The 72,089-nt window shown below is 43.9% G+C and overlaps 1 protein-coding gene across 2 annotated transcripts; it reads right to left on the bottom strand.

Moving 5' to 3' along the window:
* Positions 1-41,593: 41,593 nt before the first annotated feature.
* On the bottom strand, positions 41,594-63,574 carry ZFP64 (ZFP64 zinc finger protein). 2 transcript variants are annotated; one of them, XM_075011942.1, is made up of 6 exons: positions 63,422-63,574; positions 60,801-61,037; positions 59,131-59,289; positions 57,886-57,948; positions 56,973-57,224; positions 41,594-46,336 (listed from the first exon to the last, which is right to left on the bottom strand). In XM_075011942.1, exons 1-6 carry the CDS (start codon positions 63,468-63,470, stop codon positions 45,036-45,038), a joined length of 2,061 nt encoding a protein of 686 aa, XP_074868043.1. In that variant the 5' UTR covers positions 63,471-63,574; the 3' UTR covers positions 41,594-45,035. The 2 variants fall into 2 exon arrangements, with proteins under 2 accessions (XP_074868043.1, XP_074868044.1); XM_075011943.1 differs by having other exon boundaries at positions 59,131-59,277.
* Positions 63,575-72,089: the final 8,515 nt, after the last annotated feature.

Below are 72,089 nucleotides of genomic sequence, written 5' to 3'. Positions count from 1 at the left end.
TTCAACCAGCGCCTGAACCATGCATGCCAGGTGGTGGAGCGCACATTTGGGCACCTCAAAGGGCGCTGGAGGTGTCTCCTCACCCGCCTTGATGCGGGCCCCACCAACATCCCCCAGATTGTGGGTATGTGCAGCGCCCTACACAACCTCGTGGAGAGCAAGGGGGAGGCCTTCTTTCACGGCTGGGCTGTGGAGGCCGGCAGGGCTGATGTGCAGCCACCCACTGCCCCCAGTCGCCAGGTGGACCCCGAAGGGACCCGGGTCCGGGAGGCCCTGTGGGCCCAGTTCGATGAGGCTGCGGGGTGAACACTGGCAGGCCCCCCACTGCACCCCCCCCATCCTCCACCACACTCCCTGCCCCTACGCCCACACCACAGAGCACCCAAGAGCACACCCCCCTACTTTTCTTGTAAAAATAAAAACACAGTTGTTTGTCAAATCAAACCTCTTTACTACAACTCTTATTATTGTTATAAATATTCTGAACAAGACAAACTATGTACAGGGGAAATCAAATTGATAAATATATATACATTATAAAAATCGGGATAACATGAAAGGGGAAGACAAGGAAGGGGAGAACTATTTACATGGGGGGGTAAGGATCAGCATAGTAATGGGTCACAAATGCAAACTATTTACAAGAAAAGAACAATAAACTGTGGGGAATATACACAAAGTGGGGGGGCCACGTCCTGGGCCCCACGCCCCTACAGTCCAGCGCTGGGGGTGGGCGGCTGGGATCCCCGCCTCGGCCGCAGCCCTGGCCGGGGCTGGCTGGGGGCTGGGTGAACCAGGAGATACGGCCGGCAAGTGTCAGCTGGCCCCAGGTCCGCCTTGGCGGAATGGCCCTCGGTGGCAGGTGGCGGTGCGACGGCGGACGGTGCAGCGGCTGGAGCAGCGGGTGGAACAGGCAGGGCGGGTGCTGCAGTGGCCGGCGCGGCCTGGGGGGCCAGGGAGTCCGCGATGCAGTTGAGGGTCTGCATGTAGGCCCCCCATGCCTCATGGCACCAGGCCAGCGCCCGCTCCTGCAGGTGGAGGCGACGTTCCTCCACCCGCAGCCGCTGCTCGGCAACCTCCAGCTGCTGATGGTGGAGGGCCAGCAGCTGGGTGTCCGTCGCCGTCGCCTGGTGGTGCTGCATCCGCCGTCTTCCCCGCTGTGGGGCCGGTCAGTGCTCCGCCGAGGGGCTGGCCTAGAGTGATGGCCCCGGAGGGCTTTCCGGGACCACTGACGCCTCGCCGGCACTCTCCGGTCCTTCCGATGGTGCAGCCGCGGAACACAGGACGGGGGGGAAGAAGAGTGGAGACAGCCGTTAGTGTGGGCCCCAAGCTGTGGCCCTTGTCCCCCCACCCCTCTGCTGCAGGTTCCCCATCCCCGTCCCTGGGAAATGCTGCTGTGATGGGGTTCTGGGGTCCCCCTGCACTGCACCCCGTCCGCTGGCAGGACAGACTCTCACTCACTCAGCCGGTACGACAGGAGGTTCATTTGGCAACAGATGCCCAGTTTCTCACAGAAGCGACAGTACAGCAGTCAGAGACAGTCCTTCCAACCCATCCTGGGGAGAAGACCCCAAGGGGTGCTTTCCCCCTCCTCAGGCTGGCTGCCTTCTAGCCTCTCCCTTCCCCTAGCCTTTAACTGCCGCCCCCAATTCAGACCTAGCTCGGCTCCGCCCTCTTTGTTCAGGGCAGAGGTGTAACCTGCCAGTTGTAGCCCCAGGATCATCCTTAGCCACTGGGAGCTATTCAGCTTGTTTCTCATATCTAGCCTGAGTCTCGCATTTGCACTCCCCCCACTCCATCACATGCTGCTGCTGCTGCTGCTGCTGGGTGTCCGACCCCCTCCCCCCGGGGGACCCTAGAGGTTCCGCTCCCCCCAGCCCCAGGGATGGGGCATGGCACTGTCATGCTGGTTGGGGCAGGGGTTGATGCACTCCTGTGAGGGACATGCCACTGCTCTCCTTGGGGCCATGGTCATCTGGGCATGTGGAGGGCCCTGGCCATATCTATTACCCCCGCCCCTCAACCCCGGGGGTGTGCACCGGGGGGTACATACCTGACAGTCCACTCCCACAGTCAGGGGACACCCGGGGGGCGGACGCCCGGCTGGAGCTCCTGGATGGGAGTATGATGTGGAGGCCGGCGTCACTGGAGGAGGAGTCCCTCCCCCCTCCTCCTCCTCCGGTGCCCCGGGGGGGCCCCCGGGGTGCGGGGCTTGCCTCCGGGGCGGACTTCGCCTCCGGGGCCTGCTGGGGCTCCTCGGCCGAGGTATCAAGAGTGGCCGGAGGGGAGGAGGTGTGCCGGGGGCCCAGGATGGCCCTGAGCTCCCTGTAAAAGGGGCAAGTGATGGGGGCGGCTCCAGATCGGCCAGCTGCATCCCGGGCCTGGGCGTAACCCTGCCGCAGCTCCTTCACTTTACTCCGGACATGATCCGGAGTGCGGGTAGGGTGACCCCGGGCGGCCAGGCCCTCGGCCAGCCGAGCGAACGCATCCGCGTTCCGCCTCTTGCTCCCCATTACCTGGAGCACCTCCTCCTCGCTCCAGAGCCCCAGCAGGTCCCGAAGCTCGGCCTCCGTCCAGGAGGGGCCCCGCTGCCACTTCCCCGCCTGGCTGCTGGGCTGTGAGCCCTGGCTCCCCTTGGGGGGGGTCCCCTGGGGGCACTGGGGGGCAGCCATCACAGCGCTGGGGGGGTCTTGTGGCTGCAGAGGAGTGTGCAGGCTGGCCGCGTGTTACTGCTGCTGCCTGCACGCTCTCTCAGCTTCCTGCACAGGAAGGCAGGGGGCGGGGAGGTTTAAGGGGCCGCTCCACGCGGCCACCATTGAGCTCAGGGGCTGGAGAGAGCGTCTCTCAACCTCTCAGCTGATGGCCGCCATGGAGGACCCCGCAATTTCAATGTTGCGGGACGCGCAATGACTACACGGTCCCTACTTCGACATTGAACGTCGAAGTAGGGCGCTATTCCCATCCCCTCGTGGGGTTAGCGACTTCAATGTCTCGCCGCCTAACGTTGATGTTAACTTCAAAATAGCGCCCAACACGTGTAGCCGTGACGGGTGCTATTTCGAAGTTGGCGCCGCTACTTCGAAATAGCATGCACGTGTAGATGCGGCTCTAGTGACAGACTCCGTCATCATGCTTAGGGGCCGAACTGCAGGAAACCCATAGTGCCTTGCTCGTGCTGTTGAAGATGGTGTTCCAATGCAGGCACAATTTGTTGACTAAGAGAGCCAGTATGAACACACTTTGGTGACTTTGCTTTTGTCAATTTTTTAGTGTCAATATTAGTTTTGTCAACAAAACCTTCTAGTGTAGACAAGCCCTTAGCTTCCTTTATGATCCTGGTTATCTTTGTTCACTGAAAGTGCAACACTGGCAGAAAGTAAAACTTCAAACAGTTGTTGTAGGATAGCTATTATTAAATACCTGTAATGCTAAGAACTATGCACCAAAATTGTAAGAAAGAAAAAAACAGTACTGTCTCTATGGCTGTGTCTACATGTGCCGCTTCTTCCAAAAGTGGCAGGGTAATGAGCCATCCGGAAGATACTGACGAGGTACCAATATAAATTTCCCACGTCTCATTAGCATACGGGCAAAATTTTGAGGAAGAACAGGCTTCTGGAAGGAGGGTTTCCTTCTGGAAGATCCCCACAGGCCATGCATCTGCATGTGTATTTTGGAGTCTGGAAGAGCTTCTTTCAGACTCCGACTCACGTGCCCATATGCTCATGAGGCATGGGAAATTTATATTTACACCTCATTAGCATCTTCTGGACGGCTCATTACCATGCTGCTTCCAGACAAAGCGGCACATGAAGACACAGCCTCTGCGTATATCTTAGGTGCATTAATATTTGGACACACTAATCTGCCCATGCAAATTCTATCATTGCATATGTAAACAACACGTATGCCCTCAAACCATGTATGAATACCACTGGCATTTGAATTACTAAATAGGTCCCTGGATCAGTGACTAGAACTTGGGACTTGCACATCTCAGGTGAGCTCCCTAACCCCTTAGCTACAGAATCACTCATTGCCTTTGGCCCAATTACTAATAAATTATTGATACATAGTGGAACAGCTGCTAAAGGAACGATTGGGAGAGCCCCACCCCCACTACACAGGGGTAAGGAGGACACTGACACACCTGGGAATTCAAATCTGCCACAAAGCTAGCAGTAAAGGGGATTTGAAACTGGGTCTGCTTTAAATTTGAAAAAGGTGACTGCTTTAAACATTGGGCTAAAGACACTAAGGAGACCTCCACTACTTTATGTATATAAGCCCTTTCTTTACATCTTTTCCAGATAACTTGTCACAACTGCTCGATTCTGTGGCTGGTTCTGCACCTGAGGGCTGCTCTTCACTCTATTAGCTGGGCTACAAAGGGCTGTTTGCCAACCGTGGTAAATTTTATTTCTGCCATGCCCCTTTTCTATCCCTAGGGGCACTCCATCCTGGGGGTACGGCAGGATGGCAGCACCAAAGTGTAGCTATGCCAGCCCTTTGCCTGTTGCAGAATTCTAGTGCAGGGGTGTGCAAAGCGGGGGGGGCTGGGCCCCTCGGGGGGGGGGTGAAATTTTGTAAGGGGTGGAGCAGCGTGATTGGCTGCTGGGTCTCAGACTCATCCATCCCATTAAAAATGTTGAGATATGTTACTGATTTTATGTCTGTGTGTTCACATTTATATTCATAAAATTTTTACATTCCACATACGTTTTTTTTTTGTTTTTGTTTTTTTTTTTAACATATGCCAAAGGCTTTTTGTTTTTTATATGAACGTAACCAAAAGTTCCATCAGTCTGGATGATATTAGGCAGGTTGGGGGCCCCTGCTAATTGCAAAGATGAAAAGTAGGGCCCGACATAAAATGTTTGCTCAGCCCTGTTGTAGTGTGATAGAGGAATCCTCCATAGGAAATAGGCCAGTTTCTATCTCCTTTGTGCTAAAAAAAATCTCGATCTGTGCCCTTTTTCATGTCTGTTGAGCTGCCAGCACACTGTTGGCATTATAAAAATAATTACATTTTCAAAACACATGTAAGCTGGCACTGGCAAGTTCCTTAGAGCCAAAATTTGATCCATCTGAAACTTTGAAACGTGTCAGAACACTAGAAATTCATTTTCCCAAACACCGTTGTATCTGTGCACATCACCCTTTACCCCCTTTAAATAGTCTATTTATTGATTCGGAAGATGTCAGTTTTTAAAATTGCCTAAAGTATGACTTGGTTTTCCTAACAATCACTGAAAATTACATCTGCTCGATTTCTTTTATAATGTGGGATATGGTCCTTTCAGCAGTGATGTGTTGCTAATCTCAACCATTCAAAATCATGTTTTAGCCCAGGCCTGGGGAACCTTTTTCAGGTTGGGGGGCCATTGTCCTACGGACAGATCAGTCAGGGGCCACACAAGTGAAAAGCAAAAAGAAAAAAAACAAAACACAAAGCCCTCACTGATAACACTCCCCTCATGCCCCTCACACACTAGCTCCAGAGCCTGGGGGGGCCAGGCCTACTAAATTTTGTGGGTGCCTGTCGGCTCTAGGGCTAGTGTGCGAGGGGTATGAGGGGTTCAGTGGGGGAGGGGGCTGCCAGGAAGTGGTGTTGGGGTGAGAGTGAGATGCAGGAGTGGCTGGGGTGGATGGTATGGGTGGGAGAGGGTGCAGGAGCAAGCTACGAGTGGGGCATCTGGGTGGGATGGGGGTGCAAGAGCAGGCTGGTGTGTGGGGTCTGGGCAGGGTGAGAGGTCTGGGAGGGACAGGACAAGAGCACAGTGGGAATGGGGAGTCAGGGTAGGAGGAAGAGTGCAGGAAATGGATAAGATGTGGGTCCAAATACGAAGGGGTGCAGGAGGGGTAAAGGGTCTGGGAAACGGGGGTGCATCTTGCCTTTGCAGCACTCCCAGATGCATAGGGCTCTGCGTTTGCTCCCCTCCACTCTCAGGCACCATCCTCTGCTGTTGTGATTGGCCATAATTCCAGCCAATCAGGGCAGCAGGATGAAGTCTCCAGGCAGTTCTGTGGAGGCCGCTGCCACTCACACTCCCCTTCCCCTGGCTGGAGGAACAGGAGCAAGTAGCAGCTGCACTGCACTCAGCCGCTTCCTGCCCCCTGGCAGAGCTCACACTCTGAATCTGACCCCGGCTTGCCTGATCTGGCCCACAAGGGCTCCTTATTCCCCACCCCGCCTCTCACTCCTGGTTTAGTCCCTTCCCCTCCCAAAATCATGAGATTGACTTCAAAATAAAGACATTGCTTTTTAAAAGCCCCCAAGCCTTTATTGCTCTTTGAGCCTTTGAACAACCGTATTTTCAGGTTTTCTGTCACACTCCTAAGGACGTACTTTCTAAATAAATGAAAACAGAGATTCCCAATAATTCCTTTAATCCTGGAGCTAGAGTTTTGAAAAAGACGCCCAATAGTACCTTTACAGGTCTGAAAAAGTGTTTTGTGTGGCTCAGAAGCTTGTCACTCTCCCCTTTCCCAACAGGTGTTGGTCCAATAAAAGGTAATACCTCACACACTTTGTCTAATATCCTAGGACTGACATAACTACAACTGCACTGCATATAGTGTATATGTTAAATATAATAAAATTTATGATGTCAAAGGAATTGGTGACACTGATTTACGTATTGGTTATTTTAACTGCTAGTTGGCTGGAAATGTAAAAATAGAGTTTCTGATTCTGTATTCTACTCTGAAAGAGCAATTTCAAGTCATTATCTGAAATTCATATTTACATCATAAGCCATCTTCTAAAAGACCAATAAAATGAGACATATGTTCATCACAAGCTAAAAGATCAACACAATGAAAAACCACATACTTTGTTTTGAAAGTGCTAAAGAGTTAACTTGATTCCACATTAATAAAGTAGATGCTTTTATTAATCTCCAGAGAACAGCTGAAGTGAGATAATAATTGGCAGAAACTGACCTTAGGCTAATTTGAACAATCCAGATTCACATGAATTCTTTGCTTTTAAGAAATGCCTCTCCACACACCCCTCCACTCCTACCTACAGCTTGATTCTATAATACTGCATCGACCATCATGCTTACTTTTAATAATAGCAAAACTTTTTTTTAGATCGACAGAATACAGGCATTCCCCAAAGCTCACACATTGTTAAGTGACAGAGTTGTCTGGAAATGGCAAGGGTACCAAAGTTTACTGCTAATGAGTTGCAGATCTGCATCATAATTGAACATCCAGATTTCCATTTACAAAAGGAGGATGTGCTCAATGAGAAGAGCCACCACATAGGACCAAACAAAGAAGCGCCAAAAAAGTACAGTAACTGATAGAAATAGCAGCCTACTAGCTGAAGACGATGATGATGTTTGGTATGTGAATAATGTTAGGTAATTCAGACAGACAATCTATATTTTTAAACTTGCTTCTTGAAGGTGTGGTATGCTAATCAGAGCACTGACTTGGATTTTCCTCAACAAACATTTGTGATAAAGGCTTTCATGCTTTTCAGTTTTTAAAAGCAAAGCTACTTGGGAAGTTACTTTCATCCCTCAAGGAATAATGCACACACACAAAAAGGAAGAACACAGAAAAAAATAAAATTGCCACAAATAAAAGAAATTAAGCCTGCCATAAAGTCTGTGTTTCATGTTAACAGACTGCACTATCCTGCTGTGTTGACCATAATACTCTATCACAAGCACTGTCAGGGGCCCATGCTGGGCGGCTAATTAAAACAATTACAGAGACAAAGACGGTATCAATAGCATTCCAAGCAGCAAACAAAGAGATAAAGTAGTGAAGATTTAAATTATCAATGGTTGATCTCTTCAGTCTGGTTTTGAAGTAGGGACAATATGGTATCTCTTCGAATAACTAAGGTGTTGGTGGGTTCAACTGTAATTATTTTTTTTTCCTGGGTGACTGTGGGGAACCATTAAAAGCAGCTTCTAAAAATAAGCAATAAAACAAAATGCCAATACATGTATTGCTTGCAAATTTCTGTGGGTTACAGCTGATCTAATTTACAGGATATTCTGTTTCAAGATCACTAAAAAGATTCATTGTTTTTATTCACAGAAACCATTTTTTTCCCACCCTAATGCATATAGGCATAAAACAAACTTCAGTTTTAATTCTAGGTCTTCATAGACCCAGGAGATAAACATACAGAACTGAGTGCCACTGGGGGTGGGGGGGGTGGGACGGAAGGATAGTTGCATAAATTAGGCAAGATTCTCCCATTGGGTTAAAGATTTTCTAAAGTTTTGATAAAGGAAATGCCCTAGGCTAGCCAATACATGGAAAAATGGCAAACAATCCTGAAATGTTTGAAACTCAAGTTGCACTAATACTTTAGACAAACATGCTTACCTTGATTGAAGCATGTAAGCAGTAACTGATGTTCTTCTCTTATCCTAACAAAGTCAGCTTCTTGAAATTATTTTTCATGGCATGCAATCTATAGCCACCAATACAGATTGTTATTGTACAGAAGAAAAACTTTCAAGCCATAAGCAGGGTTTTAAAAGCATTGTCAAGCTCAGCTGGCTATCTGCAAACTATCAAGAACTGGGTGAGTCAGGTATGTAAATTCATTCTGAATTCCAGCCAGCTGTGCATTTAATCACCAGGGTAAAGAGCCAAATATTCCAGTTAACCAAGAAACAGTGCTTGAGGGGCAAAGACAGCATTTTGCCTGTCATGTGCCTCCCCCCACAGAAGAAAAGTTAGTGGGCCTGCAACTAGTTGAGGGGGAAAAAACAGAAAATATACGAGTAACAAAAGCACACATTAAAGACTAAGTTTCAAAATGTTGGCCCAGCCAGCATGTCTACAAAAATGCAAATGCACTTAATGCAACTGAAAAAAATCTGAAAGAAAGTGCCCAAATGGACCTTTTAGCATATAATTACCCATAGTACAGATACAACAATTGTGCAACACAGTCATTGTAAGGGCCGGATTAACTCTTCAGGGCCCCAGGATGGGGCAAAAATGCATTGTGTGGGTGGGGATTGCCTGGTGAAGCAGAAAGCTGCGGGGGGATGGGAGTGAGGGCGCTTGGAGGTGAAGGATCTGGGGAGAGCAGGAAAGGACTCAGGGTAGGAGGCTGAGATGGTGGTGCACGAGGGGGCTTAAGGCTGGGGCAGGGAGTTGGTGTGTGGATCCCTTAACTCCGTTTTGGTAGTGGTGGGGAGACGGGGCTCCATGCTCACCTGCAGGCGCTGCCTCCACACAACTCCTCTGGGTCATGATTCCTGGCCAATGAGAGTGGTGGGGGTGGAACCTCCAGACAAGGTGAGTGTGGGGACAGAGATTCCCGATGTTCCTGTTAATGTGTCTCTTGCCCCAGTGGGGCAAAGGGAAAGAGGAATGGCAGCATGTAGAGCTGCCTGCCTCCCATCTGCCAGAGCCAGGAAGGGCTAGCCCAGAACATGGGGGTTTTAGTGGCTACAATCCCTAAAGCCTCTTTCTTAATTCAGCCCTGGTCATTGCATTTACCTTTGAAAAACATTTGTGATTTGCATGTAATTATGAATAAGGAGTGTAAAAATGTAACATCAGTTTGTAGTAGTTCTGAACTCTGAATTCATAATTCAATTGTAAACAACTATGAAATTCATCTTAGGTTGTGTGAGAGAGACCCGGACTTTTCAGTGAAGCCCCAGTTTAGTACTGTTTATGCATATATACGTACATATGTACATATGGCTGAAGGTCCAACACCTAAACAAGTGGGAGTTAGAATGTGGAGCATGACAATGTAAATTGTAGTATCAACGTGATCCACAGTTAGACGCCAGCACCTGGTAATGCAAAATTGTGATAGAAGATGGAGCTGAAGATCAGGTCCTGAGTTTTGAACTGGACTTTTCAAATGAGCAGCCACATCTAATGTATCAGCTCATTCTGCTGAATTTTATAGGTGACAAAACAAAAAAGCCATCCTGTAGCACTTTAAAGACTAACAATATCATATATTGGCTACGTCTACATGTGAAGCCTACATCGAAGTAGCCTATTTTGATGTGGCGACATCGAAATAGGCTATTTCGATGAATAACGTCTACACGTCCTCCAGGGCTGGCAACGTCGATGTTCAACATCGACGTTGCGCAGCACCACATAGAAATAGGCGCTGCGAGGGAACGTCTACACGCCAAAGTAGCACACATCAAAATAAGGGTGCCAGGCACAGCTGCAGACAAGGTCACAGGGCAGACTCAACAGCAAGCCGCTCCCTTAAAGGGCCCCTCCCAGACACAGTTGCACTAAACACCACAAGATCCACAGAGCCGACAACTGGTTGCAGACCCTGTGCATGCAGCATGGATCCCCAGCTGCAGCAGCAGCAGCCAGAAGCCCTGGGCTAAGGGCTGCTGCACACGGTGACCATAGAGCCCCGCAGGGGCTGGAGAGAGAGCGTCTCTCAACCCCTCAGCTGATGGCCGCCATGGCGGACCCCGCTATTTTGAAGTTGCGGGATGCGCAACGACTACACGGTCCCTACTTCGACGTTCAACGTCGAAGTAGGGCGCTATTCCCATCCCCTCATGGGGTTAGCGGCTTCGACGTCTCGCCGCCTAACGTCGATGTTAACATCGAAATAGCGCTCAACACATGTAGCCGTGACGGGTGCTATTTCGAAGTTAGTGCCGCTACTTCGAAGTAGCATGCACGTGTAGACACGGCTATTAGGTGATAAGCTTTCAGGGGACAGACCCACTTCTTCAGAGCTGGAAAAATTATGTACGTGAGAATTTTATAGGTGAGTTAAAGAACAATAATCATCCAGTTGAGCTTCTTGCATGCATCCAGAGCTTAGGCAATCTGAGGTTATAAACAAAGAAGAATGTTGTTCTTATATCAAGTGCTACACGAAACGTTATAATTTTTCATTAATAGAGATCTTAATATTTTCTATAGCATCAAACTGTGTGGGATATGAACAGTCTCAGTGACATATATTGATGAAGCCAAAATCTTAAACAGAAATTCAGTAGACAGTGGACATTATACAGTTTCACGTGGTGTTGCATTGCAAAACAAAACAAAACAAAACAAAAACTACCATCCTGTTGTGCTGATGCAAAAATAGAAAGTAGGCCCATGTTCATTTGAAATGGGACCCAGGTTCAGCCAGAAGTTTAGTGAACTTTAGCAAACCTGTCAGAACTCAGTCTGAGTTTATAGTTTGGAACCCACTCTCAGAAAAGTTTAGCCATAGATTTGGGATTCATGAAAAACATTTTGTGCAGCTCTAACATTGCGTGCACACACATACTCAATCTCTCTCTCCTTCATATTGCAGGGACATATGATGGTAGGTGATAATTTTTGCAATCACTGTAACTCAAAACATCCAAAGAATAAGAACAAAAATGACTATGAGAATCCCTCCCTTTTTGTTTTAAGACTGTAGTTGCATTATAGTCAGCCTATGATTTGTTATAAAAAGCACAGCCCTCCTCAATGCGTGCAATATATCTGCCTTTGTTGACCTCCCATAAATCCCACCACTTTCAGCACTGCTTCTGTGTCATCACACCAACTCCCAATGGTAATCTATTTCTTCAGCAGTTGATATTATGAGCAGGAGACGCAGATTTGGCTTGGGAGTAAACGGGAGGTGACAGGATCAAAGACAGACCTTCTTCCATCAAACTAGCCGTGTCTATTTCAAGGGCTAAGCTGGCATGCACTGCAGCTGTGTTGCTCTAACTTTTAAATATAGCCCATGCCTAAGTAGGACAAAATAAAAGATTTGCCAGTTGCCTTTCTGATGGTTCTAAATAATAGCCCGTTGCTCTTTCCCTAGCAAAATCCTTTCTTCTATATTTCCTACCCATTTTTACCTCATTTTCCACAATTTATAGTTCTGTTTTTAGAGCCTATATTATCTATTCATGTTAACCTCTCTCTCTGTTTCAGGCAGGGTTAAACACCAAACATTCAAAAGAGGAACTGTCCTTTACACTTTGGCTATGTCTACACGAGAGTGAACTGCCGACAGCAGTTACTGACAAACAGCAGTAGCTCCAGAACTTCTGAATGCTGAAGGACACCTTCCTGGAGCACTGCACCTGGCTCACCCCTGCCCTCCACAGACAGGACACTCTGCTGCGTGCCCCCCCCCCCCCGAGAGAAATAGATCGCCATCACTCCCTTGAAGCTCGCCATCCTGGACAGCTACCAATTCATCAGGAACCAGTTCAGCATACAGTAGTCCACCCTTGGGGTTGTCCTCATGCAGGTAAGGCACTCTCGGTCTACAGGCCCTCCAGGGGAGGAGAAGTGGGGAGGGGTGTTCTGCCAGTGGGGACCCTTGAGAAAGGGGGATGTGGGGGTGGAGTTGGAGAGGGGTGAAGCCATCCCACCCTCGCACAGACCCACTGCTGGGGGGCATCCTCATGGGAGAGGGTGCCTGGAGAGCCCGGGGAGGGGAGAAAGGGTGATAGGAGGTGGCAGGGGAGTCCACTGGAGCTCAGGGACTCCCTCCCTCCATCCCTCATGTGTGTTTGGTCTTCTCCCCTTGCAGGTCGTGACAACCATCAACATGGTCCTGCTCCGGAGAGTCATCTGCATTGCAGATCTGGATGCAGTCATGGCCAGCTTTGCTGCCCTGAGTTTTGCCAACTGCTTGGAGCTATCAGTGGGACCCACATCCCCATCCACGCCCCAGAACACAGTGCGGCACGGTATATAAAACAGCAAGGGATACCACTCCATGGTGCAGCAGCCCCTGCTCAACCACCATGGACAGTTCCTTGTTGCCCATGTGTTCGGCAGCTCTAGCCTGTGCCAGAGGATGAATATGGGCACCTATGTCCTGTGGTGGGAGCTGGCACTTGGGGAGGTGGACATGCCTTTGTGCATTGTGGGGGATACTGCCTACCCCCTCATGCATTGGTTCCTGAGGCCCTACAGTAGCCACCTGCATTTAAGACAGGAAGTCTTTAATGCCCAGCTCAACCGGGCACAGAACCAGGTTGAGTGTCCTGATGGCCATCTGAAGACATGGTTTAGGTGCCTCCTGACCCAGCTGGACATGGGGGAGCACAACGTCCCCCAGGTTGTGGAGGTATGCTGTGCCCTCCACAAGATAGTGGAGGGAAATTGGGGACGGCTTCCTCCCGATGTGCAGGGCAGATGCCAGCCATAGCTATGAACAGCCGAGCAAAGCTCCCATCCACCAAGCCCATCAGGATGGGCTGCAGATCTGCGAGGCCCTGAGGGACAGCTTCTTCCAAGGACTGCAATGACCGTTTCTAGGGCACCCCTGGCAGGGGCCTCGGGCATGCAGCCCTATCCCATCCCCACCACAAACCCTCCTGTCACCCTCTCACCCCTCCCTGACCCCTCTGAATAAAGAGGGATATAGGGTGGTGAACAAATAACTCTTTACTTAAAGATAAATGCATGTCAAATAAACCTTGTCATAAAAAACTATTTACAGAATAAGTGCAATAAAGGGCAACTATATACAGTGGGTGGGGCTTGGAGCAGGGTGGGGGGCCATCAGAACTTGGATGGGGGCTGTGGGACAGGGGCGGGGGCCACAGTGGAGTGTTGGCCCGTCCTGGTGCTGATCTTGCCATGTCTGGCTCCAGCTCCTGGCTTGGGCTGGCTGGCTGGCCCTGGCAGGGAGGTGGGGCTGGCTCAGCTCTTGGATGGTGCAGCTGTAAGGAAGACAATGGGGAGACACAGCAAGTCATTCACTCAGCCTGGCTTCCATGGCTGTGCCCACCAGCAGCTATCACCCCCACAGCCGAGGGATGGGGATTTCCCAGGAGCACTGGAATGCATGCCCTGCATGGTGAGTCCTGCCGCATGGGGGCTCCCCGGTGCCTCAGGGACTGGGCTGACTGCTGTGTCCTCTCCATGCTTGATAGGCTAGCTACCAAGGGGATGTGTCTGGCCACAAAAGAGTCACCGCATGGGTGGCAGGTGCTCCGGGTGCAGCCTGGCCCTCCCTGGGCCCCCCCTCACACACTTGCAACTCTCAGTGCTGTTTGTGAGAGCGGGTGCTGACTCCCACCTGAAGTCGTGTCTGCATGCTGGGAGCTGCACTCCTTGATGGTGTGTCTAGGGTCAGGCCAGAGCCATGTGGCTGGCCCACTTCCAGCTGTGGCAAGAGCTGCTTGCCCTCTCCCGCCCCCAGCCCCTGGGATGTGTGACACATGGAGAACTTACTGGAGGGTTCTTCAAACAGGTCCAGGGATGCCCTGGATGTGGTCTGGCTGGAGGAGGCAGTCCGAGTCCAGGGCAATCACCCGCATTCCCTCACTAGTCTCTGAGGCGGTGGTGACCTCTGGTTCCATCTGGATCTCAAGCTGCTGCTCCTCCAGCTCCAGTTCTCCAGCCATATCCAGGGCAGCTACTGGAGAGGAGGAGTCCATGGCGCTCAGGAGGCTATGGAGTTCTGCGTAGTAAAGGCAGGTTGTGGGTCCTGCCCCGACCTCCTGGCTGCGTTCCGGGTCCTGGTGTATCCCTGGCAGGGCTCTTTTACTTTTGCCCAGTCTTATTCCATTGTCTGGGCAGGGTGGCCCCATGCTGCCAGGGTGGTGGTGAGACGGGTATATGTTGGGGCCTTTCTCCTCTTGGCCAAGGGTCAAGGAGAATGGCCTCCTCAGCCCAGAGCCCGATGAGGCCCGATCCAGGATGGGGCCTGTTGTTTGGTGCCTGGGGGATCCATCCTGCAGATCCATTGATGGCCCCAGGGTGTCAGGGGGCTGCTGGCTCTCTGCCATGGCCTGGGGAGATGCTGGGGAGTGGTTGTGATGGTGTGTACAACAGCACCTTGTGGTTCTACTGCTTGCACACACACAGCTTCCTGCCGTGGGGTTTCCAGGGCTCCCTGCACCTTTAAGAATGGCCAGAGGCAGAGCATAGAGCTGTGATTGCTGTGGACAGGGCATTCCCCAGCTGGCTGGCTGGCTGGTACCCTGAAGGACTGTTCTGTTGACAACAGCTCCCCTCACCCACTCCTCCAGAGCATCCACACTTGGTTTTTGTTGACAGAATCTGTTGACAAAGGCGTTCTGCCGCATGGCGAAGAGGCAGAACGCTGTTGACAAAAGTGCCATGTTCTGTTGATTTACCGTCAGCAGAATGCATTTTTTAGTGTGGATGCTCCGCAAGTTTTGTCAGCAAAATTCTCTAACGTAGATGTAGCCTTTGTGAATACGAAAAACAAATCTTGTCTTGAATTATATTAACCAATGTAATTCCTTGTAACACACGAGGCAGAATGGCAATGACTTTAAGACCTGTTTGTATAATAAGGAAATACTGTGGTTTCTTAGTGGCTAACTGTTAAAATATCATTTCTTTTGCTTACAGCTTCTGGCAGTAGTTACATAATCCTTCAACATATTTGCCACAGCTACTGTCTAAAATCTTGCCCAGCTTTTCATCATATCCATACAAATTAAATTAATGTAACTGCTAGCTTCAATTCATACTAGTGCTTGTAAAAACTGCTTTGTCAAAGCACTTAGTTCAACTCTGCAATAAATATCAGAATCCAATAAAGACTATTAACTATGATTCATTGCCTACACACATATTATATTTGGAGACACAGTCAGCTGTTATTCAGCAATGATACAAACAGTGATAAATATAAGACCTAACCTCTAAAACTTCTTTATAAAAACTCACTGAGAGTCATTCCTTGGCAGAAGAATTAAATGCAAGTTTGAAAGAGCCAATACTTATACTGAATATTCAGGTTCTTTGATTAGGCAGAAAGATGAATATGTATCCAGAAGAAAAGTAAAACATTTCAAGTGTTTAGTTTTTGGAGATCTTCATGGAGCTTTCTCTACTGATGAAGATTTCAGAGATTTTTTTTGACATTCCTTCTATTCTGCTTTTATTTCCTGAAAGAGCCCCCTTTCTATCAATATTTATCAAGGTTTTTATTAAAATGACCAAGAATGACTATTTTTAACTATGGGGGTGTTTATAATGTGACTTCCAAACTCTGAGGACAAGTGCTGTAGCCAGGCATGCAACTCAAGTTACTTAGGCCTGATTCAGACCACCATTTAGATATGGATATAACTTTAACCAAATGAATAGGACAGTGGTTTTGAGTGCATGGCTGGATTGAGGCCAGAGTTCACAAAATGGTCAATTAATGATATCTGAACTTGCAATTGCCCTGCTTGCATTCACAATTGCAAAAACTTTTCACAGACATATTGATTGTTCATGCAAACTGAATTCATAATTTGCATATGCTTTTCCGAAACCTAACCCAAGTATTTTGAAAACCAGACCCTGCTGATTTTATCTAAATGAGGATTTAAAAAAAAAACCAAAAACCCACAATAAAACAAAAACAAAACTACCCCCAAAACCTCCCTCCTGGTTTTTGTTTATTTAAAGGGTAATCATTTTCTTTTGGCCAAGAAAAGGGGACAATGTCAAGGTTTATTATTCTAATATCACTGGCTGCAGCCATATTTTGGAAAGAGACAGCTAGAGCTGAAAAAAAAAGGGCACATTTTCAGCAAAATGTAGCTGACATTGATATTTGTAATGTATTGAAATCTACCACTCAGTCCTAGTGACAGCAACAGGAATCTCTCAATATGGGAGCCAGAGTGCTCTGCTACCCATTCAGAACAAAGTAGGATGAGATCAGGTTTTACTATGACTCCAAACCTCAAGCCAGATAGCGACTAAGCGGAGATACTGACAAAGCTTTTGATTGCACATATGCCAGGTTTTATTTGTCACAGTTGTCAGAGGTAGTTCAACCATGTTGACCCACATGTCAATGGCTTTCCATGATTGCATACTGAGTTTTTAGGTCATCTGAATGAAAGCAAAATTCAGTGAGAACTTAAAAAAAAAAAATTGCTAATGCTGTTGCATTGTGTATGATTGGGAAAGGTACCCAATGTAAAAGAATAAAGAATGCTGTGTTAACATTAGACTAACAGTCAGAGGAACTTATATCAATTTGTTTAATATTTTGTACCTTCCAGCTAAGACTCTCCACCGGCGCTTTATAAACATTCGTTTAGCCCCACACAACAGCATTGTGCAATTGCGTTAGTCTTAACCTCACTTTACAGAAGAGGAACAGAGAAATGGAGTTGCCCAAGGTCACAAAGAGAGTGTGAATGCATGGTAGAGCAAGTGGCAAACTGCCCATAATCAAAGGAACTAGATTATGCTCTCTAATGACCTAGCTCAGTATAATCTAATGCATACAAATGTATTTCTTCTTTTATTTTTGTGATCTGTGAACAATAGAAAGCTGCAAATATGTTGTAATGTAAACTATAATCTTATATTGACAACCACATGATGCTCTCTGTATTTAACTATTCCCTTAATTAGTGAGTGATATTATAAAAAACCTAGTCTTCCCTGATTTATAAGATACCGATTTTCTCTGCTATCAATATGCTTTTAAAAACTCTCATATAAAGTCTCCTATGTTGACATATATACAAAAGCACAGCTGAGCAACCCTCAGTTAATGACAAGCTGGCATGGCTTGTGCTTGAAAACTAATGCCTTGCCTACACACACACACACACACATCACTTTATATGGGTATAGTTAAAATGGCACTTAATTAGTGTGCACATAACAAGGAGGACTTTGGCACCTTAAAGACTAACAAATTTATTTGGCCAAAAGCTTTCATGGGCTTTATGCCCAAATAAATCTGTTAGTCTTTAAGATGCCACAGAAAACTATCCCTCTGAAACTTCAAGAACAAGAAGTCCTGTGGCACCTTATAGACTCACAGATATTTTGGAGCATAAGGTTTTGTGGGTAAAGACCCACTTTGTCAGATGCATTAGTGGATGCAGAGCGGGTCTTTACCCACAAAACTTATGATCCAAAAGATCTCAGTCTATAAGGTGCCACAGGACTTCTTGTTGTTCTTGAAGATACAGACTAACATGGCTACCCCTCTGATACCCTCTGAAACGTGACACTCAAGAATCTTGTTAGTTTATTTTCACAGGGAAGGAGAATACGCTGTGCTAGTAAGGTACCAACAGCAACTATTAGAACTACTTTGGTAGACAAAGTAAATTTTTACTATAATTATACAAGTAAAAATCTTGTTTGTAGACCAGGCCACAGTTAGGAAAACATCTACAGCATGAATTGAAAATAAGATCAAGAATATGTTTGTGTGAGAAAAAAGCAGAGAAACAAATAAAATAAGAAAAAATACGCCCTATAATCTAGGACATGGCTTGCAACTTGGTTTATAGGTGTGAAATGCAGATAGGCATACATTGTGTTGTGGCTGCTCAGGAAATAAAAAGCTATGAATAAAAGTCTGACGCTACATTTTAGGCCTAATTAAATATCAGTATTTGTATAAAATCAATTGTATTGGAGCAGTTTAGAGACTGTAAACATGGTTATAATGGCTGATGTGACATTTTTATTTGTGCACACAACATTTTTGCCTGTCTAAGCCTTGAGCTGGGCCAAATGCTGAGAAGAGGTGCTAGACAAGTTTTTGAAAGGGGACTGCATCTGTGAATTGCATGTCAACCTAAATTGTTTGGAATCCACACTAGGTATCTATTGTCAACAGCAGAGCAGACAGCCTCTTGGGAGTATCAGAGGGATGCGTGTGTGGTGGTGGAGAGCTCTGCACTCCCAGAAGGGTGGGGCCAACAGCAGTAGGGGCGGGGCTGAGCGCAGCTGGACTTTGACACTGTCCAGAGCAGGGGTCGGCAACCAAAATAGCAAAAAGAGCCATTTTTTCAAAGTCGGTAAAAAAATCAGTAATTCAACAGCTGCAATGCATGTAAACACAAAACGGTGCTTAATAAATAACATCAAACCATACTTATTTTAACCCCTGTTTTAAGAACAGCACACACACAAGGATTTGTAATGTGATACATGTTTGCTGCAGGGCGTTCACAAACTTTTTACATATTCTATTTCCTCACACTTTATATGCCTGTGTGTATCACTGTCTTCCTGACTCTCATTCCCAAAGCGTCTCTCTCTGGAGGACACGGGGGGAAATTATCCAATGTTTTGAGGTCACATATCCATTGCTGTTTAGATATGAGTTGTTTGTTTTTGGGCATTTTGACATTCACTGTTTACTGAAAATAATGAGGAAGGTTTTTGTTGTTGTTTACCTGGTGCAATTATAGCATCGGGAGCCACGAAGAAGTCCTTAAAGAGCTACATGCAGCTCTAGAGCCACAGGTTGCAGACCCCTAGCCCAGAGTGCAGCGCTTCCTCCCTTCCCCAACTCTCAGAGCTATGTGGGGCCTGCAGCCTCAGGCATGGCACTTTAAAGGGCCTGGGACTCCGTAGCACCACAGCTGCTACTGCCACTGCTGCAGTGGCTGAAGCTGCGGGCACCTTTGAATAGCTGGGCCCTGGAGCAGATGCCGCCTTTGCGCTCACTCTCTCACACTCACACACAGACGCACTCGCAGACATGATTGTAAACATTACAGTCTTGTTTCAACAAAGGCACACAAGGCTCCTTGCCACTGCCATTATTTTGTATAGGCCAAAGATACGCTTCATAGAAGACAAAGAAAGACATGGCCACCGGCCCAGATCCCAGGCTACAGATACCAAAGTTATGAGTGCTGAGACCTGCTTTCAAGTCCAGTGAAGTCAAGAGGGTTTTTGGTCTAAAATGGGCTTTGGATCAAGCTTCACAGAAACCTAAATTGAACAGGACAACACTAAACAATGTATAATCTGGGTCTTGTCTACACTCAAATGTATTATCTTGTCCCATTATGGATGAAATTATACCAGTATAATGGGTCCTAAGCAGATAAGCTATGGTTACACAGACCCAAACTGCCAGCAGCAGTATGCAAATAGGGCATCTCAGAAATGCAAATGGCCACTTATTTGAATATTTGCTCCCCAGCAGAGGCTGCTGCCACCAGAAAAAAAAAGCAGTGTAAAGTGGTTCTGCCAGTGACACCCCTCATTTGTCAGCAGCCTCTTATGCCTGATTTTTTTTCAAGCATAAGAAGGTGCCAACAAAGGGGGAGTTTTGCCTACAGAACCACATTTATCCTGCTTTTTGCTGATGGCAGCAACATCGGCTGGGGAGTGCATATGCAAATTAGTGTCATTTGCATTTTGAGACCTGCCATTTGCAAACTGCTGCCGGCAGTTTGGGTCAGTGTAACCGTAGCCAGATAGTTTATTCCTGCACATGGAGGAGATTAAATTGTACCCATACATAATACCTTAAAACTGGTATAAATGTATCCACACAAGAAGTTGTACCAGTGTAAATATTTCAATGGCCACCTACCCCCAATTAACACAATGATACCAACAGTATCAACACAAAAACTGTGTAGACGAGCCTCTAGTTTAGACATGATAAAATGAGCGAGTGCCAGAAAGTTTAAGTAAATTGGGGCAAGAAAGGATGAGGGTAAAAGCAGTCAGTGACAGTGTACTTCCTCAGTTTAAGGAATGTGCATATCATGATATGCTTTAAAATAAATACAATGGGGCAAAATTTCAGCAGAGTGAAAAAAGCTGGCACGACTTCTTAGAAAACATGAGCTTTCAGGAGAGACATATGTGAGGAGCTTGTATTTGTAATTTCTAGTTGCAGCTTGTTTTATAAAAGCAAGTTAGCTGGTTACAAAAATCCAGCTTCAGCCCTTTTACCTTGCTGATCATATCAGTAATCAATTTCTTTTATAATAATTCACATATTTTTAATTTAGCTGCATCCAAATGAAGAAAAAGAAACTAAAAGGATGGTGAAATAAGTAGGCTTAATGAGTGCCAGTCAATTAACATCAGCCCCTTGTCTGTCAGTCACTGCAGGAAGTAGGAGATGTGTTAAGAATAACAGGCCATTTCCGCTTTTCCCCTTCTAACCTCCCACCTATCCTAGAAACCACTGAAGAGAAAGCCAAGGCCAAGTCCGTTAGTGACATCTTAAGGCTAATAACAGAACTGGCAGGATAATTTTTCAGACACACTTTATACACAGTAGCAGAGCCAAGTATAATACTAGGAGAGTATTTCCAATCTGATATATCTGAACATGACTAGAAAAATAGAGGGGCTACACTGAGTGGATAAGTGATGCATGCAGCTTGTAAAAAGAGATTTTGGCTTAAAAAATAAATGAAAATGAATATTTTAGTTACAATGCTTTTCATGGTAAACATGAACAGAAATGCTTCAAAAATAATTATGGGATGGAGGAAAGGACCCACTGTTTAGAATAGGGGAAGATTAAAAGTTACAAATACAAATTTAAAACAAAACATTTTGAAATTTTATTCTTTTATTTATGACTTATATGCTGCCAAAAGCATGTTAGGCTTTTCAAAAACAAATGAGAGCACAAGATCCCTATCCCAAGGAATTTACAATATGAAAGGCCTAATCTTACAAACTTTGGTTAGGTGGCCCGTCTAGATACATGTGCAGGTGGAGGACACTGGAGCAGTGCTGGCACCAGAGATGTGGCCATAACCATAACAAATTCCTTATATTAAGAGTCCCTCCCACAAACTCCCAAACTCCCCTATTTGTGGTGTCCTGTTCACTAACTTCCCCTGGTTGCTTAGCTTCTGGCTTTTAAGGCCTTCTTCTCAGTCCTACACCCTTGTTAATCACACCTGGGGAGGGTGATGACAAGGTTGACTGATCAAAATGATCAAGGATGATCCAAAGACTCAAACAGTTTCCAGACACACAATCAAAGCTGACACAGTAAGTCAAATAACCTGAAAGAGCAACACCACAAACTCAAGCAAACTCACTCACCCCAAGGCTAGTACGCACACTTTGTTCGTTCAGCCCAGGGATCTCCTTCTCCAGCTCTCCAACTCCCCTGATTGCTACATATCTGGATACCCGGAGAGACTCTGAAGGTGAAAAGAGTGACTACACATATCTATGTAAGCTCCATTAAACTACATAAGCAACTGTCAGTGTTTCTCATATATTACTTCTCGTAGGCCCTATCTACATAGGAAGTCTCTGTCGATAGATGTCACCATTGGAAGAAATTTTCCAGCAGTACCTCTGGCAACAGATCACATCTACACACAAAAGCAGATTGGAACAGTGATCTGCTCACTCAGCAGAGAGTGGCCACATGCTCTGGCTGCTCTGTCAACAGAACCAGCCCTGTTACCCTGGAAGGCAGGCGTGCATGAAGGGAAAGCCTTCTGGGACTGCTGGCCCTGCGTGTCCTTAAAGGGCCCTCTCAACCCATGCTCCCTGCCCATGCTGAGGCTGGCCTCCCTCCTTGGTAGATCTGAAAAAGTGGGTTTGTCCCACAAAAACTCATACCTAATAAATCATTTTGCTAGTCTTTAAAGTGCTACACGACTGATGTTTTGTTTGTTAGAATACAGACTAACATGGCTACCATTCTGTTACTACCTCCTTGAGAGAAAGCAAAGCTGCCACAGGGCTCCCTAGCCGTTCGAGAAAGATCCAGGTGTTTCCAAACCACTGACATGCCAGAGCAGCCCCCGGGCTCGTCCTGGATCAAGGACCACCTCATGCGAGCCCTGCCACTGATTATGATCGGTCTGTTCCACCACATTTGGGGGGACAACCCCGATAAGCAGCCTGTGGAGCAGGTCCATGGCATCACAGTGCCACAGCTGCCCCCACCTCCCTCGGGTGCCCAGATGGGTTCGGTGGTACCCCACCAGCACCAGTTGGTGGGACTGGCTATTTATGGGATAATATGGTAGCCAGCAATGGACCCAGAATTTCAGGATACACAAGGAGACCTTCCTCTACTAGAATGACTTGGGTAACTAATCAGATTAGCTTGACATCAATCAGAGCAGAATAGTGGAAAAACTAACACAATTCACTTGAAGAGTCATCAAAGGAGAGAACTGTGCTGTAACATTCCATATGCTTAATGAATATATATCTATGATATTAATGTCACAACTTACATATGCTTTCTGCAAGATGACTCATGAAATGTATCATTGGAACGGTTATGAGTTACTGAGTATGATTATCCTATTTGTATGCATGTATCATTTTGTAGAGAAAGTTAAAAATATTGACCTGTGCATCTGTATAACATGTTTGCTGTTTTAGATCACTCCCACTGCTTACACATCAGAAACTAAAATGAAAAAGCCAGTGCTGGCAGCCGTTTAGCAAGAGACAATGGACTGTAAAAGAGTTTAATCTTCCTGCCAGCATGTGCATCACCCTGTGAAGAATGGCTAGAGGCACCATATAGAGGCATATGACCATGTCACCTGATTCTGGGAGCCATCTTGAATTCTGTATTTTTCCACAAGGGAGTGTGTGGGTGTGCAGGGTGGTGGTGGGGAAATCAAAGTGAGGTTTCCTGCCTCATGGAAATGTACTCTATGTTTCAGAGAGTTTGTGCATCTGTCCATTTGTTTAAGAACACCTCCTAAATTATAAGAGCTAGGAACACTAAAGTTGGTATGTCTCTTCCTCTTACCTTAACTTAAAGCAAGCTAAGTGTCTGGTTGTGCCAGGACAATGGGATGTGCCTGGAATCCAACTCTTCCTTATCAAATGGAACGGGAGGTCTCTGATAGCAGGGACAGTTATACTCCAGAATAATCATAGGGAGCACCGAGTTTGCCAGTTCCAGGCAGCAGCCGCTGGTTGGGCAGCATGGCCCCTGCTGCCCCGGGGAGCCCCCATACAACTCCCAATCCCCTGCACGGCTCACCCCTGTCCTGAGCCCCCACCACTTCCAACCCTAAGTCCTGCACCACCAACACTCCCTGCTTTGAGCCTCCCAGCCCCCTGCCTTGACTTCTGTATCTTCCATACCCCCTGAAGGATCTAAGCAATGTCAGGTAAATCTTTTAATAGTATATAAGGTAGTGGTGGTGGGGGAGAAGGAGAACAATGATTGTCTTCAGCTGGCTTTACCACCACCTCTCCACTTCAAAACGATACTTGAAAACACCTGTAATATACTAAGGCAGAGACTGGCAACTTGCGGCTCCAGAGCTTCATGTTGCTCTTTAAGGAGTCATTTGTGGCTCTGGATGACGCATCTGCAGCTCCCTGCCCCGCTGCTGCTGAAACAGTAGAACTAAACTGAATTGGTTTAACAGCTGGCAGTGTGGCGGGAGGGATCCAGCCATTAAACCAATTGAAATAGTTACATTATTTCAGATGTCACAGGGCAGGGAGCTGCAGAGAGCCTCTCACTTGCCCTGCTACCCGAGCAGCCACATCTGTCTGGTGGGCATGGCTCAGTTCACCCCCTGCCAGCAGAGCACCTCCACACCAGTCTTCCTTCCACTGGGGGCATGTGACTGCCTGGAACAGGCTTCCCAGCCAGCGCCATGAATGAGTTAGTGCCCGGAGCCAGTTTGGGACTGAGGCAGGTTAATCTTGGAGATGGGGGCGGGTGGGCTTGGGGCTGAGAGGGGTTAAGCCTGGGGATGGGGGGTGAGGGGTTTGCAGAATGTGGGGTAAAGCTTGGGGATAGAGAGGTTGATTTGGGGGCTGAGGTGGGCAAAGCCTGGAGCTGGGGGTTGGGTTTGGGGGCCTAGGGGGTAGAGCCTGGGAATGAGGGGGCATGGAAGTCTTGATACAAACATTGCTCCTTCCTGCTTAAGAGCCCATCCCCAGGCACAGCTTTTTCCTCGTCCTCAAGTGCTCTCCAATCCAGGGATGAAAGTAACAAACTTTCTAACTGATACAGATCATTGATGTGCGCTGTTCTTAAAAGCGGGGTTACGAAAAGCATGGTTGGACGTATTTATTAAGGACTGTCTCGTATTCACATGCATTGCAGCTCTTGAAGTATTGATTTTGTAACTGATATTGAAAAATGGGTCTTCTTGCTATTCTGGTTGCAGACCCCTGGTGTAGAAGAATGATTAGATACTAATTGCTGTAGAGCACCATAGTTTATTATACTACGTAACCGAAGAAAGGCCTTACTGGGAAGTGAGGATGATAGCTAATGTGGGCAAGGTGGGAGGGGTGCCTGGCTCCATGCTCCAGAAGCAGCGAGGCCAAGGGCAGAAGGGGCAGGGCCAAAGGCAGTCAGCCCTTAGCACCAGTTAAATGGCGGTGCAGCGCTGCCCCCTCCCCTCTGCACCCTGCCAGCCACATGGAGTGGTGCTGCTGCAGAAGTTCAAAGGGGAACAGAATTCAGTCTGCTGCCACTGCCAAAGTAGCGGTGACAGTGGCCAGAGATCCAGGCCCCTATGCAACTGCCTCCTTTGCCCTCCCAACATTGGCAGACATGGTACTGTGTCAGACCAAAGGCTCATCTCCCCCAGTATTTTGTCTTCTGACAGTAGCCATTGCCAGGTGCCCAAGAGGGAATGATCAGAACACGTAATCATCGAGTGATCCATCCACTGTAGCACATTCCCAGCTCTGACGAAGAGAAGCTAAAGACACCATCCCTGACCATCCTGGCTAAGAGCCATTGATGGACCTATGCTCCATGAATTTATCTACCTCTTTTTTGTACTGTTATAGTCTTGGCCTTCACATCACCCTCTGGCAAACAGTTCCACAGGCTGACCATGCATTGTGTTGAGACATACTTCCTTTTGTTTTCTGTGTTTGTTAAAAAATTAAATTGCAGATTTGCATGTGGTTCAAACCTGTGCATAACCCCATATGCAATCTGCATGTGCAATTACTGCCTGTGTAAAGGTAAATGTGCTAACTTCACGGGGGAAAATAACTACTCAGCCAACAGTGTCCCCTCTAAAATTATCTAAAGCAGATGACCCAGTTTACACACACAGTCATGGCGATTGTAGGAGCAGTTACTTGGCTAATCTGTATGAAAATTTATCCTTTTAAGGCTTACATAGTTGTCATCTCGTGACAAGTGCTTGGGAGAGACCTACTCAATGGATAGCTCATGCCATAATTATCCATTGCAGGGTCTTAGGAATTTATTTTGAACCAGATGCAATTCCACTGTTGTGACATAGTACAACATAAACACTCCCCCTGTGCCAATGGGCATTCCCAGACAGTTGTCCTGGGTGTATAGCCACACAGAATTTGTAGCAGGCTTTCTGTGGTTGATAGATGAAGTGCTTTAACTGAGGACAAGCAGGATTACCTACTACTCCATTAAATCCCCCCCGGCCCTCAAAATCCAGCCTGGGCTAAAAGGTGGTGAATTTAAGCTTTCCAGGACCTCTGACACCCAAAGGATCCAATGCTAATGTTGACACATATTTTAAATCCATAACTACTATTGTATATATGCAGAGCCAATACCATTCAGCATAAAAGGGTATTTTAAAGTGCCAATAAAACCACTTAGCTTTTACTACACATTACTGTTACTCTACTTCCCCCCTCCCACAGAAAGCTTTTCTTTTGAACTAAGTAACTTATATATTGGGCCACTGTTATAAAGTGGGTGTTTATAGCAGAATTTATAGCAGATTTCAATAGAGTAGAAAGAAGACCTGCTTTTAAATGCAGCTTTAACAAACAGCTTTGCAATGTTATCATTATCAACAGGTTGTAGGTATAAAGTGAATATGTTCATGTAGGGGCTTTGACCTCTCTTTCAGCAATTTCAGCAATCATTTGCTTCTCTACCCATCAACTAGTTTTAAAATGCTTAGACTCATGTAACTATGATTAACCAGCTTTCTAAAATATTAAATTAATTAAATTCCTGGTTTTCAGAACTTTTATAATTTTTCTGCATTTCTAATTTCATCTTCTTTCTTAAACTGCAATAAATGCTTCTTGATTGTGGAAAAAGCAACTCTAGGGGCATTGTCACCGTAAGATGATCAGGTATTGGAGGGGTAGCCATGTTAGTCTGGATCTGTAACAGCAACAAAGGGTCCTGTGGCACCTTATAGACTAACAGAAAAGTTTTGAGCATGAGCTTTAGTGAGCACAGACTCACTTCATCAGGTATCTGATGAAGTGAGTCTGTGCTCACTAAAGCTCATGCTCAAAACTTTTCTGTTAGTCTATAAGGTGCCACAGGACCCTTCGTTGCTGTAAGATGATCAGTGACACTTCACCATAACTTGTGCTTCAGTATGCCTCAGGGTTACATTTATCTTAGAAATCCATTTGCTACTGACGGCAAAGCTCATCAGCCATTCTAGCTAACTCCTGGCTGCTGAACTATTTTGTGCAATTATAGTGATACCTATTTTCATCAGGTAAGTCAGCTAGAACGGTAAGCATGACAGGTTTCCCTGAAAATTTTCCACTGCTGTATTCCCTGCTTCACCAAAAAGAATGGTTCACAGCAAATTGTGGTATCCCAGCATCCCTGTAAGAAATACGTTGTTTTTCCCCAAATAAAAGTTCTTTCTCTACTTATATTTGTATAAGGATACTTAATAGTTTAACTTAACTAACTTAGCTCTGTTTTACTGTGACGTAGAAGTAACTAACTTTTTGTTTAATGTAAACTTTGCGTAGGAAGTATCAATTGATATTACATCACTGGTTTATTTTATAGTTTCCTAGTCAGTTTTTCACTACATCATGTAAAATTCAATTTTCTTAAATAATAAGCTAATCTTGCATGTATCTACTTGGATGTCACATAGAACTTTTGTAATTGTGTAGCTAGGTGGCTTAATTATGGAAATTTGTGCATCTGCACATGCAAATACAGCAATTTAGGCATGCAACTATGCTATGTAAAATACACAAAATGTGGTGCAGACTATAAAATATCAACATGTCAGAAAGATAAATAGGCAAGTAGCACAAGCTGATATGCTGTGTTTGTTCTTTTTCCAATTAAGTTAAACCTATGGAAAAGTTATGCACATTTTTGTATCAAGGATCATCACTGGTGCACTCTGACAGTCCAGACCCCATTGACATCAATGAATCTTATTTACTTCAAGAGGCTTTACATCAGGTGCCACATGAGGATTGTGTGTGTTTAATATATTCACCTACATAGGTCTAAACATAGTGACAGAGAGGTAGCTGTGTTAGTCTGTATTCTGTCAAAACAAAAAAGCAGTCATGTAGCCCTTGAAAGACTAACAAAAGAATTTATTAGGTGATGAGCTTTCGTGGGACAGACCCACTTCTTCAGATCATCGCTATATCAGGACAGACTCAATATATAAACAGACGGCCTCTGTGTTTCATATATTGAGTCTGTTCTGGAAAGGCTGTAGATGTGAAGAAGTGGGTCAGTCCCACGAAAGCTCATCACCTAATAAATTATTTTGTTAGTCTTTAAAGCGCTACATGACTGCTTGTTTGCTTAAGTCTAAACGTGCTTTGTAAATGATGCCACAATCACAAAGACAATAGGTGGGGTTTATTCCTATGATGATTCCACAGCAAACAAAAGCTTGCTTTAACAGCTCTCTTCTGCTGTAGTTTCATCCAAGTACTGAATTATTTACATAAACTTAGCTGAGACTAGCAACACTAGTTGTTTCAGTGTTTAGAACTTGTTTGGAACTGAGAATAAAGGTGTAAATGGCAGTCATTGACACTGTACTGAACTTTTAATGCTGACATGCTATTTAGAGGTCTCAATCCTAGATCTTCTGGGGAGAGCCTTCACTTACAACCCATTACCAAAAGCTTTATCAAACTGTAAACATCTTAGCTTTATTGCAAGTGCCCCAGAGGAGGCTGTGAAAATTATATCAGAGGTTCATCTATTTCACTCTTTTTTCGAACGATCATCAGTCTGTCCAGGCTATCAAGATTTACATTTACATGTAAAAGTGGACTGTCCACCACACAGTCTTTGAAGCTATTAGCAGTGAGAGATAATCAATTGGGAATGGGTCCCTGCAGAGCACTCCTCAAGCAGAGTCAACCAAAAAAGCAATTTTGCTTGCAATTCCCCCTCCCCCCCATCACGAACATCACTAATAAAAGTAATAAGGTCTGCTGATCTACATGGATTTACAAAGGAAACAGGAATTAATAAAGTTTGAACATTGATTTTTGTACGATAAATTTTTAAAGGAAGGGAAAAATGCAAAAATTTGCAACTTGTTCATTTCCCTAGCCTCACCATATGCAGAGTCTGATTATCATCTTATGTCCAGGGACACTAATGGAAAGTTTTCTATTGATACTAACAAGCTTTGAATCAGGCTTATAAAATTTAAAAAACCCTGTATTTACTCATTTTATTTTACTTTTCATGTTTCCATACAGTTTTAGCAAAATGGCAGACCAAAAACCCTCCATCTATGTTAAGGAAAGGCATTTCCTGGAGAACTTTAATTGTTTGCCTGCAATCCATTATACAGTTTAAGCTTTATATGTTCCTGTTCTTTCAAATTCTTATTCAGACAATTATGTGGCCATCATATGTGATTATCTAGAGCATCCATCTAAGTATTTTACCTTGCTCATCACCGTAGTGATCTCATCCAGCAGCAAGTATACTTCAGTGACACACAAAGTGCGGTTCCAGTAGCACCTGTATGATGAGGGAGTATACATATATTAAGGCAAAAGAAAATAGGAGCCTACTGTTAGGTGTCTTAATTATGAAACTTAGATTAGTGGCTTGATTTCCCGAACATAAGAACAGGGTCAGGTCTGACTAGCTCAGTATTGTCTTCCAACAGTAGCAAATGCCAGGTGGCCCAGAGGAATGAACAGAATAAGTAATTAAGTGATTCCCCCACACTCATTCCCACCTTCTGACAAACAAACAGAGGGGTAAGGACACCATTCCTATACATCCTGGCTGATAGTACAACAGAAAGTGTTACAGAGTCATCACTTCTGTAAATCAAGCAATTTATCTAGGTGCCTGAATATTAGTAGCTTGAATTTAGAGTCTTCAAATACATGACCTATATTAATACTTCACACTTACAATTACAGAAAGTTAGTTCAGAGGGACTTAACATTGCATTGCCCTTTCTTCAAAAGGAATTTGGGATATTTTACCTCTTAAAAACTGAAATCTGCAAGTGAGTCACCTAAAGATACAGTACACAGCACGTGCAAAAAGATACCAGTTGTACACTAAATGGAGAAGCAGTGACCCCAGGAACTGCTCCTCCCTGATTTTGGCTGTTTGTGCCCCGGGGAAAAATGCATCAGTAAGCAACTTTTAACTTCTGCTGACATAACAGAGCATACTCTGGGGGAGCAGTAGGTGTCATGCAGCTATGTTTCACCATATGCTTGATATGTCCCCTTTCCCAGCACTTTTTTGGAAGCAGGAAAGCAGGCTGACATAAGTTCAAACTACCTTTGTCAGTGCAGAGTTCTTTTACACAAGGAGAACTTCCGCAGGTGGTCTCTTGCTATTTCATAGTCTCTATGCTGATTTATGATATGATGCAAAGTAACCTTAGTGGACTAGAGAACATAGCCCTAAGCGTCTAGATCTCCTGCCTTCAAAGAAAACACTGAAAATGTGACCTCAGTATGACCCAGACACCCTAAAATAGCTTATTTGGACCCTTCCATATTCTCTCAAAAGCCCATTTTTGATGGTATAACTATGCTCACACCAGGTTTTTCAGCCTTTAGAGCTATGTCACTCATACATCATGCCCTTGACTTAGGCCTTGCCTATACTTACTGGAAGAACAATGTGCTGTGGTCAGTCTTCCCGAATTCAATTTTGCGTGTTTGGGCTCGGCTGCCAGCTCCTGTATTCCACACTATCGTGTCGAGTAAGGGAGGTTGATGTGAGACCTCAAAGAGGCTCGGCCTGCACTAGGGAAGTAAGTCTATTCTGATACATTGATTTTAGCTACTTAAAAGCCATAGCTAGAACAACGTATCTGAAATTGACTTGTTTCCCTGCTATACACTTACCCTAACATAGCTATGTTGTCAAAAGATTGTTGCAAAGACCTGACTTGTGACTGCAATGCTGCTTACCTAGTGGGGCTAAACTCTGTAACCAGTAGTGAAATATCTGAAAAATATCACTCATTTCAGTCTCAATCAAAGATCCCTCTCTTTCACTATTGAAAATTTGCAGCAGAAACAGAGAATCCTGACTCTGATGTTGCAGAAAGAGTCACTAAACGAGTAATGTATTGGAGGGGTAGCCATGTTAGTCTGGATCTGTAACAGCAACGAAGGGTCCTGTGGCACCTTATAGACTAACAGAAAAGTTTTGAGCATGAGCTTCTGTGAGCACAGACTCAGAAGTGAGTCTGTGCTCACGAAAGCTCATGCTCAAAACTTTTCTGTTAGTCTATAAGGTGCCACAGGACCCTTCGTTGCTGTAAATGAGTAATGGCTTTTGCCTCTATCCTTTTTGGCATAATGAAAGATGTTTAAGAACAGTAACAGAGAGGGAGCCATGCTAGTCTATATACTGTCAAAACAAAAAGCAGTCAAGTAGCATTTTAAGGACTAGCAAAATAATTTATTAATAAACTAATAAATAATAAATTATTTTGCTAGTCTTTAAAGTGCTACTTGACTGCTTTTTGTTTTGATGTTTAAAAACAGAGTGTTTCAGTTAGGTAAGCAAACTGATGCAAGAATATATGGAAAAGAAAACTTCTAGTTTCTTTTGTAAATCTTTAAAATATGTTTACTCTATTTACTTCATTCTTTTTTCCATAAAATTTACCTTTCTTTTGTCATTGACTAAGAAAAAATTCAGTCAAACCGCAGTTTTTATAAAAAGTATGAAAGGGTCCAAAAATAAGAACTTATAATGAACTTTTTCCTGTGACATTAAAGACCAAGAAGATGTTACAACACATACCTATGCCTAGGCCATAATACAAGTTCCACCTCTCACATCCGGTACTCTCTCGTCCAGCAATGACCATCATCTGGAATGACCATGGATGTAGCCAGTAGGTGCAGGAGCCACAGCTGGGCTGGGAGCCAGAGATCCTGCTTGCCTCAAGACTGCACGGCAGGAGGCTGCTGTGGGCCAGGAACAGGAGCTCCAAGAGTTAGAGCCCCCGCCTGCACCACAACAACACGGGGCCAGAGCCTGAGCCCCAACTTGGCCTGCAGTAGAATGGGCTGGGAGGCTGCTGCAGGACCAGGAACTGGAGCCCCCCACATGTGCCATGGCACCAAGGGCTGTGAGGCTGCTGTAGGCCTGAGCTGGAGCCCCTCCTTACTCCATGGCAGCGCAAGGCTGGGAGCCCGAGCACTTGCTTCTCCTGCAGTAGCAGGGGTGGGATGATGCCACAGGGCTGAGAACCAGAGCCCTCTGGCAGCACGGGGCCAGGAGCTGCGACCAACATGTGCCCTGCAACAGTGGGAGCTGGGAGGCTGCCTATGGGTGGGAGCTGGAACCCCCACCTGCCCTGTGGTGGGGTGGGTGGGGGTGGGACAGGGGCTGGCTGGAGCCCTGTGGTAGTCCTGGGAGTCCGGGCTGGGGCCAGAGCCTCAGGAGGGAGGCTGGTGTCTGACCTCTGCCCTGCACTTTCCCTTATCCAGCAAATTCTCTCGTTTGGGATCTGTCAGGTCCTGAGCATACTGGATAAGGGAGGTACAACCAATACCTGTTTGTCTCACAAATAGGAGATTTTGGACCTTAAAGATTATGGGCTAACTTTACTGCTCTGGGAAAACAACAAAAATTCCTGTGGCACCTTATAGACTAGCAGATATTTTGGAGCGTAAGCTTTTGTGGGCAAAGACCTGCTTCGTTAGATGCATGATGAAGCGGGTCTTTGCCCACGAAAGCTTATGCTCCAAAATGTGTGTTATTCTATAAGGTGCCATATGAATTCTTGTTTCAGAGAGGTAGCTGTGTTAGTCTTGTTGTTTTTCAAGATACAAACTAACATGGTTACCTCTCTGATACTTGTTTACTGCTCTGCTCACTCACATGTCAAAGGAGTTACTCCAGCAGAGAATTTGGCCCTACATAAGGCAGTATTTATTCATCTAATAAAAATACATAATTAAACAAATCAGCTTACCATGAACTATTTCATTTACTTACAACATTGTGAAATTCCTCAGAGATAAAAGATAACCAATTACCCTGCGTCTACCCATGCCCCTTCCTTTTGAAAGGGGCATGTTAATGAGCAGGTTTGAAAGATGCTAATGAGGTGCTGCAATGAATATGCAGTGCCTCATTAGCATAATGGTGCCTGCGGCGATTCGAAAATGCGACTTTTCGAATTGCGCACCACCGATGGAGACGTGACCTTCCAAAAGGATCCCCGCCCCAGTTTTTGAAAGCCCTTCTTCCGATCACCAGATAAGAAGGGGCACGTGTAGACTCAGCCTTATTGTATGTTTTTATGAGTCCCTCTCAATGTCTGATGACTGGAATAAACACAAAGGTAGAACTAGATGTCTGGGAGAGAAAAGAAGTCTTTCCTGATTAAAGACGTCTTATTTACAATTAAACGTGAGATGTTATTTCCTAGAGGTCACTATAGAAACCATTATCTTATGGGATGTTAGCTGAATAATTGAGAGAGAATGTTAGTTCCTTTTAAAGTTGGTTTCTCATATTAAAATTTAAATAAAAAAAAAGATTAGTTTTCCTAACTGGAAATGCAAAGGCTTTTAGATTATCCAGTCAATATTCTGAAATTACAGGATGCAGGCATGCCACAGAGGACATATCAAATATTGTATTGATAGCAGAACATCATATTGCAAGAAAGCCAGACAATGAATGTAAACCGGCTGCCAACATAAAATATGGAAAAGGATCAGGTGAGAGACAGTTACAGAAAAATATTGCACATAATTTTAAAACAAAAAGGCATTTTCTAATTGCTTGTAACTCCAGCTTGGGGTAAGGTTTCATCTTATATTTCCAAGCCTAAACTAGCAGTGGCTCCAAGCATCACTGATCTAGGAAACATTTTGATTGCAGCCATTTTACTATGAAAAGCTCTCCTCCTAGTGTACAACCCAATGTGAGTTTCACACAAACCCCAAGGGAGCAAACTTTGGGCCAAACCATACTCAGTTTAAGGTTTCCTCTACAGTGGGAATTTGCTCTGATTTCAGCCACTGGTTAAGTGACCACTGGTATAGCTGTGCACCAGGACAAATCTCTAGCAGAGTTGAAGCTTCAATGTGCATTAGTGTTTACCATGGAGTGACAGTTTCGATCTTGTTGATTTCCTTGAGACCATCATCTGGTGTGGGAATCATACCCCTGAGCCTACCTCCCTGTCCTATAGGGCACCCTACTATCCTGTCCTACTGGGCCAGATATTCTGGTCTCCCCTAGCAAAGAAGAGCTGGGGGTAACAGTTCACCAGCCAAGTAACACACATGCTGATTACAGTTCAGCTCTGGGACTTGTCAACACTCAGGAGCACAGCCTCAAATAGGACCAAACCCCTAACAAATTTGTCTTACTGTTGAAAAGTTTTTTAGAGAAAGCTCATAGGTAAGCTAATTTTATTAATGAAAGAGAGAGATTCACAGTTTCTACTCTGCACTCAGGCAACAATTATTTACACTAGGTGTGATAATAAACAAAAGTGTTTTTATTAACTATTAAAACTAGGATTTAAGCAATTGCAAGCAAAAGCACATATGAAAGAAACTTACTAATCTAAAATAAAAAACATGCCTAATACCCTAAGAAGATTGTTACAGATCATCTCTCTCACCATAGTCCTTATTTCAGGTAAAATCCTTCAAGTCAAAGCTGATGTTTTCTCTGGCCTGGGTCTAACAGTTTCTTGTGTATCCTTAGAGGTTAGTGAGGCAGTTTTAAAGGCTTACTGAAGATGATCTCTGATTGCTTCCCATCCTTTAAATAGAATTTCTTCAGCATGGGAAGTCTTTGTTTCAGTGTCCCCATTCCCAGGGAAAAATACCAAATTCAAGATGGATTTCAGTATCAGGTGGCATGCTCACGAGCCTTTACAGAACCAGCCACAGTTTGGGCAGACAGGAATAACAAAACCAATTAGAGATCATTTTCTTGAGTGTTGGGCCATTAAGTCCACTAAGTACCACAAATGTCTTTCACTAGACGATCTAGATTTATAAATAGGTTTACACTTCATATTTCTAACTTCCCATACAAACATGATACATGCACACAAACAGAATACACACATTCATGCATTGCATAAAGCATATTCAAGTTACACATATTCATATTAAAGTATTTGCATAAAATATGAAGGCATATAGTGTCACATTTGGTTTTATGCAGAGGAAAGCTGATAGGTATAAGTCACAGACTAAGTCCCCCAACAATGAGGGGGAAAGTAGTCCCACTCACTGAAGAAAATAGCATATGGTCCGTAACTTGAAAATTCTATTGACTGCTGAAGTGAAATCCATATTCACCTCACGCTGCTTGCATAGATACTGCAGCACATAACATGGAAAATCACATAGATAACTGCAATACTGACACAAAATAAAACATGCAACAGATATTTCCCTTGGAACTTCATATGCCTTTTGTTTTGTGTGCTTGCAACTCTGACATTATAAAAAGAGAGGGGAAAAATTACATAAAACATTTTTATAACCAATGTCATAGTAACCAAAAGCTTTATGCATAGGGAAATTGTTTTACTTGAAATGTGTACTAAAGATCACTGATTTTGTAGTGTTGTGGCAAAGAGCTAGCAAACGTTGCTGTTGTTGTTATTGAAAATAATCCATGATGAAATCATCATTATTAAAAAGTCAGGATTGTAAACTGGTATGCATTGGGCTGAGTGGGTAAAATGTTCTTAAATGCCTATGTGATGTATGCCCCTAAATCCCAAAGAAAGCAAAACAGAAGAGTCTCATGTGCCCCTTAGATATTTTTCAAAAATTTACCCTTTATTTGATATGTTCCTCTTAAGGGGAGCAGGATTTACTGCTTTGAAACTAAGCATGATCTGTTTTGTGTAGAGGGTCATGTACTTCTATTAAAGTGGTGGGCAACCTGCAGCCCATGGACCACATGAGGGCCACTGTGACTTCACCTGCATTCCAAGAGCCCCCCCAGCAGTCTCCCTCCCCCACATGCCTCATACATTGTGGTACCAATACTCCACACTTCCTATACCCCCACCCTCCCAGCACTTTCAGAGGAATCGTGAATTGCCTGATTTGGGTTCCATCCCTGCTTCTCCCTGTCTCTCCCAGCGGTGGAACACCACAAATCAGCTGTTCGTGGCATTCCAGCTCTGTGACGGAGGTGGAGGAGCAGGCACAGAGTGCAAATCAGTTGATTTTTGGCATTCTGAAAGTACTGAGCGGAAGCGTAGGGCTCTGCTGCTGCCCCAGAACACAAGAAGTGTGTAGATGGGGGCAGCCGGGGGCACTGTGAGCTGCAGGTAGAGCTCCAGTGGACCACAGGCTGCTGCAAACCACTGAGATGGAGGGCCACTCATGCAGCCAACCCACTTTTTGTGGTTGCCCATTGCTGGTCTAGTAGCAACGATGCTTGAGTTTTTTTCTGGAGTCTGCCACTAACTGACAAGCACACGTTTTGGTCAAATCACAGACTTTATGTGTTAGTTTATCCGGCTGTAAAATAGCTGTGCATACTTATCACAGGGATGTTGCCAGGTTTATGTAAATATATGCACTCAAACTTTGAAGACCCTCATATTTCAAATTCTCAGATCATGGACGCTTTATATGTGCACATTATTTTCACAGGGAAGGAGACAAATTGCTTAAGATCTTGATGACTGTGGCGGAATTCCAGGATACGAATTCCAAGGCACTCAAGAAAAACAAACAAGATCCAGAAGAGAGAGAGAGAGAGAGACACTTGTTATGAACTAACATGCTTTCTCCAGAGAACATTTCCGTTGATACTGAACAAATACCAAATATTAAAGCAATATGCTTCTCTCAGCTCTAATACACAATGGTCAACACTGCATGTTAGTATGCTGTAGAAGAAAAAAAACCAACCCTCCCTATTTGCACCTACCCTAATTTTTTTAGGTTAGAAGGGGGAAAACCTAACTCTCTAGATTATTTCCTTAAGTGCAGTGCAAACAGCTAAACTGTTGAAGACAGCAGTGCTATGCCTTTGTCAATTCATTCTCACCATTTTGTTATCTTTCCTGTTTATCTTAGAACTATACATAGGAGGACCAGCATAAAGCCTTCATAATACAACATCAGTCTGCTGGCTTCCGACTTTAAAGGGTAAACAACTCTGCTTCGAGAAAGTGAAGTGCAGTTAACAGAACTGTATGATAGTGACACCAGAGTTAATATAAGGCTCCTGGGCAGTCTGATGCAACAGTGCACACACAAAAAAGATGCACAAGTGTAAATTCAGATAATTTTAACCAATAACACTTGTGCTAAATTTGCTTATTTGATCCTAGTGACTTGCTCTACTAAGGGCTGCAAGCTATTTAGAGATTAAATTGAAAAGGAGATTTCAAAATTAATTTTATGTACATTTACATTAAATACATTCTATCTAGATATCTGCCTTGAGTGGACAACACAGATTTTTACCAATTGTTAGTTCTTTTAGTTGCTCTTACAATGCTGCCAATTTAAATAATTTTTGCTGTTAAGTGTCCTGCAACTTCTTACGGAAGTTGTGTTAGTGCTATTTTTTTCTTTGGAACTAGCAAAGAGTTGAAGATAGAAACATCATTAAGTTTCTGTTTCACAGGAAATACATGTTGTCAAGTAACTTGCCTAAGCTCAACTTTTATCTGAATCTCTAGCACCACCTATAGATGATATAAAATATTTCATATTTTAAAAACAATATGAAATCTAATATACAGTCATTTGCTGCATACAAAGATATGAAAACTAAAAACAGTCTTGCTCTCTAACAGCTACAGGTTTATGCATTTATGCGGTTTGAGGAAATTGTAATAAATAGCCCAAATTATCCCCCTTCTATCCTTTTCAGATTAATGGTTTCTTGTCAATTTTCAACAAATGGTTGCCATGAAGTAAGTACATCAACATATTTAGATGGGATGGAATTTAAATTTTCTAGACGAACCAGCCCATGATTTTCTGGTAGCCAATGCTGTAGAGGGCATTCTGTAATCACAACCATAATAAAAGTAATGCTAGCATTCCTGCCAGCTGGAGGGGGAAGACTAACTTTTGCTCCACTGGCAGCCAGGCAGCACTTGCACTCTGGAGCCAGAGGGCTGTCTAGCTGACAATAAAGTGTACATGGTAATGCTGCAGACTGGGGAAATGGAAGCCTCCAGTTGTGATGGGAATTGTAATTTACATAAAGCCTTTCTTGGCCACTGACACCCACAAAGATTTTATTTTTAAAAACAGTTCATTTTCTTAAAATAAAATGGAGGAACAGTAACTAGGAAGTCTCATAGGACACGTTATTTTAGGGAGCATATTCATTTTGATAATATAAAATTTTGGCCCAAAGGATAACAATTTTCCATCTGCCCAATAAAATGGCCTTAGATTAGTTTTGAACAGATTCTCCCTCTCACCAACAATAAGGATTCTTAAATATTTTATGTTTGAGTTGTCACCTAAAATTCCAGTGATCATTGTTTCACCTATGAGCAAATTTGCTTATGCCCAGAATTTCACTTTTCCCAGTTGATTTCGTACTCCTAGAGATGGCCAAATGCATTATTTAGATTAAATATGTTCAGAACAGGATTTTCCAGTTTAAACACAAGAACCAGGATAAACAATGATCTACTGATGTTTTTGTTGACACTGTTCCCCACATAGATTATAGTGCATGGACCTTGCCAGAACAGACCTGCTGCTGGTGATGTTGGTCTCTCAGAGACATACTAGCTCACAATTTTTTGGGAATATCCCATGCAATCATTTTTTTGGCTAGAAGTAGGTAGGGGAATTAATATGATAGATACTTCCCATAATCTTAAATCTCTCCAACTCGTAGAAAGTTTGGCTCTAAAGAAGTACTTGTAGCCAAATGACTCACATTGCTGGTATGGAAAAAAAGAGACTGCCTTCAGGGACAGAAGCTTGGCATAGCAACTTGGCTGACCTTGCAGTTAAAGAGTAAGTAATGATTTGGAGAAGAGGGGCTGCTGACAAACTCGAAAAGATTAGGTCAGATTTTTTTAGAAAATCAGAACATCATTCTCCTTTCTTCTCCCATGCCTTTTCTTCTTTTGTCTTTTTTAACTTCCCTTTATTTTGGGGGGGAAAATAAATAAAAATCAAACATCACACAGGTATCCTTTTCAGAAATAATAAAATCTACTGTATTTGCAATCCCAGATTAGGCATGCTATAGTGTGAGTAACCTGGTAACTGAGGAACTGCTAACACGTGTCAGTTACGTAGTTAACCGCCCTCCTGCAACCTGCTGCTCTGCATTTAAAAGGTAACAGAGAGATAGCCGCGTTAGTCTGTATTCTATCAAAACCAAAAGTGGTCACGTAGCACTTGAAAGACTAACAAAATAATTTATTGGATGATGAGCTTTTGTGTGACAGACCCACTTCTTCAGATCTACAGCCCTACCTGAACAGACTCAACATATAAAGCACAGAGGTCTGCTTTTTTGCATTTAGAAGGATGAGCCAGCACACAGGCTGCCTCAGCGTCGGTCCACTCTGCGATTGAGCCCTTCTACCCTTGCTGCTCTGCATTTCAATTTTAAATTTGGAGCGATAGGGTTAGGAAGGGCGTACAGAAGCTGAGCCACTCTGTGTGCTAGCTCAGCCTTTTAAATACAGAATGGCAGTGGGAGAAACTACCTGATGCCAGTGCAAGCAGGGACAGAGACTTGGCCAGCCATCCTGTCTAGGTGAGGTGGGTGGGAGGGCTGCGAGTAACTGGTAGCATTAACTGATAAACATTTGCTTATTGACTAGTTATGTAACCAGACAGTCTATTAAACCTCTACTACAGATATTAATTTCTAACTTGGACAAAAGTCATTATATTCATTAAAAGACAGCATTTATAATTATGATAGAAATTATGTAATTACACAAAAATAACAAAACCAAGAGGACAATTGAATTGTGCTGTTTAAAGAGTCAGGATAATTAGAAAACAGTTATTAGCCTAAATGGGGCATAAGCCTTTGGTGCTTGGTTTGTTGGGTGTGCTTTCAGCGTTGTTCTCCAGTTTTCTGTCATTGCATACTACAAAGGGCTGGCTCCTTTACCACAGCACTCAATAAGAGCTTTGCCAGATTACTCCTCGGATGAACTTAATACTCTCCTCTTACTACATCAGGGCTTGTGAAAAATCAATGAAATTTGGTCGTGAGCAGGGAGGGAGTCCCATTCTATTTCTGATCTTATATTCCGGGAGGGTTGCTCGGTGATTTGCAACTATTCTTCTCAGATGTGAGCTCACCACAAATCAGCATATCTTTCCCCACAGAACTTTAGGAGGATACTCACACAGCTGTGCAGAGAAGCAGCTGCAAATGGACTCATATGGAATGCTGAGAACAAGAATCACTAAACCAGGGTATGGAATAGAAATAATTTTAATATAGATCAGGGTGGATTGATTTTAAATCAAGGTAATTTACATAGTTGATTTAAAATCACCAAAAATAATTTATTTAAATCAAGTTACCAAAACCACTAAGACTGACTATGCTGTGTGCACTTAATTTTGGAGTAAGCCCTATTGAACTCACTGCCACTTCTGTTATTGGAGACAAGAAGTATAAAATGGGGTTCCTTTGGAAAAGCGGAGTTATGCTGAAGTAAAGTACGGAATAGACTTAATGGCATCACCATTATGGTGTGTGGTCATGATGTTCCAAAATAAGGAACATGTATTATGTGATATAAGAGAATGACACTCAGTGGCAACTTACTGCAGCTTTTTGTATTGTATAATTGAATGACAGATTCAAAACTCTAGTTAACTAATTAAGCAAACCATAAGGATTAGTGAAGCTAAACATTTTTCTAGAAACATCCAACACAGCAAACACCTGGGGAAAAAACACGTACTTACCTCTGTAATGGCTGTTCTTTCAGATGTATTGTTCACATCCATTCCAATTTCGGTGCACACACACACGTGTGCCTGGTTGCCTGAAAATTCTTCCCTTAGCGGGTAGCCTTTGAGTCAGTGCAACGCCCTCTGGAGCAGTGCCTTCATCGTGCCCAATACAGGCACTGTCAACCCCCTCCCTCCAGTTTCTTTTTGTCAGCTACTCTGACAGAGGGGAAGGCGTTAGGGTTTTGTAATGAACATGAACAACGCATGCTGAAGAACAAGTTACAGCGATAACAGTTTTTAATCCGTGTGGTTGTTCATGTGCATTCCAATTTAGGTGAATGCCAAACTGATGTTAGGAGGTGGAATCGGAGTACTGAACTGACTTGAGCACTGCTCTACCCACTGCAGCATCCTCCCTTGCCTGCTGTGTGATTGCTTAGTGGGCCAAAATTGTGTGGATAGAGGACCAAGTGACTGCCCCATACATTTCCTGAATAGGAGCATGGGACAGGAAGGCTGTTGCTATTCAGCTCGTGTCTGTGCATGTTACTTTTTTGTATGTGTAGAAACAGAAATTGAAAGGCAGGAACTTTCAAGAAACAAGAGCTGGTAGTTAGACTGAACAGACTCGAGACACTAATCCATTTTTATGAGACTGTAAATGTATGTTTAACGTACGTGTGTTGAGATTTAATTGTACCTCATTTTCAAATGAGAGTTTCGTATTCTATTGATTAAATAAAAAAATCCAATTTAAATAAGAAATCCAGTGTTTTTATTTAAAAAAAAAAAAAAAGGCATTGACTTTTATCCACCCCAGTAGAAATATCCACAAATTTCTTCTTCAAACTACCATACAGCTTGGGAGCTAAAAAGCCCATCTTCTTTACTAATAAATTAATTCCTGTTTAACATTCTCATAATTTATTTTATAAATGAGCAACAGCCTTTTTTCCCATCCATAATGTTTGAGGAAATACACGTCTGAAGACTGCCTATATTGCTAATAGGTTCTGAACAAGCCAAAGCCAGGATGCATGAATCAAGATTATTTTCAACTGCTTTCTTAAAGGACTATGATTTTAAAGCCTAAACAAAACAAACCTCAGAAAACCAAAACTATACTGAGTGGCTTTCATAGAATAAGTTGGCATTGCTGGTGGATTCAGGTTTACAGAACATACCTAATCAAATCCTCTGTCAACAAAAGTGAAGGGTTCTAAAAACTGTACCTGTAATTTGTGTCTGCTTTTTTCCATGTGTCATTTTCAAGGATGCAAATTCAGATTTGTGAGCACAAACATAAACATGGCTGGAAAAAAATGCATGTGCAAATTGATTTTTGTAAAAAGATACTATAAATTCAATTTCAAATATGGCCTTACTTATGTTTCCTAGCTAAACATGTTTTCATACCCACCGAGAAATACTTTCTCTTTCTCACTCTCTAAAAAGGCACATGTACTATACTTTATAAAACTGTTAATCAGTTACACAATGATTTTTTATGGTTGAAACCCAATACCCACATGTACATATTTATTCTTTACATACACATTCATTGCATGGTGATGTTAAGCACACAAATAACCACACTCTCTATCTTGTTCTTTACTAATATTTATGTAGTTACATTCTAATTATCTACCTTTTTGATCTCCAAAATGGAATCCATGATTAGATTTCGTACTACAACCCATTCAGTATATTTTCTTTTTCCTCACTTTAAACTGCATTCTCACATATAAAGAACAGAGATAGAAATGCAAAATACATTTTTCTCAATCATAAAACTAAAATCAAATAATGCAGCACCAAAACAAATGACATAAAATTGCAACACTGTATTTGAAAAAATATACTGTATTTTTTTTAAAAGGACCTTTCTGATACAGATCATTGAGCAGTATACATGATTTGCATAAAAGGCCTGTTATGACAAATTATAAACAACACACAAACAGCATTCTCCAATTTTAAGGGAAGTACTTTGTGGCCTGATCCTGCAGAAGTGTCTTAAACAAGATGCTAAATGCCTCCAATTGCTAAATTGCTAAATGCTAAAGTGTCTCAAACAAGATGCTAAATGCCTCCAATTGATTTCAACAGATACTTACTATAATTGCCATTTACCACAATTCTCAAGACAGAATCCCTTCTGTGGTGCAGGGCATTTCCCAGGCCAGCTGATGGCCCCATGCCAAGTTAATACAATTATCAGGGATGTAATTTTAGAATGCCTTTAAGGGATTTATGGCTCACTGCCACCTTTTTGAATGTACATGTCATGATGCCAAAATGATGTACACCCAGTTCTGGGAATACAGTGAGCACTATAGCCTGTCAAGGGTCTGATGCAGTATCTATTAAGTCAAAGAAGCAATGTCCATCAGCTGCAATGGATGCCAGATCAGACCTTAGACTCTATATGTCAATGATCCATTTAGCTTCTATGGACCAAACACTGAAAAGATCTCAGCTCTCATTTATGCCCTGGACTCAGCACTCATTTTTTTAAACTTAGCCAGACAGGTGCTGAGCTCTTTGGAAAAGCCTGGTGACAGCTCAAGTTAGGAGCTGCTGTGTGCTGAGCACTTTTGAAAATCTGGCTCCAATTCATCCTGATTAGTTTGGTTCTGAATTGAAATGAATACATGTATCTCATCATTTACAAATTTAGATCCCAATCCTGTAAACCACTTCAGTGAGGCTACTCAAGTGAAGTAAGCAAATGTGTAAGTGTTTGAAGAATTGGGGTCAATTGCTAATGTTGTTTAAAATATTGTTTGTATTTTATCGTCTAAATAGTAGCATCTAGATAATATGAAATTCTATTAGAACTATGTTTGAATCATCTGCAAACTAATACAAATATGAACAGATGTTTGTTCTGGGGCAATTTTTCTTATGTGCAAAGTCCAAAAAGTAGAACCACTGTTGTACTGTGTTAGCAACAGAAAGGTTCACCACAAAGCGTGCTCCCACTACAGCTCCGATCCAGTAAATCACTTAAGAATGTGTTCAATATTAAGCATTTGAGTAGTTTAAAACAATGGGACTAGCTCAGGCATGGACAACAATTTTTGATGGGGGACCACTAAAAATTTGGTAAATAGTCTAGGGCCACACTCTTCCATGATATTAACTGAGGAAGTGTGGGGTCTGGAGGAAGCTAGGGTGAAGGAGGGATTGGGGTGCAGGGTCCAGGAGGGGATAAGGGCATGGGTGCAGGAGAGGATCCTGACCTGGAGATGCAGGATCTGGGAGGGGGTTGTGACCTGAGGCAGAGATACAGGAGAGGGGGCACAGGGTTTGGGGGGGAAGGAGGGGGTGGTCTGTCAGATGTAGGTTCTGGCCAGGAGATGTTTAGCTAGGCAGATCCCGGCCAACAACCCAGAGGGACCCTCAGGCAGGCTCCCAGCCTCTGCAACCCACTAAAAGCAGCCAGCTGCAGGGGCCATGTGCTGTAAGTGCTATGAGCCACTGAGGGAAGGGGCCATCACACACTGCCAATGGGACTTGTGCTGGGAATGAGGGACACAGAAGGGAGGACCCTGCCTGAGTCTACTGCTTGGCCATGGGATGGTGGCCATGGACCAGGTCCATCGGTTTGGCAGGCTGGATTTGACCCACAGTCCACATACCTTTAAATGCTCTGCCTGGTCAAGGTTTACATGCAGAAGAGCATAACAATAAGATAGGCCCTATTATAACCTGCAGGAGGAGACTTGGAACAGGCTGGTTAGATGTTAGAGAGTCACAATGGGTGTTTTGGTCCACTCACAAAGGCAGCTCAGACTTTTCACAGAGGATGAGAACTTGTCATGATGGCATCATAAGGTGAGATGTTCTTTTAATTTGATAAACAAAAACTAATTTGTTTAAACAAGGTATCTATTGTGTGTGTGTGTGGGGGGGGACTCCACAACCCTGCTCTGGGAAGTTTTTTGAAAAGCGAATTTTTAAACAGCTGCTTTGCTATTCAGGCTCACATTTTTTTCCTTTCATTTCCAATATATGTAACTGTGCACAGCCTCTTATGCATGTGCAAGTCACTACGTTTCTGTGAGACTGCAACATATGAGCACATGTGCAAAGTGGTGCAAATGGAACCTCTGGACACCTGAAAATCAAGCCCTCACTTAAGTGCCATAAAACCTCATTAACATCAAGGTTTCAGAAAGCATGATCCAGGATGAAATTTATGCTGCAAGAGTAATAGTTTTTAACTAATCTGGTATGGAGTCTGCAGGACACAGCAAAGCTGTGTGGGCTCCACTTTGAATGATGGAGTAGGTCTGCTTAGGTGCCTGTGTGAGAGAGGATGAGGAAAAGATAAGGGGAGGGGAAGTTGAAGTAGAAACAGAGATAGTCGGGCCTCCATCACTAACCACAGCAACCTCTGTTGCCCCTTCCTGAATCAAAGCATTCAGACCTTCCAAGTCAGAGCAGCAGATTCCAGAGTCATTGATGAAAGTATGGCCTGCTGAAGCCCTGTGACTGCTGACTGAAGCAGCAGGAATCAAAGTTGGGTGGAGAGCACTGCTGTCAGTTTGATCCTGGGCTGTGAGAAGAACGGTTGGCTGTCCCACTGATCCAGCTTCGTTTTGAGAAACAGGGGGATGAGGTGGTGCCAGCAGACTGACCTGGTGCACTATTTGCAACTGGTTACTGGCAGAGAGGTCCTCCTGATTCTGGCCAACTAATGTTGGAAGTGTAGCATTCACAGAAGCAGCTGGAACTATTCTATTAGCTTGAGGCACTTGATGGCCAACAATTATCTTCACCTTCCCTTCATTGTATGGAGAAACCTGAGTGGCTTGAATTGGGATTTGAAGGTGACGTACAGTAATCGGGGCACTGGTCTGCCTACTGGGTTCCACGTGGAGCTGCAAAACAGCCACTTCGGTATTTTTGGTCCCATTATATTCAATGTGCTGCTTCTTATGGCTCCTAAGAGAATCTTCTCGGACAAAGGAAGCATCACACAGGCCACATTTAAATGCTTTCTTAGCATCCAATTTGGCTATTTGCCTGGAGCCACCCTGCTTTGGCTTGTCTCCCTCTTTCTTTTCAGTAGTTTCCTTTTTGGTCTTGACTTTGTCTCCATGGGCTTTCTTCACATGCGTAGTCAGATTGCTTCGCTGCTTGGTATCAAAGCTACAAAAGTCACATTTGAAAGGGCGATCATCGCAGTGAATTCTCTCATGTACCTTGAGTGCTGCCTTGTTAGAGCAAGAGTAGTCACACTGTAAGCACTTTACTGGCTGCTCTGGCTGATGGGTTCTTAAGTGATGCCGAAGGCTTGTTTTGTTTCCACACTGGAACTCACACTCTGGACATTTGAGTTTGTTCTCCATGCTGTGCTTGATACGAATATGTGATTTCAGGTTCCCTTTCATGGCACAGCGGACATCACAGAACTCACACTTGTAAGGCTTCTCTCCAGAATGCACACGCATGTGCCTCTTCAAGTCCGAGTTGATTTTAAATTTAGCATTACACATTCGACACTGAAATGGAGCATCTCCTGTCAATAAAACATGCATTTAAATTAGAAGAGTCAATCCATGATTCTACACTACTTCCTGGACAGACTGAAAGCTGCATAAACTTAAACTGGTACATGAACCCAATTTATTCCCATCAAAATTTCCAAACATATTTCAACAATGTACTAAATTCTTTAGTAGGATGGAATTCAAGTGTTGTGTTCTTTTGTTTCACCTGAAGCTGATCAGTGATGCTTCTGTGCGGGAAACACAGTAGCCAATCCTGGCTCAGAGGGCTCTTGGATAGAGAGAACACACGGGCATGCTTACAGACCCCTGCTCTTTATTGGTATTGTAGGCCAGATGTTCTCCACTTCAAGTTCATTTTTGGGGTATGAATGGTGAACACTATTCCAAAACAAACTACTGAAATTTCTCAATCCTTCCTAATTAGTACAACTGAATGTTTCAACTAAGTAAATGAGATAAAAGATTCAAAGAAGTCCTCTGAAACATTTTGATGCATTAAAACATCCAAATACATGCATAAATAAATACATACATTTTAACTGTAGTCATGCTAAGAACTTAATATGATGGAGTATTATATCAGTTCCAAACCATGTTGAAGTAAATTACTAGGTAATCATCTTTTAAAAATATTTTGATCATAAAATATTTACCATTGAAGATACAGATTTAAAAATCATCCTCCAACACAACTTGCATGTGGTTCCCAACCTTTTCACTAGTGTAGACACCCAATTGCTAGTGTAGACCCCCAATGACTCACTCCAAACTGTTCACAGACCCCCATCAAAGCCAATTCTAGCTGCTATGTACACTTCATTAAATGAAAGCGGAAACCACAACATAGATTTTCAGACAGCAAATATCATCATCATTGGAAAATAATTTAAAAAAATTGATTGAAACTTTGCAGTTTATTTAAAACTTATTTCTATGACCATTTTTATCTATCTTTTATTTATTTTATGGACCCCCTGTAATACCCTCGTGAACATGGGAGTCCACACACCCTAGGTTGGGAACCACTGGTCTAGAGAATCTGTTCCTATTCTATGCTACATTTGTCCTAGGATATTTGGCTTAAATTTCTTACATTTGTGCAAAAACCGGGCACCTGTTTTACTTTCTAACGGTGAGGTATTCAAGTAGATTTTCAATTTTTGAAGCAAGTGTGGAAAACACAAAAAGGAAGGTGAAAAGAAAGGACAACGCTTAGCAGTATATGTTTGCATGCAGAGACACTGGTTACTTCAGATTTACAGGGTATTATGACTGGTTGTATTGGGGAAAAATTTAATTGTAGTGTAGCAGTGTACCATAATCAGAAGAGAAAAATTAGAAGAGTAAAAATATCATCATCACCATCATCAACAACAACCAGAGACTTAGAGCCTGTTGGTGTCCGATGTCTCCCCTGCTATTTTCTTCCATCTGTTCCTGTTTAGTGTAGACTAGTGCCGCACCAATCTATTCTATCATCTACCCATTCTCTGTGGGGTCTGCCTCTCTTATTTGAGCAGTCCATTATGCCAAATACCAGGGCTTTGATTTTTCGTTCATTCATTCTAAAGATATGCCCAAGTAGCTGTAACTTCCCTTGTATAACCTTCTGCAGTAGGTTCTTTCGGGTATATCTGCCTATATAATTCCTCATTGGTGACCTTCTGCATCCATCCCATTCTCAGGGTCTTTCTATAACAATTCCTCTCAAATACCAATATCCTTCTTTGAAATCTTTTGTTATCACTCATGTTGCACATCCATACAACAGGCTGCTGAATACACACATTTTCAAGATGTTCAGCTTTGTTTCTGTGCTAATCACTTTGCTTTTCCAGAACTTAATCATCACCTTCAAACTTGCTCGTTTTCACTATTCTAGTTGGTTCTCCCTTCTTACAGTCTAGATCACGTTATGTTGCTTCCCAGATACTTCTCTATGTTCTGTAGTTCAATCCCATCTACACTGATCTTCCTTCTTATCTCCTTATCTCCAAATACCATTGTTTTTGTTTTATCAATGCTCATAATCAGTCCATACAATTCCCTTCCTCATTTAGCACTGCACCATTCTTGCTAGCTTCTCTTCATCTTCTTCAATAACTATTTCATCTGTGGACCTCAAGTTGTTGATTCTCATCCCATGCACAGATATCCCTTCTACCTCTTCCTTGATACTGTCCATCGCTCTCTCTAGGTGAATGATGAAGATACTCGGCTATATCAGATCTCCTTGTCTTGCATGTCTAGTTGTTCTAAACCAACTTCCCATCTCTCTGCACGGTCTCACACTCTCTCCACATTGTTGTTGATATCCTTCAATAACTGTGTCAGCCTGCTATCTATTCCATATGACTCCAACACCACCCAAGTCATTTTCTGATCTATACTGTCAAATGCCTTCTGAAAAATCAATGAAGAAATTGTAGATGTTCTTGTTCTTACATCAAGCTTTCTCCGCTAGTGGCAATACCTACTGTATGGTACTTCTATATTTTCTCAATCCCACTTGCTCGTCCACTAGAGTCTCTCTGTCAGTATCATCAACACTTTGCCTAGATGATTTGTTAGGGCAAATGTTCTGTAGTTCTTGCACTCCAATGCACTTTGTTTCTTGTTTATTGTCACTAGCATGAATCTCATTCATTCCTTAGGTGCCTTTCCTTCTTTTCATGCTATATTACATAGTGTAATTCCTGAATCATACTTTCTCCACCATTTTTGTTCATCTCTCCTGTGGTCTTATCATTTCCAGGGCTCTTACTGTTTAGTCATTTCATTGCTCTTTCTACTTCCTCCACCAAAATATCAGTCTCACTCTTGATGATTGGCGGTGATATCTTTCAGTTCTTTGATCAGTCCCATTGAGACACTCAGGTCCAACTATACTTTGTAGAGATTGGTGCAATGTCTTGCCCATTGCTGCAGAACTTTCTCCTTGTTCATGAGCACCCCTTCACTCTCACCATTGATCGCCGTATCTGCTTTGGCTGCTGCTTCCTCTTAATATTCCTGATCATCTTATACACCTCCCTAGTCTTACACTCGCTGTAATATCTCTCTACATCTTCACACTGCTCCTCTAGCCATTCCACTTTATCCTTTCTGGCTGCTTTCCTTACCTCGTTGCATTTCATTCTATATTGCTGTCCACCCTCTTGGAAACATCCCTCCTGATTATCAGTGCTCTCTTCTCTCGGACCAAGTTTAGTGTCTCCTGCATAATCTATTTCTTATTGATCTTCTCTTCTTCTGGAATAGTTGGCTCAAATGCCTCTTCTATGGTGGTGGCTATCCCTTTGACTCTCTTATCTAGGTCCTTCCCTGTGCCCGTATTCCTAATCTTTCCCTTGAGTGCTGCTCTGTACACATTCCCTATTTCTTCCTCACCTAGCCTTGACATGTCACTTGGTTTCTTAAACTGTGTCTTATACTTTTTTTTTGAGTTTCATCTTGATATTTGCAATCACTAGAACGTGGTCTGAATCTCTATTTGCTCCTTGTAAAGTTCAGCAGTGCTGTACTGATGTTACCCTTCTTCTTATCAAGATCCTACCTATCACAGAATCATAGAAGAGTAGGACTGGAAAGGACCTCGAGAGGCCATCGAGTCCAGCCCCCTGCCCTCATGGCAGGACCAAGCACTTTCTAGACCATCCCTGAAAGCCATCTATCTAACCTCTTCTCAAATATCTCCAGTGATGGAGATTCTACCACTTCCCTTGGCAATTCGTTCCAGTGTTTGATCACCCTGACAGTGAGGAACTTTTTCCTAATGTCCAACCTGAACCTCCCCTGCTGCAATTTCAGTCCATTGCCTCTTGTTCTATCCTCAGAGGCAAGGAAGAACAAGTTCCCTCCCTCTGCCTTATGACACCCTTTTAGATACCTGAAAACTGCTATCATATCCCCCCTCAATCTTCTCTTTTTCCAAACTAAACAAGCCCAATTCTTTCAGCCTTTCTTCATAGGTCATGTTCTCTAGACCTTTGATCATTCTCGTTGCTCTCCTCTGGACCCTCTCCAATTTCTCCACATCCTTCCTGAAATGCGGTGCCCAGAACTGGACACAATACTCCAGCTGAGGCCTAACCACTGCAGAGTAGAGCGGGAGAATGACTTCTCGTGTTTTGTTCACAACACACCTGTTTATGCATCCTAGAATCATGTTTGGTTTTTTTGCAACAGCATCACACTGTTGACTCATATTTAGCTTGTGGTCCACTATAACCCCTAGATCCCTTTCTGCTGTACTCATTCCTAGGCAGTCCTTTCCCATTCTGTATGTGTGACACTGATTGTTCCTTCCTCAGTGGAGCACTTTGCATTTGTCCTTATTAAACTTCATCCTGTTTACCTCAGCCCATTTCTCCAGTTTATCCAGATCCTTTAGAATTATGATCCTATCCTCCAAAGAAGTTGCAGCCCCTCCCAGCTTGGTATCATCTGCAAACTTAATAAGTGTACTTTCTACGTCAATATCTAAATCGTTAATGAAGATATTGAACAGAACCGGTCCTAAAACAGACCCCTGCGGAACCCCACTAGTTATACTTTCCCAGCAGGATTGAAAACCATTAATAACTACTCTCTGGGTACGGTTATCCAGCCAGTTGTTCACCCACCTTATAGTAGCCCCGTCTAAGTTGTATTTGAGTAGTTTATTGATAAGTATATTATGTGAGACTGTGTCAAATGCTTTACTGAATTCTAGGTATATCACATCCACCGCTTCCCCCTTATCCACAAGGCTCGTTATTCTATCAAAGAAAACTATTAGATTGGTTTGACATGATCTGTTTTTAACAAAACCATGCTGGCTATTTCCTATCACCTTACCACCTTCCAATTGCTTGCAGATGATTTCTTTAATGACCTGCTCCATTATCTTTCCTGGCACAGAAGTTAAGCTGACTGGCCTGTAGTTTCCCGGGTTATTCTTGTTCCCCTTTTCATAAATGGGTACTATATTTGCCCTTTTCCAGTCTTCTGGAATCTCTCCCGTCTCCCATGATTTACCAAAAATGATTGCTAAAGGCTCAGATACCTCTTCTATCAGCTCCTTGAGGATTCTAGGATGCATTTCATCAGGCCCTGGTGATTCGCAGACATCTAATTTTTGTAAGTCAATTTTAATTTGTTCTTTTCGTATTTCAACTTCTAAACCTACCCCTTTTTCACTAGCATTCTCTGTGTCAGGCACTCCTTCAGATTTCTCAGTGAAGACTGAAACAAAGAAATCATTAAACATCTCTGCCATTTCCAAATTCCCTGTTACTGTTTCTCCCTCGTCACTGACCAATGGCTCTACCCTCTCCTTGGTCTTCCTCTTGTTACCAATCTATTTGTAAAAAGCCTTCTTGTTTCCCTTTATGCTTGTAGCTAGCTTGAGCTCATTTTGTGCCTTAGCCTTTCTAATCTTGCTCCTGCATGCTCGTGTTGTTTGCCTATATTCATCCTTTGTAATTTGTCCTAGTTTCCATTTCTTATACGATTCCTTTTTTAGTTTGAGATCATGCAAGATCTCCTCGTTAAGCCAAGGCAGTCTTTTGCCATGTTTTCTATCTTTCCTATGCAGCGGGATAGCTTGCTTTTGGGCCCTTAATAATGTCCCTTTGAAAAACTGCAAACTCTCCTCAGCCGTTTTTCCCCTCAGTTTAGCTTCCCATGGGACCTTAGCTACCAGCTGTCTGAGTTTACCAAAATCTGCCTTCCTGAAATCCATTATCTGTATTGTACTGTTTTCCCTTCTACCCTTCCTTAGAATTGTGAACTCTATGATTTCATGATCACTTTTACCCAAGCATCCTTCCACTTTCAAATTCTCAATAATTTCCTCCCTATTTGTTAAAATTAAATCTAGAACAGCTTCCCCCCAGTAGCCTTTTCAACCTTTTGGAATAAAAAGTTGTCTGCAGTGCAATCCAAGAATTTATTGGACAGTCCATCCCCTGCTGTATTAGTTTCCCAACATATACCTGGAGAGTTGAAGTCCCCCATCACCACCAAATTCTGGGCCCTGGATGATTTTGTTAGCTGTTTAAAGAAAGCCTCATCCACCTGGCTAGGGGGCCTGTAGTATACACCTAGTAGGACCTCATCCTTGTTTTTTACTCCTCTGAGTCTAACCCAGAGACTCTCAACCCATCCATCTCCTATGTCCATCTCCACCTCTGTCCAAGTGTGTACATTTTTAATACACAAGGCAACACCTCCTCCTTTCTTTCTCTGTCTGTCCTTCCTAAGCAGGCTGTACTCTTCAATACCAACATTCCAATCATGAGTATTATCCCACCAAGTTTCTGTGATTCCAATGATATCATAGTTGTATTCATTTATTAGTACTTCCAATTCTTCTTGTTTATTTCCCATACTTCTTGCATTGTATATAGGCACCTCAGACATTGATTTGGTCTTGCCTCCCAATTTTGCCCTGGCCCTCTTTTTACTCTCCCAGTGTAGCCCATACTCCCTCCCATTTCAAGTTCTTCTCCCAGGTATCCATGCTCTCCACTTACCTGCCGGCTTTGCTCCCCTGCCCCCGTTGAACCTAGTTTAAAGCCCTCCTCACTAGGTTAGCCAGCCTGTGCCCGAATATAGTCTTCCCCCGCCTTGAAAGGTGAATGCCATCTCTGCCTAGCAGTCCTTCCCAGAAAAGGACTTCTTCTAAATGTTCTTGGACTTCCTGTTAATCGATCCCCATGTCCAATTCCTACAGTCCTTTTGGAGGAATCTCATGTTGCAGATCACCATCTTGTCCTCCGCAGCAAATGCTAGTAGTTTCTCGTCTTGTTCATTTCTTTCTTCGTATCCACACCTCCCCATGACTCTCTCCCAACCTTTGTTATCTGTTCCAACCTTCATGTTCCAATCATCTCCGACGACTGACATCTCCTCCATCATCTTTGTCAAGTCTTTAAAGAACAGTTCGATTCTTCCTCCGTTTTGCTGGACGTGGGTGCACACACTTGAATGACTGAGATGTTGAATGGTTTTGCTTCAAATCTCGCTACCATCATTCTTGCACTCACTGGTTTGTATCCTAACACTGCTCCTCTAGGTCTTTTGCTAAGAAGAAATCTGACTCCTGCCTCATGCTTTGTTTTGTTCCCTGACAAAATGACTTTGCAACTGCGCATCTCTACCAAGGCTGTCCAACGTATCTCTGCCAGTCCAAGTTTATCACATCAGTATCTCTCCATCCCCTTTTGAAACTGTTCTAACTTTCCAGTTACCCACAGTGTTCAGATGTTCTATGTTCCAATTGACAGTATATGCGTTAGTTGTAATTTTCATTTGGTAGTCAACTTATTGACCCAACCCCAATTGCTCGCTTGCTGTGAACCTTGCTTATCTGGGCGATACCCAAGCCAGCGTCTTTTATCAATTAGTCGTACTGGCATCAGATTTCATTCATATTGTTGTTTTGTGATCAGCTCATTGACACTCATCTGACCAACTCTCTTCCTTTATCCAGGCTTGGGACTGGCATGGAAGCCCTAGAGGCACCATGGAAGAGTTAGTAAAAACACACAAAAATAAATACTAATTTGTGGATTCATGAGTTTACTTACTGAGAAATGTAATGTTGGGTAACTATGCAGTGTCTTGCAATTTAAAATGCAATTTATCAGTTGGAAACTGAGGATTCACCCTGTGACCATCTTTTCACAAACTACAGTTAACGATTTTTTTTTTAATTAGTGTGTATTTAGGTGAGTGCCTGAATACAACATGTACATGTACAATGTTTTTGTGAGCACACACACACACGATCACTAGAAACAACCCCAACTGAAAATTTACATCAAAGGAATTAAATGTTATCTCTTGCAAATATTTCTTGTATTTACTCAACTTTAACTTTGTAAACAATCCATTTACTTCTAGGGAACTACTCAGATGTGGAAAGTTAGTTATGTGTATAAGCATTTAAATTGTCATTGCCCAAACCTCTGTTCTTTGAATGGTCTTGCATTTGTAGGTTTGTCACATTTGTGCAACCAAAATAAGCACATATATATTTATTAATAATCACTAAATAAAATCCAGGACATGGTTTTCAAGAAAGTGAGTCCATTCAGAATGTTGTGATTAGAAAAAAAGACGACAAAAAAGCTGACTAGCAAACTAGTATTTGCAAAACAATACCATTCATTTTTAACTGTTCTTCTCTGATCTACTGGAACAATAAGACATTATTTTGGTACAGGCTGAACACCTCTCTTAAGGAACTCTTGTTCAGCAGTATCACTAATTTGTTCTGATTTTAGTTCACTGGATGACCACTTATCATGGCTGTGGCTAAATTTGTTTCCAGCCACCAGTCTTGGATCTCAGAGTTCTGTGCTATTATTTAGCTGTAATTTACCCCTAAATGTCTTCTAAAAGCCCAGTAAGCAGTGGAATTGTTAGTAATGCTGCTAGACAATATTGACCTCCCATAGTCCAACAATTTCTTATCTAGCACCAGTCAGGTCCTGAGGGTGCCAGACTACAGAGCTTCAACCTATATTACTCTGTCATGTTATGAAAGAAGAAAACTAAAAGAAGTGTTATGTAAGATAAACAAAATGCAAAAATGTACTAAGTTCAGTCAATGCCTTGTTCATTAACAATCAAACTGCATAAGGGTAATTTATTTTACACATTAATATTTTACAGGTCTTTTTGATAACTGTATACTTTTGCATAATTTGTTTATCCATCTACACGGGTCATTCATTTAACTGCTTATTTTGAAAAATCTTGCATCTCTTTAATAATTGAGATATATAGCACATTACACTCACAGCTGCACACTCTTCCAGTTGAGCTCTAAAACTCAGCTATTGAATTTTAACCTAATTTACTGATGAAAGTAGAGCATATATTTCAATAGCTCAATTTTCACACATTGGACTGACTGTGTTTCTGAATGAGAGTACGAAAGTGAATGAGGATAGACACGAGGGAGGGACAAAAATCCCACTGCCATTACAGAATGAGCAGTTCCCCTACAACAGTTTCTGAAAGAACCTTCGTCAGTTCTGGTATGTGGGATCAGGTTATTTATTTGGAAGAGAGGTGCAAATAGCTTTGAGAGGGCAACTTGTCACCAAGGTGTGATTCTAAAGGAGCAAAGCAAGTCTGTGTCCTTATGACAATGTCACCCAATTTACCTGCTAGAAAACACTAAGAATTTATTCAGTCCTTGTTCTTCACTAGCTGAATCATTCTAGCTTATTGAAAATTGGCCTCAGTATCAACAATACACAGGCACTCCCTGAGTTATGAATGTCTGAGCACCAAATGGCAAGGGCATTAGTACAGGCTGAAGAGGAGGGAGCAGCTGTGTAATCAGAAATAAGTGGCAGTTAAAACAGGGGGCTAGGTGAAGATCCTAGGGTGTGTGGGTAGCAGCTGGGGTATGGGGCTGTGGACTGCCTGAGCCAGTGGTGAGCCTGTGGGGTGAGGTATGGGGGGTGGGTGGGTAGGAGCCAGCACAGAGTCTGTTGGTGGAGAATGGAGCCACTGCTGCAGAGGTTGCAGCTTGGGGCCCTGCAAAAAGATCTGTGTACAACCAGAAGTGCAGATCTTTCTGTAGGATCCCTTAGGTCAAGGTCCTGGGCTGCTGCCACTAAAGCCCGTGTTCCAGCCCATGTTGACAGCGAGCGTATGCGACTCCATGCTCTGCTTTTCTCGCTCCCCTCTCCAAGGAATTGAACTGCAAGTACACCAGCTTCCTTCATCTGAAGATTCAGATGTATTGTACTGCAGTCCCTAGATGCAGAGGCAGACAGGGCGGTGCCACCTGCTGCCCACATCCCCATAGGGGCTGGCCCTGAAGCTCACATTATCCACAGTTCCTGGCTGATTGGAGCTACAGAGCCAGCGCTCCAGTAGTGGCAGCACACAAAGCTTCCCTGCTCACCCATGCACCTAGGGTCTGCAGGGACCTGAAAGCTATTTTCAGGGGGCTACATATTACCAGGGCGGGTGGGGTAACTGCCTTAGCCCCTGGCTGTAAGAGGCACTGAGAGGGAGGTGAAGCAGTGATCAGCAGAGCTCGCCGACCTCAGTTTGAGAAATGCTGTCACAGAATAAGTGAACAATACCATATCTCAAACATAATTGTACAGGTCACAAAGATGTTCAGTGTCTTTATAGCAAATTGCGTACATGATAAAATCTGATAAAAGAGGACTTAAGAAAGTTATTAATTTAGCGTTTGCAAAAGAAGTGTGGGTTGACCATCCTGGAGACTGAACTCCTCTATCCACAGAACAAGTACAGCATGGGCACCAACAATGCCAGTTTTCTCATACTGTGCTTTTAACCTGTCTCAGCCTTGACCCGGAGGGTCTACGTAGAGTTAGCTGAATTTGACAATTTACAGATGTAAGCAAAGATGAGATATGCCAAAATTAAAATAGACAAGATTAACATTAAAAGTTTGCACTGGTTTAACTAGTTCAATAGTACCATCAATTTAGTTAAACCCCTGCAACTTTTTTTTTTTAAACAACAGAATCTTGACTGGGAGTTGAGGCACTTCTGAAATCCCACTGGACACCCATATACATCTTGGGCAGCCAAATACCTCAAATGTGACCCCTAAGACTTTTTGAACTCTTAGAGATTGAAATTCTGGTCTAGACTTACCTGTATGGGATCTGAGATGTACAGTAAGCTGGCTAGAGTTTCGGCTTGCATAAGGACAGATCTGGCATTTAAAAGGACGCTCATTTGAATGGATGCGTTGGTGCTTGTTGAGACTACTCTTGTCTGCAGCTGCATAATCACAGTGTTTACACTTGTAAGGTTTCACACCTGTATGGGAACGCATGTGCATCTTCAGCTTATCTTTGCGACTGAAGCACTTGCTGCACACCTCACATTTATGTGGCTTATCCCCTGAAAACAATAAAACAGCATCAAGATAAGAACTTTTGTAATGCCACAATCTTGGAACTAAAGAAAACACAAAGAAACTATAGAGAATTTTCAAATACCAATAGTCCTAATTTTCCAAAGGCCACCTTAAATTCACCTTCATTGTTTATGCATTCAGAGACCTCCATATTAAGCACCCTTCCTAACATGAACACAAAAGATGGTAAGGTAAGCAATACTGCAAGCCAGTATGCTCTGACACCACCTTTTGAAAGATCATTTAAAAATTAAAAAATGTTCACTTTATTGTTTCAACTAGATTTTTTAGAACTTTTTTCCTAATCTATTGTATAATGCAATGATTCACTGAAAAACAGCTTCCCATTCACATAACTCAGATCCTGTGTGTCAGTGATGAGAGAAGGAAACATAATTACTGATGTCCCGAAACATGAGGTCCAGATTACTGTAAGTTAAAAAACTGGCCCGCACTGAAGTAGTCTGTACCACACTGTGGAATTTGGCATTCCAAAGGTCCTTACATTCCAGAAAGGTAGGGGAAGAATTGTTCCTCTCAAACATGTAGGTTTTACTACCTGTAATTCAACACTTATTTTGTGGGAAAATATCTATTGACAATAATATGACGGAAAAATAGAAGGTGATGGTTTTAGATGTTTACCTGTGTGTGTTCTTAAATGACGTTCCACATCTTTCATGCCATATGATGTCTTGAATTGGCAACCTGAAAATAAATCAGATAGCACAAACAAACAAAAAAAAAACAACAAGATTTTTAAGAAAAACAAGACAATAGCACAGATACGTCGATAGAGTCAGGATGTTGTCTTTCTCAGCATATATCTGTAACATTTCTGTGTCAAGTATATCAAGGCTCTGTGGTGTGCATGTGTATGTACACATACATAAACATAAAGAGAAGAAATTCAACACTGCTGGAAAATGAAGTTGGCATCTTGTTTGCATACACTTACTTACAATAAGTAAGTAGCAGTACTTACCTATAAACTTTAGTCTTCTAGTGCTCCCCTAGAAGATAATTCATTCTCTGCATTAACTCATTCTGGAATGTCTCGCGGTAATCTCTAAAACAAATTGTGTGGAATCTCTGCCTGGGTTTTGAGATGCACTCTACAGTACACAGGGGACACAGGGAGACTAATTAATTTCACATAGTCTCAAATGAGAGATTGTGGGGGCCTAGCTAACACACTGGGGCCTCTACTCTCAGTTTACCCTGAGTCAAGAATACTGAGTAGGGCCCTGAAAGTGTGTGCATGTGCAAACTAAGGTTGTGCATGTGAAATAAGATTCTCAGGTAAAGACAAGATTTGAAACTATACTGTAAACTCTATTTAAATAAACAAGACAACACATTTGAGGAACGCATAACTCCCAAGGCTTACAGCATTGACCCCTGTATGAAAGAATTAAGCATATGTCATGTGGGAATTTTCTGTGCACTATATGGTAACTCTACTGATTAATGTTATTTAAATATTAACCATATTTAAAATCAGTCCATCCTTGTAAATGCCCGAGTACATCAATTGTGGATACAGCAAAAATTACTTACAGGACTCTTCACACAAGTTGCAGGCTAGGGAGCACATGATACTAATCAGGCCCTACTAGCTCACTTGGAAGGTAGGTTAACAGCCTCACTGATTCTGGTCAGCATATATCATCAGAGCCTGAGGGCCTGATTCTACACTCACGGAAGTGAATGGCTAAACTCCCACTGACTTTAATTCATATTAGATCAGGCCTAAAGGAGTATATTGTGTCGTTTTGTAGATTCTGTGCAGATTAATTTCATTTACTTAGTCAAGCCTAGCAAATTTGCAACTATACTAAACCCACCAATTGTTAAATGAAAGAAAAAGAAAATGTAGCAATATCTAACCTGGATAGCAGCAGTTCAATTTCTTTTGGGTAACAGCAGTACTGGATTTTCTGGAACGTGTTTTCGATGATGGGGAGACAGCAGAATTCTGAGGTTCATGGCTCTCACTGGGCAGATATGTTTGGTAGCCATGTTCAAAAACAAACTCTGGAGCAGAAACTAAAAATATAAGATGTTCCACTTTCATAGTATAAACATTTCCGATCTCCTTTAAGTGCCAACCATACCTAGTCCTACATTCACGTTTATTCTTTTATAAAAATGTGTTCACTATTACTAAGTGAAAACCCCATGTAAAGACAGAGAAATTGAAAAAGAAGAGAAAAGGAACTGACAAAAGCCTCTGTCCTGCAACTGGATATGCATGGATAGTCCCTTGAGTGCAAAGTTGCAATGAAGTCTGTGGGATTTGCCAAAAACAAGGGCGTGATGATGTGGATCCAACTGCAGGACTAAGGGCTCACTCCGTTTCTTCCGCTGTGTTTCCGTGTGGGCGTGGCAGGAGGATTATTTATATGAGTACAGTTATTCATGTTGTTACGCATTAGCAAGATCATTGTCTCAAATCAGCATTCAGGGAAACAACAAAAGTGGTTTTATACTAAATGGTGTCAAAAATATGAACTAAAGAAACTGAAATTTTTTTAAAATTATCTAATCCCTCTCAGTTAGAGGAATTTTAGATCTCAACTCTATGAGGTATGTATATTGCCATAATTCAAAGGTGAGTAAATAAGAGGCAGATAAATTTAGGCAATTCATCCAAAATCCAGTAAATCATGGGCTGGAGTTGAACCCAGAAATTCCTGGCACCCAGCCCTGAATTCAGTCACCTGTAATGTAACTTGTCTTTCACCAGTTTTAAGACTTTTGTAGATCAGATTCTTTCCACCAAAACATTTCTTCAAATCTCTCTGAAAATTATTGCGTCTGTTCAACAATTACAAGCAGTCCTAAAGCACCTTAAAGACTAACAAATTTATTTATTAGGTAATGAGCTTCCATGGGTAAGACCCGCTTTCTCAGATTGGGTCTTACCCTCAAAAATAAATTTGTTAGTCTTTAAGGTGCTACAGGACTGCTTATTTGTGAAGCTACCGACAAACTCAGATACCCCTCTTCATTTGTTCAAGACAGTTCAAACTAAATCAGGCCCTTTGCCAAAAGTACGCACGCATATAGTTTTATGCAAGTGAACTTCAGAACAGGCTTAAATGTTAAGCCTTTACAGAGGCAGCAATGCTGAGTATCATGGTACTCCCGGCTAATGAACTGTGGGAACGCTTTTTTCCAGATGCAGGGGTCTCTTATAAAGAAGACCTCTACTGAAGATCAACAAAAATTCTAAGCTTGTGTTTTTGTTACCAATGGCACCACTAAAAATGCAGTGTAATGCAACTATTTTGCATACTGGCACTAACTATAGTTTCCTTTTCATTAAGTGCTGGCTGCATGTCACATCAGGTTTAAGATATTATAAATGAATCCACGTTTTAATTGTCAAATTAAGTGCACAGTATTACATCAAAAGCTAATGAAGTACTCAGATTGTTTCTCCTCCTTTCACCAAAATGTATATGAATACTTGTGTGCAAACCAGTATTTTAGCTTAAAGATGGGACACACAGGTTTACATTTCTATTGTGTGCTTTCAAATTCTGAAGAAATACCTGTGATGGTCTGAGTCTCTGAAGTGATTGTTCTGGTTGTGGTCTGAGTCTGTGTTGATGGCACAGTTTCTTCTGAGACAAACTGGACAGTACTAGTGGTCCCAGTTGTGCTGGTCAGCTGGCAGCCACTTTGCTTGTGAGCAACAAAGGCATCTAGGTTAGTGAACTGCTGCTTGCAAATGCCACAAATGTGAATATCTGGGGTGAGCTCCACTAGAACAGTGGTGCCTCCTGGAACTACAAAAATGGAAGGAAATCAGAGAAATTACATTGATGAAACGAAAACATAAAAACATTCCCACACAAAAGCAAAGAAAGACTCCATTAAGATTATCAAGTATCATATAGATCAGGACCTCTTATGAAATAATTGCAGTGTATCCCTTTCATTTACTATTGGGGGAGTGACAGTGGGAACTGTGAAACCAAGAGGCTGAACTTTTTAATTCTGTCCTTTTTTTGTGAAGAGGCATAGTGTTCAGCAGATGACCAGTTAACCACTGAAGAACTAAACATGTTTAGTGGTACATGAAGCTTGTGGGCACTGACTTCAGTAGGAGCTGAGCATGCTGGACAGCCTGAAGTGCAAAGCCATTTGAACTAAAAAACAAACAAACCAACCACTATGGCCAAATCTACACTAATGTGGAAGATCACATGAAGATATGCAATTCCAGATAAATTACTTAAGTACCTTAATTTGCAAGTCTGCATGATCTCCACTGGGGTGGCTCAACAGGAGCAAATGCTCCCATTGACCTCTTTTACTTCTCGTGACGAACAGTAGTGCCGATGGGGGCACCGTCTGAGTTCAGCTTTGTGCATTCCTACTATGGGCTCTAAATCGACCTCTGGGAGATCGAGCACTGCTGCACAGATCTTCCGCTGAGTGTAGATAAGCTGTAAGATGCCTTGGAAACCTGATTCGGGAAACCTGCACGCCTGAAGTGTTGAACATTAAGTTGCTGATAAGGCTATATTCTGGTTCCATGCTACATATTAGGCCACAGGAGATTGCATGGCAGTTGCACTCTAGAAACTTGCAACTGTGCATGTGGCACAGTGACACCCTCACAGCTAGGAGGCTTGCACTATTGCACAGTGCCGTTATGCACTGGGCCCAAAGGACCTACACCGTTATTCCATGCATATTAGGCCTAGGGAGTTTGCCCCCATAGGACTCTAGGAGTGTTTCCCAACATGTAGGCCCTTGCCCAGTGCTCCAGTTGGGGTGGATGGGAAGGAGTCCTTAATAAACATGAATGGTCCTGGAGTGAGATGCCAGGATGCTTTCCGCCTAACCTTTTCTTCTCTTTCCTTACCTCTCACAGCCTATTGTCCTGCCTCCTCTCCTACCCTTACAGTTTAACATCTCCACCTTCTCCACCCATCCCTAACTGCCTCCTCTGTCCCTCCCAGAACTGCCCCTACCAACACACAAAATATGTGGCTGCAAAGGGCACCATGAGAAGTGGGACAACAAATTACCCCAAACTGCATGATACCTTAGGCAGCTGCATGCTGCATTTTGGCACCATATTCAACCCTATCCCCTGGCTACACCCAGGATCTCTTTTCGCATCCAAAAGACAACAGAGAGGAAAGACAGTGCCCATCCTACTCTGGCCTAACTGCTGCTCTTTTCCCAGGGTTGGGTGCCCCTCCCTGTCCCTATTTTGGTGTCCTCATTAAGTGCCCCTCATTTGCCTCCGCTCCATGCACAGGGGCATGTGAGCAGGGACCACAAAGTGGAGCACCACCCTGGGGGGCCCCAGCTGGTGATGAGAACTTTGCCAGAGCTGAGGATGTGGGCTGCAGGCTCAGCCCATCAAGTGCTGGTCAGGCAGGGAGAGGACAGCTTCACTGTTGGCTTTCCTGGACCTGCCCCAGGTGTGCAGCTACTTAGGGCAGAAAGGGAACAGAGATGTGGCTGGGTGAACAGCCACCCCTGTTATTTCTGAGACTCCTGACCATACCGCTCAGCCCAGGAAAGCCTCCCTACCCTGCTCCCACCTACTCCCCTGCAGCGCTGGGGCTGGGGCTGGGGCTGGGGCTGCCCCGCCCCCCGCCGGAGTGGCTGCACCTCCATGGGGCGCTGCAGGGCAGAAGTTGGGTAGGGCATCAAATCCGGCAAGGCCCGGCCTGCGGTCACCCCTGCCACCTCCTCCAGTCATTGCAGCCCCATCCGTCCCCCACCTCCAACTGTCTCTCCCCGCCCCCAGCGCCCCACAAGCGAGGCGCCCGACCCGTCCGCCCCTCCCTCACCCCGGGCCGGAGACGCGCTGAGGGCGGGAAGCCAGAGCCGATCTCCGCCGAGGGCTCCGGGATGAAGGGGCTTCTGCTGGGCGGGGCGCCCAAGCCCGAGCTACGCCCCGGAGCCGCTGAGGAATCGGGCCGCCAGCGCGAACCGGCCCCTCGCTGCTCCCCGCCTGGGCGGCGCCACCTGCTGCTGCTCGCCCAGGCCCGGCCCGCTGCGCAGGCCTCGCTCGGCCGCCGCAGAGACGCCAGCCCAGTCGCCGCCGCGCGCCCGCCCGCCCGCGTACGAGCTCGGCCCACACCCGCTGCTTGCGTAACTCAGGGCTCGGGGCCTGTCGGGCCCGCCGGGCCCGCTCGGCACTTACACGCTACGGGACCGGGGAAGCCCGACGCCCCCGCGCCGCCCGGGTTCATAGCGTGCGGCGCGGCGCGGCCCGGCCGCCTGCCGGGGGCTCTGTAGCGGCGGGACCCCCGCCCGGGCGGGACGGACGTGGAGAAGCCGAGCGCGGCCGCACGCCGTGAGCATGCTCAGTGCCAGCCGGGGAGGCTGCGGCCCGCCAGGCCCGGAACCCACCTGCTCCTTCTGGGAGGGCAAGTGCGGACAGGGCGGGCGACTGCTGCTGGTCCCTCCACCCCCGGGCAGGCTGCGCCTGGGTCCGTGTAGCTGGGTACAGCCCGCTCTGACCCCCCAGGCCAGGGGTGAGCAAACTTATTCCGTCGGTTCCCACCCTTCGCACCTGGAATTAGCAGCCCCCCACCCCAACCTAATGTCATCTAAACCGAGGGAAGTTTCGGTTGTGTCCATATGAGAAAAGAACCCTGTCGGTACATGGACAAAAGTAAGGCTGTAGAAGACAAAAGCTTTAAGCGGCGTATCAATGGGAATGCCCCTACATAGAAACAGTAGCGTATGTCAACTTTTTTAATGAGATAAATGAGCCTGAGACCTAGCAGCCTAACATGCTGTGCACCCCTTTTGTAATTTCATGCCCCTCCCCCGAGCGAGCCCACTCCCCACTTTGCTAACTGCTCCATAGGCGCTGGGTAGGCTGTTGCTAGGTCTGTACAGCTGGCTGCAGCCTGCTCTGATTCTGTAGGCACTGGGCAGGCTGCTGGAGGGGCAAGTTTGTAGAATTTTTGGTGGTGCCCAGAATCAGTTCCGGTGCCTCCTTCCCTCACCTGCCTAAGGCTGGGGGAGGCAGGGGGTTGGACTTGGGCTCTAGGATGGCGTTCTGGTGTGGAGTGCAGGTATGAGCTGGGATGCAGGACGAAGGCTCTGGGATGGAGTTTGGGTGCAGGAGGGGGCATGGGCTTCAGGCTCTGAAGTTTGGGTGCAGGCTTGGAGCAGGGGTTCAGGAGGGGGTGAGGGTTCCAGCTCTGGGAGGGAGTTTGAGGGCAGAAGTGAGTGTGAGGGTGCACAAGGGGGATGAGGAGTGCGATGCTTACCTGGGCAGCTCTCTTAAGTGAAGTGCACCCTCCCCCTGGCAGTGACTCTTGGTACACTACAGCCTGCAAACATTGCTCCTGCAGCTCCCATTGGCAGCAGGGGGACTGTGGGCAGGGGCACTATGCAGAGATATACCTCCCATCCCAGGGCCATGGGGTTGTGCTGGTAGCTGTACAAAGAGCAAGAGCAGGCAAAAAGCTGCTTTAGCCTTGCTGCACTACTGGTGGTGTCAGAGGGGCAGACCCTTTTAAATCAACTGGTGGGCAGTAGGCAGGGGCAGCACTGGGGGGAGGTACCTGGGGGCAGCAGGAAGGGCTGTGGGAGAGAGACCCAGCCCTAAACTTTGCTGGAGCCACACTCCAGGGCTATGAATCTTCTTGGAGCCTGGGCACCAAGGGGCCCTATAATTTGCCTTTCCTGAAGGCTGCTACTTATAGTCTTAGTACAGGCTGCTGCTAGTGTAATTTGTAAGCTATACCCAGTGTCCAGTCTGCCGATGTCTAATTCAGGCTGCTGTGGTTAGTAGCCATAAAGTTACAGCATGCTTCTCTTTTAGAGCCAGTTTTGGGCAGGCTCTTGCCATCTCTCGAGCTCTGCACTAGAGGGTGCTCGTGTTTACCCATCTGACACATGGTGCACCCAGGACTTCTCATACAGCATGGGTAAATACAATCACGGCCTCCACACCATCTCTCTGTTGGCATTACTGTATAGTCACCCCACACATATATTTCTGGATGCAGGCATAACTGAGCAGGACTTTCCTCGCACTCACTGTTCTCAGGGCTGTAGGCTACTGTGTACTAGGCATCAACTGTAAGAGGGGGATTAATGTGTCTGCTGTGCTCTCAGTGATTCTTCTGTTAGGGCTGAGGCAGAAAAGAAACTAGATGCAGAGGGGACAAGAGCCGGACCAGGTGGGAGGAGGCCGTAGAGGGAACAGATTGGAAATGCATTATGTAAGTATGTAATTAAAGACTATATCCTAATTCAGTTGCTCCAATGTTGAATTAACATTGAACAGGCAAATTTAAGTCTCACATTTCCTCATTTTGAGTTCTTGACTTTGCATCCTGAATATTCTTTTCACTAACTCCTTTGGTAGGCTGACCAGACAACATGCTTGAAAAATCAGTACCATGGGGGAAGGGCAGGGAGGGTAATAGGCACCTCTACCAGACAAAGCTTAAAGTATCAGGAATGATCCTATAACGTCATGTCATCCTACCTTTGTGTGTTATCAGTGATAAATGCTGGCAATTTAGTGTATGCACTAAACACATGCATATGGCTTCAGATTTTAGCTCATACAGTATTAGAATTGGAGCTCTAGTTCCATGGGACAGTGGCATCCACATGACATCTCTGTTGGTTCATTTTACCAAAACAACAGCTGCAGACATAGGACAGATTAGGATGCAGGAGGAGAAACTCCTACTTTTGGCCTTCATAATAGAGCTTGCTGAATAATTGTGTTGAATAACACACAGTTGGCATAGGAAGATGATTAAAAACACTACATATATTCCCCCCTTTGAGACTAAAGCTACATTTTCATCCCAGTTCCAGATATAAGATATTGATGTCTAAATAATACTGTATATGGTATAGACTGTTCCCCACATTTGAATTAAGTAAGTATATCCTGAACACTGATAAGGTTTTATAAAAACATCAGAGAGCCCCCAATCATACTAGTCTTACAGAATTTCATTTGGAACTCTGGAAATACATCTTGTATTGTGTGAGTATAAATATATAGTTATTGCCTATAAAATGGGATTATGGAAAAACCCCCTAGAATAAAGAATATGGTCAGTGCTCATGATGCCTTCTTTGGGGTGTGTCCAAATATAAGATGGTTAAGATCGCTAGAAACAATCATTCTTAATCTCTTTTTTCACTGTCTAGAGAAAGCTTCATTGCTGAAATATTATCTATCACCCTCTTCACTCTTTTTTTAGCATATTTATTTTTATCCAAAGTAGATACAACCTACATTATACTTTTTCTGCAATAATACTATACTTCCTTTGAGCTGCAGTTGTGCTTTGGAGCATAGAATAATTTTTAATCAGTTTTTACTGTGTTATTGTCCTTCCATCAGAACATCAGTCTGACCAAATTAGAAATTGATGCTTTAGATCTCAGATATTATTTATTTTGAGGTTATATTTACAGTGAATTTATTACCTGTGGAGGCGGGTTAGATGTTCTTCCTTTATCACAGAATACTAGAACTAGAAGGGATTATGAGAGGTCATCCTGTCCAGTCTCCCACCCTCACAGTGGGACCAATCACAATCTAAAACACCCTGACAAATGTTTGTCTAACCTGCCCTTAAATAATTCCGGTGATGGAGATTCTGCAACTCCCCTCATCAACCTTTTCCAGTGTTTAACCCTCTGACAGTTAGGAAGCTTTTCTTAATGTCCAACCTCAACCTCCCTTGATTTGTTGCAATTTAAGCCCATCAGAGTCCAAGGAGAACAATTTTTTCCCCTCCTCCATGTAACACCCTTTTAAGTACAGTAAACTCTTGAGAAGTGCAATTTCGATTAGTGCTTAACTTGCATTAACATGAATTAAGTGCAAATCAAAACTTCCACCCCCTTCAGGCCCTGGCAACCCCAGCTGGGAGAAGTCAAGGGTTGCGTGGCTGCTCCCCTCACTTCCCCCAGCTGCCCACTTCCCCAGCCAAAGGAATTCTCGGGCTCTCCCCAACTCCCTCCAATTTATGTGAAATTCAGTTTACGTGGAAGTTGCCCAGGATGCAACCTCCACATAAATCCATGGATTGCTGTATTAGTAAAACTGCTATTGTGGTCCCTCTCGGTCTTCTCTCTTCCAAACTAAACAATCCCAGTTATTTTAGCCTTCCCTCATGTGTCATGTCTTTTAGACCTCTAATAATTTTGTTGCTCTTCTCTGGACACTGTCCCATTTTTTCCCTTCTTTCTTGAAACGGGCTGCCCAGAACTGGACACATTACTCCAATTTAGGTCTAATCAGTGCAAAGTAGAATTTGAGATTCACAATGACCTCTAGATCCTTTTCTTCAATACTCCTTCTTAGCCAGTCACTTTCCATTTTGTATACATGAAACTGATTGTTTCTTCCTAGGTGGAGTATTTTGTATTTGTCCTCATTAAACTTCACACTATTTAGTTCAGACAATTTCTCCAGTTTTCCCAGATCATTCTGAATTACTACCCTATCCTTTAAAGCAGTTGCAGCCCCTCCCAGCTTGGTGTCATCTGCAAACTTTATAAGTGTACTCTCTATACCATTATCTAAACTGTTAGCCACTCAACAGGTACAGCATGGGCAACAGAATTGAACATTTACTCACTAATATGCCTTCCCTTCTGGACTGGGTGTCCAGAGATGCTTGGATAACAATTAACATACCCATGAAGACTGGAGTTGAATCAGCAAGGCTGTTTCTACACAGGCCACTTCCTTCAGAAGTGGCATGCTAATAGACGGAGCAAAAGATGCTAATGAGGCACGGATGCAAATTCCCCATGCCTCATTAGCATAATGATTTAGAGTTCGGAAAATTTTTGGGAAGAGGGGGCCTACGGAAGGAGGACTTCCTTCCAGAAGGCCCCCCAGGGCTGCGCTTCTACACGGCGTTTTGCAGTCTGGAAGAACGGTCTTCCAGACTCCAAATCATGTGACATTATGCTAATGAGGTGCAGGGAATTTGCATCCACGCCTCATTAGCATATTTCGCTCCATGTATTAGCATGCCACTTCCAAAGGAAGTGGCCTGTGTAGAAATGGCCCAAGAGAGAAGCAGGGGTGCTGGAACTAGGGCCATCTCTAGACTAGTAGGATTTTTCAGCCGAAGTTTGTGTCAGAAGGTATCTTGCAATAAAACGTAACAACAGATTGCGTCCAGATAGCAAAAGTGGATTGAAAGAGCGTTTTGCTCTATCAACAGAGAGGCTGTACTGCCTGGCCGCTTTATCAGCGGATCGGCCACCCATAAGCACAGCAGACAGGGTTGTGCGGTGTCCTGGAAGCCTTCTCTGTCAACAGGAGGCCCCCCGGAACATCCAGACTGGCATTTTGTCAACAGAGCTCTGTCAAGAGTGGCATTCTTCCTCGTGAGCTGGGTATGGCTGTTGACAAAAGTGCTGTGTTCTGTTGACTTACAATCGACAGAACACCCTTAGAAATCTGGAAGCTCCGCAGGTTTTGTCAACACATCCCTCTAGTCTAGCCATAGCCTAGGAGTGCTGGGGATGAGTGCCCCCTGGCTTGAAGGGGTTTTCATCATATACAGGGATTACAATATTGTTCAATGACTTTCAGCACCCCAACTCTATGCAGACTGTTCCAACATCCCTGGATGGAGGTGAAAGGCACAGTAGCAAGTTGATTACCAATCTTTGGAACCATCTGGTTCCCCAACAAGCACTATTACTCTTTATAATCATTCAAATGAATACAATTAAAAAGAATGCATACGTTAATTTATAGTGAGTAAAAGTATAATACAATGCTTCAGTTACAGCAGTGGCACCTCTAAGCCTAGCAGAGTACTTACAGGTATCAGGCAGTTTTGTACTTGTCACCACTAAGCTGTCCTGCCACTGCCTGAGTCATGCTACCATGGCTATGCTACTATATTTATATTTGTGCTAACTCTCATTGAACTGGTGCTACTATGTGTATGTGAGCTGAGAATTGCAGCCTGAGCTCATAGTATAGGTATAGGGTTAGATGCAGTTGGACACCACTCCTAGAGCTGGCAGTCCATAAAGGAATTTATTTACCCTTATTCCTCCCATTTCTCTACTACCAAGCATTTTGGAGCCAGGCCAGAATATCAGGAGCAGCTTGAGTTGCTTAGATCTCTGTGCTAATAAAACTGGAACAGTTCATCTTAGAAAAGAGACAACTGAGGGGGCATATGATAGAGGTCTATCAAATCATGACTGGTGTGGAGAAAGTAAATAAGGAAAAGTTATTTACTTGTTCCCATAGCACAAGAACTAGGAGTCACCAAATGAAATTAATAGGTACCAGGTTTAAAACAAACAAAATAAAGTATTTCTTCACACAATGCAGTCAACCTGTGGAACTCCTTACCAGAGGATGTCGTGAAGGCCAGGACTTTAGCAGGCTTCAAAAAAGAGCTAGGTAAATTCATCTAGGTTAGGTCCATCCATGGCAATTAGCCATGATGGGCAGTAGCAGTGTTCCTAACCTTTGTTTGTCAGAAGCTAGGAATGGGTGAGAGTAGATGGATAACTTGGGCTATGCCTACATGGCAGGCGCTGTCATGGGATACAGCAGTATCCCGAAATAGTTGCCTGCATCTAAGAAACACACCCGTTGTCTCAAAACAGTTTCGAGATAACGGGCGTGTTATTCTGGCATCCCTTTACACCACATTGCAGGAGGAACACAGGGATGCTTCAAAATAGTGTTTCATTTCAGCATGTGGTGCCATTTAGACAGTGCCACATGCCGAAATAGACCATTTTGAAATCTACTTGAAATAAGCTATGCAATTTGCTTAGCTTATTTCAAGGTTAAGTTGTTGTGTAGACATAGCCTTGATGATTTTCTGTTCTGTTTGTTCCCTCTGGGGCACCTGGTATTGGCCACTGTCAGAAGACAGGATGATGGGCTAGGTGGACCATTGGTCTGACCCACTGTGGCCATTCTTAGGCTTGCAAAGAAAGGACTGAAGGAACTCTGAAGAAGGGCATTTGCCACCACCTCCTGAAATGGAAAAAAAGGTGCTGCTTCACTTTTTTAGTAGTCTGTGGAACTCCACAGAATGTTACTAGGCAATTCAGAGTCATAGCATCGCTGTAGATCAATTCAGCAAGCTTCCCTGTTTAACTACACAAAATAACATTTAACTTACAAGAGAATCACCCAGTTTCATGAGAGGCTTATACAAAAACATTGCTATAAACAGTAATGCACATGCGTAACCAGACTCACAGAAATAAATTTTATCAAGTGCATAATGTTTGTAGGATCAGGGCTTTCTTTAAATCAGTGGTTCTCAAACTTTTCGGCCTGTGGCCTACCCTGCTCAATGCAAATTTTCCATGGCCCACCCATCCAACCACCCATAATGACAAAATGCCTTTGATTATCTCTAAATATCTTAAATACTAAATTATTCATATTAGGCTACTGGAGCCATAACATAAAGGGCTTGTTTATACTACCTCTCTACTTCGAAGGAAGAATGGTAAGTAGGTGTTGGGAGTTTATTAATGAAGTGCTGTGGTGCATGTGCAGCACTTCATTAAGCAAATTCCGCCCCCCCAGCCCCACGGCAACTCCAAAGTTTTAAATTTTGAAGTGCCGGCTCGCATGTAGCTGGAGGGTGCTCACTTCGAATTTTGGGGAGTAAAGGGACTTCGACGTAGTACCGGCAGGTGAGCTGTGGCTACACGTGAGCCAGCACTTTGAAGTTTAAAACTTTGGAGTTGACATGGACTGGAATTTGCTTAATGAAGCGCTGCATATGCACCCCAGCACTTCGTTAGTAAACTCCCAACACCCTAATTACCATCCTCTCTTCAAAGTAGGGAGCTAGTGTTGACACAGCCAAAGTGTCACATATAACTGGGAAGAAAGCACATATTAATAATCAAAATAATTAAACAGATTAAGGACCTTAATTTTATGTTGCTAGTTAACAAAACTTCATTTTAAATAAAATACAATATTAATTTATGTCCAAATATAGGTTTCAATGTTGTTTTTATTTATGGCGGGAATAGGGAAGCTTTTTGAGTTGGAGGTCCACTGATCTACAGAAAAATCAGGGGCCACACAAGTGAGAAGAACCCCCCCAAAAAAGCAGACCCCCCCCAAGCCTCACTGATGTGGCCCCCAACTGAGATACCTCACTCCCCTGGTGTTCCAGCCCCGTGGTAGGTTGTGGGTGGGTGGGTGGGTGGGGAGAAGAGGAGGCAGGGAGGACCAAGCTTCAGTGCTTCCCACAGGCCAGATTAACTCTTTTGGGGTCCTGGGGTTAGTAGATTTGTAAAGGGGGAAGGGACAGCTCAGTGGTTTGAGCTCTGGCCTGCTAAACCCAGTAGGGGTCTGGGGCAAATAGATATTAAAAAAAAAACAAACCTTTCAGGGGTGGTGCTTGGTCCTGCCAAGAGGGTGGGGGCCTGGATTTGATGACCTCCCGAGGTCCCTTCCAGTTCTATGAGATGTGTATCTCCATATATTATATTATTACGACAAGATCCCCAGGCCCTCAGGTGAGGCCTAAAATGAGGGGTTCAGTGTGCAGGAGCGGGGAGTGGGACAGAGATGGAGGTAAGGGTGAGGGTTAGAGTGCTGGAGCAGGCTGGGATAGAAGGTCTGGCCAGGAGAGAGGTTGTGAGAGCCGACTAAGGGTGGGGTGTCTGGAAGGGTGGGAGGGTGCAGGAGTGAGCTGGGTGTGTGGCCAGGAGGGAGGGTGCAGGAGCCAAGGTGAGTGCAAAGTCTAACCAGGAGAAAGGATAGAGTATGGGATCTGGCTAGAGGGGAGAGTGCCAGGAGTAAGGGAAGATGCAGAAGCAAGTTGGAGATGAAAGGTCCAGGAGCT

This window comes from Carettochelys insculpta, chromosome 17 (genome assembly GCF_033958435.1).
Source record: "Carettochelys insculpta isolate YL-2023 chromosome 17, ASM3395843v1, whole genome shotgun sequence".
Classification (NCBI taxonomy): Eukaryota; Metazoa; Chordata; order Testudines; family Carettochelyidae; genus Carettochelys; species Carettochelys insculpta.
This window is presented reverse-complemented; position numbering and strand designations above follow the sequence as displayed.

Excerpts from the sequence above, each read along its gene's own strand:
- ZFP64 (XM_075011942.1), bottom strand. The coding sequence starts at position 63,470 with ATGAACCCGGGCGGCGCGGGGGCGTCGGGCTTCCCCGGTCCCGTAGCG. Across the intron at positions 57,949-59,130 it reads ATTGAACTGCTGCTATCCAG|GTTGCCAATTCAAGACATCA; the intron begins GTTAGATATTGC and ends ATTTATTTTCAG. Across the intron at positions 57,225-57,885 it reads TCATTTAAGAACACACACAG|GGGATAAGCCACATAAATGT; the intron begins GTAAACATCTAA and ends TATTGTTTTCAG.